We start from the raw sequence: 72089 nt of genomic DNA on the forward strand, positions 1-72089 counted from the left end.
TTTCCATAATTGACCTTAATTTATTTTTTAAGCTGTCCTTCTGCCTAGTGGCAAACATACAGTCACACACCCCAGATCCTTAACTTTAGTCATTTTCCAGGTATACAGACATCATATCTTAAGGTAAGTTAATACAACATCTCCTCTTCCACCCAGGGTTGCAGCTAAGCTCCAGGGGACTTCAGTCATGTCTTGGTCTTGGGGGTACATCTGATTTTTTATTGGCACCTGTCCACAGCTGGCATCAGCTGAGATGAACACTGTCCTTTCTGGTCTTCACTGACATCACCTTCCATGCTGACATCTGATGGGATGTCTGCATTTCCATCCAGTACTGCTTCAAAGAGTTCGCACTCCATCTCTGGCCAAGAGGTCCCTTTAGTCTGTCAGCTCTTGAGGTCATGTTTTCAATCACACCAAGAAAAGCATTAGCTCCATTCTGTAATTCTGTGGTCCCATAATGTCTGTGACATAGTTTAGGATCCATCTGCCTAGTTACTCAATGCCGATTTTTTTTTTAATTGAAGTATAGTTGATTTACAATGTTGTGTTAGTTTCTGGTGTACAGCAAAGTGATTCAGTTATATATATATATTCTTTTTCATTATAGGTTATTACAAGATACTGAATATAGTTCTCTATGCTATACAGTAGGACCTTGCTGTTTATCTATTTCATATATAGTAGTTTGTATAAGACCAAACTCCTAATTTATCCCTCCCCACCCCTTTCCCCTTTGGTAACCATAAGTATGTTTTCTATGTCTGTTTACATTTTGTAAATAAGTTCATTTGTATCATATTTTAGATGTTTTGTAAATAACATGATATTTTAGATCCCACATATAAGTGGTATTATATATTTGTCTTTCTCTGTCTTACTTCACTTAGTATGATAATCTCTAGGTCCATCCATGTTGCTGCAAATGGCATTATTTCATTCTTTTTTATGGCTAAGTAGTATTCCATTCCATATATATATATCTATATCACATCTTCTTTATTCATCTGTCAATGGACATTTAGTTTGCTATGAACATTGGGGTACATGTATCTTTTCGAATTAGAGTTTTGTCTGGATACGTGCCCAGGAGTGGGATTGCTGGATCATATGGCAACTCTATTTTTAGTTTTTTGAGGAACCTCCATACTGTTTTCCATAGTGGGTGCACCAATTTACATTCCCACCAACAGTGTAGGAGGGTTCCTTTTTCTCCACACCCTCTCCAGCATTTATTGTTTGTGGACTTTTTAATGATGGCTATTCTGAACAGTGTGAGGTAGTTTTGATTTTCAATGTAGCTATTTCTACTCCAAGTTTAATGCCACAGTGTCAAAACAACACTGTGGGACTTTCTCAGGATAACCAGACAAGAAGTAGGGCACTGGTCTATTTTTAGTTCACATACATTTTTTCTGGGGGGTTCTTTCATGCTCTAAGTTAGAATAATGAAACTCTCTTCAGAACCCTCAGCAGCAGTTAACTCTTGCTTTCTCTTCAACTGTGATTTACTTTCTTCTTACTTAGTGTTGAGATTTTCTTTTCTTCCTTGAATGAGTTTGGAGGAGGTAGGCATGGAAGAGATTGGCTAGACAAGTATCCCTCCAAGCTTACATTTTAGGCCATGATTTTGGTCCTTGCAATCCCAAAGCCAATAACTAACTTTTATTTTGATGAATCATCTATGGCCTCTCTTCCCCAAGGCGTGAAGCCTACAAGTATAATTTGAGTGGGGGAATGAGCTTAGGTGGGGAATGGGTGCTGGGGTAAGAACAAAGCGTTTCCTTCTGGAAAAAACATAACCATAGTTTTACTTCACTATTCTATTCTATTAGCCTATTAATTTATCGTTGTGCAAATATTACCTGTCTTTATTTCTGTAGCTTTCTGGTGGGTTTTGATATCTGGCAGTGTAAACCTTCCAACTTATTCTTCAAGACTGTTTTGGCTATTCCAGGTCCTTTCTATTTCTGTATACATTTTAGATTCAGTTTATTAATTTCCTCAAAAAAAAAACCCCGCTAGAATTTTTATTGGTATTGCAATGACTCTATAAATAAATTTGGAAAAAATTAAAAATATTGATCTTTAAAATTTTGAGTCTTCCTTCCATTAACATTGTTCATATCTCTATTTAAATGTTCTTTAATTTCACTTAGCAATATTTTATAGTTTTTAATGTAGAAAAATTGTATTACAATTAGTTTACTTCTAAGTATTTGATGTTTTTGATACTGTTGTAAATTTAAAATATTTTAATTTGTCCAATTGATCCAGTACAATAATATGTAGTACAATTGATTTTGATAGAGTTACCCTGTATCACAATGTTGACCTCACAGTCATTCTAATTGTTTATTTGTAGATTATTTCAGATGTTCTACATATGGTAGATCATGGGGTAACAATTTTATTTTTTCCTCTCCAATATATATATTCCTGTTCTTTTCTCTTCGTCACTGTCCTGGCTAGGACATCAAGTGCAGTGTTGAATGGAGGTGATGAGGGTGAGCATCCTTGCCTTCATCTCGACCACGAGGGGAAAGATTCCATGTTTTACCATTATGTATTATGTTAGCTGTAGGTTTTTAGCAGATACTCTTATCGGGTTAGGAAAGTTCCCTTCATTTCTAGTTTGCTGATAATTTATAATGTTAATGAGTGTTGATTTGTCAATCGCTTATTCTGCATCTATGATCATACTTTTTTCTCATTTTTCTGTTATTAATGTTCAAATGTTAAGCCAACATCCTGATGTACTAATTAACCTCTTTACATATTGCAGATTCTGTTTGATAATATTTCATTTAGTGTTCTAGCACCTACATTTGTGAGGTTTATTGGCTTCTGAGCAGGAAAGAGTTAAGTAGCTAGATTCCAAAGAATATTTCCTGGAAATGTTTCCAGGAAAGAAAGATGTTTCCAGGAAAGAGAGAAGAAAAAAGAAGACAGGTTAATTAATCTTGTAAACATAGTGATAACAGACTTCATGTAAAGAAAGTAATATTAATTAGTAGGACATGAATCCTTATCTTTGAAACATTCTTAGCAGGATTTCCCTGACTTAGAATTGATTATGGTAAACAAAATCACAATCTCTGCATTTGTGGGGCATGGCTCTCAGGAAAGTATCATGTAAGTTATACAATTACCTGGATATAAAATGAAGAAGTGTCATCACCTAAAATCCTCCATGTTGTGTGAAGTGACCTCATTTAGAGAATGTATCTTTCCAGCTTTGCCAAATAGCTCATCCAATGCGAGAAGGAAGGAAATAGGAATACATAGACATTATTCACGACTTCTCTCTGCTTTGCCTGTGCCTCTTGATTGCTTGTATTCTTGAGATTATTAGCAAAACTGTATCATGGATAAAATCTTTTATTCCTGTGTCTTTGAGTCTGATTTGACAATCCTATCTTTTATGTTGGCTCCATCTATAATTTTCCCTTTTTGTAATTCCATGTCAGGTTTTAGTATCAAAGTTATGCTTGTTTTTTTTCCTTAAATGTTTGCAAGAATTTACCAGTGAAGTCATATGGGACAGCATAGTATTTTATGGAAAGCTATGGACTTTTCCTGTGGTGGAAGATATCACAAAGCCCCCTTCTTGACAAGACAGTAGGTAGGTGACCCCTTATGAGATGCCTCCATCTTCGTTCCAGTCTGCTGGGCAGATGACTAGAATTAAATCCAGCACAACCTCATTTGAGAAGTGCTGGGCCTGATAAGGGAAGAAAAAGATTATATACTGAAGGTGCTACAAGAAGTAGTATGTACCAGGTTTGGATTTTTGAGGGTGCTTTATCCAGGGGCCAGGATATAAGACTAGAAAAATAAGAACACGTTTATTAAGGGACACTTTATTGGGACACAGGATTTATCATCCTAGCAAGAACCCCAGGAGATGGGACAAATTCACTGATAGGCTAACCCTTAGAAGTCTGATATAGTTATGGCCAACACAGCGAAATGGAAATGCCCAATTTGTCCTGGATAATGGTAGGACATTCAGTGAAAAGGCTGAGGGAAGTGGTTATACTGGACTGGATATATTAGGAACCTAGAAAACCCAGCACATGATTTTGTTCCAAAGCAGAGCCCAGAAGACACATGATTCAAAAGGTTGCCAGGGATGTGCTTGTAAAAGGGTACGAGCATCATGGGTCCAGTGGTGGCTCTCCTCTTTAGAACAGGGCTGATTGCAGGTGAGGCGGTAACAGAGGTGGGCTTGTTAATGTCATTGGGGGTGAGGGGCGCTGAAGTAATAGCGGACTGGTGCTTAACTACCGAAAGTCAGGCTGCCGTAATTACTGTAACAACTGGTGAAGTGGGAGGGACAGTCAAGGGGGCTTGACCCTTAGGGTGTTTGGGAGACGATTAATTGAACATAACACCCCTACAGCCAAAATAAAAGAGCAAGTGACAAGAATGCTGCTTAATATCTATAACCGGTAAGGCAAAAATGGAAAAGGATGAGGCCGAGGACATTGTTCCCAGTGAAACCTCCTGCTCCCTTGTTCACTCTCCAGATCTGAGGCAATTTTCAGATTTGGAACCCACAGATGGAAGAGGGGGCTGGGTCCCTAGGAGGAAGAACCCTGCTATACAGTGGTATGAATATACTGTGATGAATCACCAAGTTCTTCCCTAAACGGACATGTGACCAGTTACTAGGGTGACATTGATACCTGGAAATCCAAAGCAGCATCACGGCCCCCTGTTAAAGTGAGGGCTCCCGGGGACTACTTGGTCCTGGCTGTCATACTGGCTAAAATCTGGTTCACAAAGGACACACTGAGTCTGTGGACCCACAAGTGGTCACGCCCACAGTACCTTAATGTGTTCTTAGAAACGATTGCAACATACACATAAAGCCTTTTGGAAACCTCTGAAATTCCTCCTCATCCCAGCCAAAATAGGAAATCAAAAACATTTGGCCAGGGTGGGGATGGGGGGAGGTGGAGATCATTGGTGGTCCCCATCATTTCTCCATTTACTTTGCCAGTTTGGGCTTTGAAGAAACTGGAGAGAATGGCTATAGACTACTGCAGGTATAACCTTGTATTAGCCCTGATTGCAGCTGCTGGGCAGATGTGGTTATCATTGGTGACAGAGATTAAGAAAAGCTCAGGTACCTAGTATGTGTCCATTGATCTGGTGAATGTATACTTTTCAATCCCAATCAGGAAAGAGGATCAGAAAGAGTTGGCTACATTATAGCTATGACCAGGAATGTACTTGAAGGTCAGTGAGAGGGCAACTCTTTCTAATAAGCAGAGCTGTGAGTGGTGTACCTGATCATTTACTTTGTGTAGAGAACTGGTTCTAGGTGAGAATGTGTACTTTACTGGCCAGTGGCTAATGGCTGAGGCATCCGTTCAGGGACTTGGACGGAAAAAGTACTGGATAATTGGAGCCAAGGAAGTCTGGTGTAGAGGTATGTGGATGGGCCTATGGGAGTGGACACAGAGTGTGAAGATTTTTGTTTCACACACTAACATCCACCAGAAAGCAGCCATTATGAAAGGGGCACTTAGCAACCAAATAAACAAAATGTTTTGACAGTCAGGCCTTGCCATCAGACACCCCGAACCGGCATGATAGGTACATGAACGGAGTAGCTACAGTGGCAGAGCTGGAAGTTATGTTTGGGCTCAATACATGGACTCTCACTTACCAAGGCTGATCTAGCTACTGTGGCCTCTGAATGTCCAGCCTGTCAGCCACAGAGACCGTCAATAAGTCCTCAACATGGCACTGTTCCTCAAGGAGACTAACTGGTCACCTGGTGACAAGTTAACTCTAACAGGCCTCTCCCATCTGGGCATAGCTATTAATACTGTTGTACATAGTATTGATACTATGTAAGCCCTCACAGAGATAGAACCTAGTGCAGGTAGCGGTTTGTCTTTCCTACCCACAGAGCCTCAGCCAGCACCACTATAAAGGACTTACATAGTATCAGACCACTTGATGGTGATGAAGGTGCAAGAGTAGGCCCATGACCATGAGATCCCCTGGTCTTATCACATACTCCACCACCTACAGCCTGATACATGCAGCCAGCCTCGTGGAATGCTGGAACAGTCTTCTAAAGGCACAGCTAAAGTATGAGCTTCGAGGCAACATTCTGAAAGGTTGGGATGTTATCCTTCAGGATACAGTGTATTCATTAAACCAGAGACCTCTATGGTGCTGCGTCCCCAGTAGGAGGATTGTGAGAGTCAAATGGGATGGCAGAGGAGTGGCCTCATTTACAACACTCCCAATGACTTCTTATCGGAAGCATGCATGCTTCCTGCCCTGCAACTCTACCCTCTCTAAGCTGAGGCCCTGGTTCCCAAAGTGGGGATACTCTTGCCAGGGGCTGTGGTTAGGGTCCCATTGAGCTACAAGAAATAATTGCCATTAGGGCACTTTGTACTCCTTGTGCCCAGGGGTATGCAGGTGAGGAGTCACCATATTCACGTGATGAGCAGGTCGGGCTGCTTTTACAGAATGGCACAGGGAGGCATGTGTGTGGATTCCAGGTGAGGCACTTGGTGCCTCCTGTTCCTGCCTTGCCCTGCTGTAACTGTGGACAGACACACGTGGCAAACCCAACCTAAGAAGGGCATGGTCACTAAAAGTTCAGACCCTTAGATGTGATGAAAATTTGCATCACATCATCAGGTAAACTGCCAAGAACTGCTGAGACGATTGGTAAATGGATAGTGGAGGAAAGAGAGGATGAGGACCACTTGAAGCCCTGAGATCAACTGCCAAGAGACGGGATGTAGTTCATCTCGCTAATGTTACTACCTCCTTCTTCTAAGTTTCCCCCAGGAAGATAGGCCCACAGGGACCACGGAGGCCTCGCTCCCTGAGCTCGGCAGCACAAGGCGTGGACTACAGAGCCATGGAAGTACATTACCCAGATCTATTGCAGACAGTAGCATACCTGAGGGCCCCAGCTGCTCTCTGGATCCATTATTTTCATGCTTAGGCTACATTTCCCATGGGTCGTTTCCATTGGAACAACCACTGAGCAGGTGTCCTAACGCACGCCTATTCCTGTGAGGTAGGAACTCCTTTGGGAGGCAAGTTCTGACCTTAAACCTTCCTGGAATTATGCTGCAGTCTGGGACCCTTGCTACTCAACCCTCCTTCCTTCTCTCTTTCTTTCAAAGGGGTCAGACGTGTTAGGTAGTCTGAAGACTCTACTCCTCTGGCTTCCTCTCTGTTTCAACCCTTACAGGCATTTCCCCAAGTATATCTCTTGTAAATCTAATTCCATATTTGCATGTGCTTCTTGGAGGACCTGAACTAACAAATTTGGACTTGGTTCTGGCAGGTAGTTACTTGAGGATCAGCTTCATGTTACCGAGGCTTGTTTTTTGAGCAAGTCTGGATTTTATTGTCACGCTAGTTTAGCCCTACTTATGTAAGATGTAGCCTTCCTGGTGTGGAGTTCTCTGTGAGGACACCCCACTATGGCTGGATAGAAGTTAAATGTTTCCCACTCTTGTGCTTGTTTTGGGAATTGTTCGGTGTGCAGCAGTGGGCACAGAGGGATCCGTATGCAAATTTCTGGAAATTTTTTCTCTGCATACCTTCTTTCTTGCTGATACTCTGCCCTGAAATTCAAGACACTTGTCCCACTCGATACTAACCCTTGTCTCCTCAAGTCAGCAGGACTGCTCTGCTCCGTTTAAGCTCCTCCTCCTGCAACGAGGTCCAGAGTGCTTAAACCCAGAAAGGCAGGACAATGGTAGGGTCACCTTGTTCCACCTGCTTTGTGATCAGTCCTTTGCTGCCAGTTGTCCCATGTCTGAAAAGCTGCTTCACACAACTATTTTCCTAGCTTCTTGAAACACTGATAGCTAACCTTTTTGTAAAGTTTCTAATATATGTATTTGGAGGTATACATTTCCCATAAGCATTTGCTTTCACAGCATGCCACAAAGTTTTGATATGTTGTATTTTCATTAGAATTCATTTAAAAATATTTTCTAAATTCCACTGTGATTTATAGGTTGACTCGGGTCATTAGGGGTATGTTCCTTACATTACGACCATTTGGGAAATTTTTTATCTTTATATAATTGATTTCTGATTTCATACTCTTACAGGATTTTAATCTTTTGAAATTTGTTCTGACCATTTGTGATCAATCATATGGTCAGTTTTGGTAAATGTCCTGGGTATACCTTAAAAGATTATGTATTCTGAAATGTTTGGATGTAATGTTTTATATTATGTCTTACTCATATGCAGTGTGCCAATACATAGCAAATAGTAGGAGCTCGATCCATATATATATACCTTTTTATAAATTTATTTATTTTTGGCTGTGTTGGGTCTTTTTTCCGGCGCGTGGGCTTCTCATTGCGGTGGCTTCTCTTGTTGCGGAGCACGGGCTCTAGGTGCGCGGGCTTCAGTAGTTGTGGCTCGTGGGCTCTAGAGCACAGGCTCAGTAGTTGTGGCCCATGGGCTTAGTTGCTCTGCGGCATGTGGGATCTTCCCGGACCAGGGCTCGAACCCATGTCCCCTGCATTGGCAGGTGGATTCTTAGCTACTGCATCACCAGGGAAGCCCTCGATCCATATTAAATAACTCAAAAGTTTATTCCTACTGGTGGCAGTTCCAGACCAAACAAGTGAGGATGATAATGACATCATATGGATGTAGGCAGAGAGAAAATTATTTCTGGTAAAATGGAACTTCAAAAGAGGAACCCCAAGTCAAAATGTGCAGTTTCCCCCCTGCCTCCCCGATTCCAGCCAATATTAATGCCAACCCTTTAGGTTATGGAAATTATTCCAACATTTTTCCTTCCTGTGTTTCTACCAATTTTTCCTTTGTTGGTTGTAAGCTCTGTATCACTAGTCTATGTGACAGTAGAAAACAATATCTTAGGAAAAATTAATGACACTGATTTATAAAGCTAATAGAAATATAAGAAATGATTAACTTTATTTCTCCAAACAATTCATGATTACTTCTGAGATTACATGAGTTTAGAAGATATCTAATATTGCTATCCAATGGTAAAATGTCTCAAGTAGAATAATTTAAAAATTTTCCAAGTTCTAGGGTCACTTTCTATTTCTTGTGTCACTCAAGGTTAAAACTGTTAACATACAGCTTCTAGGAAATACATTTAACCTTCCTATTTAACCCTTCTGCCAACCTTGATCTGGACGATGAAATTTTGATGATAGAAAGTAGAGAGAATATGGATTTAGACAAGGCTAACAACACATTCTCCAGGCTTATGAGATGCCTCCTGTGCACTGTCTCCCATCTCTTCCACCTCTGATTCCAGCCGCAGCTTTGGTTAACAGCTCTGGGCAGGTTTCATCCCGCTCTGTGTTGTCAGTGCCTCATCTCAGGGTTGCGTCAAGAATCTAGCTTCCTGTCCCAAAGCTTCTCTGTTGCAGCACATGTGATGCTGTAGTACCAGTGAGGGTCTCCTCAGGGGGGAGTTAATGCCCCATGGGAGCAGCCCTCAGCACACAGGTGATAGATGCTGAGAGATAAATCCTTCTTCTTTTTCGTCCCTCAGGCAGACTGTTCTGAGCCAAAGTTTGTTAAGAATCCTGGGAAGGCTCTGCACTAAGTAGCCATGAATGCTAGTGGACCACTCAATAACACTACCTTGTTTTGTCTGGACTTTCCCTTTTCTGCCTGTTCACTCCCTTCTGTCTCATTCCTGTTCCCTGGGATCACATTCCCAAATAGAATGTGTCTACCTTTGTTTCAGGCTCTACTTTGAAGAATAACCCAGATTAAGACCGTAGGTAAATAGGTTGTTGGTAGACTAAATAATACAGGAATATAATTTCCCTTGACTCTGCACATGCTATAAGGAAACACTTAAGGGAGCACAGTTCATGGTAAGTTCGATGATTTTCCATCCTTTTCCTTTTTGAAAGTTCATCATCGATCCTGATGCCTGAACGCCTGAAGAAAGAAGTTGGTACAAATTAGCTTATAATTGAATAGGCAAATTTCTTTGTGATGACAGCTCTAAGTGTTTTTTCTTTGTGAGGCAGCCCTCAGCTATTTGATTGGATATTTCAATCTAATAAGGAGAAACCCTCAGTCTACTTAATGAGGTAAAGCTTTTCGTTGCTTTGGAAACAACCATATCACATTTCTTATTCTCTTTGGTAAAAAGCTGGAGCTTTTACTGCTGTAATCCTTTTTGCTAAGACACTCAGACATACCTTAAACATTTAAAAATTACTGGAATACTGTCAGGACTTTCTTATTCATGAAAAACTGAAGAAGTATCTTGAAAGATTTAGAGGTTATTAGGAATAAATTAAGGTTGCCCACATGCCAGCCCTGAGAAAAATGTTATCAGTTATAATTTTTTACTCATTTAAGGTACTGAAGACACTACAGAGAAAAAGATTGGTTAAATCCCCCTCCGTCTTCACCAGAACTTATATTCTACTGGTGGGGAAAGTGAGACAGTAAGGAAATTAAATAATTAAAATACATAGCATTGGGCTTCCCTGGTGGTGCAGTGGTTGAGAGTCTGCCTGCCGATGCAGGGGACGCGGGTTCGTGCCCCGGTCCGGGAGGATCCCACATGCCGCGGAGTGGCTGGGCCCGTGAGCCATGGCCGCTGAGCCTGCGCGTCCGGAGCCTGTGCTCCGCAACGGGAGAGGCCACGGCAGTGTGAGGCCCGCGTACCACAAAAAAAAACAACAAACAAAACAAAAACAAAAACCCCATAGCATTTCAAATAAAGGCTACATATAAAAATAAATTGGGGATGGGGGAATGAACTCGCAAGTTTTTTGTTTTGTTTTGTTTAATTTATAGGTCTTACTGAGAAAATGACGTTTGAACAAAGACCTGAGGAGGAGAAAAGAGTCAGTCATGTGGATGTCTGGGGGAGAACCATTCAGGAAGTGAGAAAAGCCATCCCAAAAGCCCTGAGATGGAAAGATGCCAGTGTGGTTTGCGAGATGTGAGCATTAGAGATGAGGTTAGAAAGGGCATGGGGCAAGGAGGAAAGGAGGCAGTGGCAGATCATGTGAGAGAGGGGTTCTCGATGGATGTAGGGCCATACTATGCACTGAGGGGATATTTTGAAAAACTGGGAGGACATTTTGGTATTACTATGATTGGGGTGGTACTATGGGCTTTAATGGGTAGGCAACATTTATGCTCAAAGTACAGTAATGTTCGGGACAGTTCCACCCCACAGAGTATTTTTCCACATTTTGTGTGTCTTTAAAATGCCCTGCTGCTCATTCGTGTAGATGTATGGTAACTTCTAAATTCCATTCATGGTAAGCTAGGTTATTGGGATCCACTCCCCATTGAAAACAAGTAAATGTCCTGGATAAGATATAGTTGATCAATTTTGGAAAGCTTTTGCTAATATTTTTTCAAATATTTTTCTGCCTCAGGCTCTCTCTTCTTGCTTTTCAGGAGTTCAGTTTCATGTATGTTAGGCCATTTGATGCTGTTCCATCAGTCACTGATGCTTTGTTTATTTAAAATATTTTTTTCTCAGTGCACTTATATTTGGATGATTTCTAGCAACCTGTCTTCAAGTTTAATGATGCTTTCATGACTGTGTCCAACCTACTGATAACCTATCAAATAATTTCAGATATTATATTTTTCAGTTGTAGGATTTCCATCTCATAAAAAAATATTACCCATATCTCTCTCGAAATTCTCTACTTCTTCACATATTACATCTTGTTTTAGTAAGATTCCTTAACATGTTTATCATGGCTAAAGACCTTGTCTATTAATTGCAGGATCTGTACTCATTTATGTTTCTATTGATTTATGAGAAAGGTGACACTGCAGGGCAGTGGGAAAAGAATAGTCTTTCAAGAAGAGCACCTGGGTCAGCGGGATAGCTATATGAAAAAAAAATTAAAACTTAACTGCACACCATACTCCAAAATCAATCCTACATGGTTAGTAGATTTAAAGATTCAAAGAAAAACATTATGTTTTATTTTTAATTAATTTATTTTTTTAAATTTATGGCATGTGGGATCTTAATTACCTGACTAGGAGTCGAACCCTTGCCCTCTGCAGTGGAAGTGTGGAGTCCTAACCACTGGACCACCAGGGAAGTCCCCCAAACATTATGTTTTTAGATGGTAAAACAGGAGAAGGTCCTTGTAGGCAGTGGTTTCTTAGGATAGCAAAGGTACTAACCATAAAAGAAGATTGAAAAGTTAGACTTCAATAAAAATTTAAAATTTACAGTCATTAAAATTTAACAATGAGATGGTTAAAATGCAAGTCACAGATTAGCAAAAGTTTGTTTGTTTGCAGTACTCATAAATGAAAATGGACTCACTGTAAATCAAACAGAAAAAGACAGCCTCACCAAAAATGGAATAAAGAACCAAAAGGCATTTTACTAAAGGGGATATTCAAACGACTAATAATTACATGAAAAGGTGCTTTTTTTCATTAGTCATCAAGAAGTGTAAACTGAAACCACACAACCACCAAATGTTGGTGAGGGTGTGGAGCAATGAAAAGTCTCACACGCTGCGGGTGGGAGTGTAAATTTGGACAATTGTTTGGCACTATCAACTACAGCTAACCATAAACGTAACCTATGTTGGAGCTATTCTACTTTTAGGTATATATCCCAAGAGAAATATGTATCTATGTGATACATATATAGCTTTAGATACACATAATATGCTGATTAGTATAGTAATGTTCACAGCAGTATTATTTGCAATCGCTCCAAACCTGGAAATAACATGAATATTCAGGATCAGTGTAAGGGACCAGCCACAAAAGATATATGACTCCATTTTTATGAACTATCTAGAATAGGCAAATCTATAGAGACAAAAAATAGATTAGTGGTTGCTTAGGGCTGGAGAGGATGCAGGGTAGGGGAGTGACAGCTAAAGAATATGGAGTTGTCCTGAGGTGATGAAAATGTTCTAAAACAGACTGTGCCTGTCAATGGTTGCACTTAACCTGTGAATATACTAAAGAAACATTAAACTGTGCATTTTAAATGGATGAAAATTGTATGGTATAGGAATTATACCTTAATATAGCTGAAATTTAAAAAACTGCAGCATATTCACACAATTAAATGCCATACCGCATATAATAAAATACAGACCTGTTTACATGCAACAGTGGATGAATCTCAAATGTAATATGGAAAGAAATAAAATACTACAGAGTATTTACTGAATAATTCATTTCATGTGAAATTAAAGAAAAGACAAAACTAATCTTTTGATTATGGTTATATTTGGGGAGAAGTTGCCCTTGACTGAGCACGCTCTATTTCTTGATCTGGGTGGCAGCTGCAAGGGTATGTTTGTGTTAGTCTTTGAAAGTTTATTGAACTGTATATTTACAGTTTCACCACATTTTTGGATTTTGTAATTCAACAAAAGTTTATTAAGAAAAATTTTTTAGAAATCCAGTTCAGTAAGTTGTCCTATTAATATGCATTGAAAAGCTGGACTAGAAGAATACAGAAACATTTTGATAGTTCATTTTTGTGGGTTGGGAGTATGCTGAATTTTAATTTTTGTCCATATGCTTTTCCATATTTTCCAAATTACCAGAGTGGACATAAATATATTACATCTATCAATAGAAAAAATGCTATATAAATACAATTGTCTGAGATCTTGTATTGTTTATACTCATTTAATCACAGTGTGAGGACTTTGGTTTTTGCTCCCAGATAGGAAGGGATTGTCATTTTAGAGCGAAGGAGGGTGTGGCTGCTTGTCTGGGGATATCCTGGCAGCCCTCCTGACTGCCAGGAACTCAACGGCCACTCAGCAGAGAAGAGCAGAGGTGCAGGTGTAGGGGCCCAAAAGATGGTAAACTAAGCCTCAGTAGGTGGCGCCCAGTAAGCCCGGTTGGGTCGTGGTCGTCCTGGAACCTGAGTCTTTACTGCAGAACTGTGGTTGGACCAGAGACTTAAGCTCTAGCCTCCGTGCTGGGTAAACTGAAAGACTGTAATCTAATCATAGTAATCCCCATGTTTTTGTAAAGCCTGAAGCTACCAGCGGGGTTTTTTTCCTTACATTTTTATGAGGTTGTTAAAAAAAAATAAAAAGAAAAATAAGCGACTGTTCCTGCCCTGCAAATCCTAAAATATTTGCTATCTGGCTTTTTACAGAAAAAGTCTGTCAACTCCTTGATTAAGAAACTCTAGGCTGAAAAATTTTAAGGTATTTAAAAATGTTACCTGGGTAAGCTGTTGTTGGCGAGAAGCCCGGTGTGGAATGAGCCTGCCCGGGCATTTTCGGTCAGTGGTCACGAGCTGTAGTACTGCCCAGGCTCGTCAGAAAGTAAGTCAGAATCCACTAAGCAGAGTGTGAAAGCTCACCTCTGGAGAATCCAGCCTGCACGGGAATGGCCAGGCACCAGCGGCCGCACGCAACGGGCTCTTAGCCTGGCAGAGGGCTCCAAAGGCTAAGCGATGCTCCCTGCAGCCCGCAGCGGATCGCAGAGGAGGGGGCGGGGTTCAACTGGGAAAGCAGCGTCGTCACTCCTGGAGAAGACAGCGGAGCCCCCTCGGGAGCTTTCTCTTCTCTCCTCTGCTCCAGGCAGCCGAGGTGACTGCGAGGTCTGCCCCACCTCTGTTAACTTTTGGAGAAGCGCCGCGTGGGCGTGGCTGCCACCTAGCGCCTGCGCAGTGGTCGCTCGGAGTGTTCTCCCACCGCGCAGGCTCGGCGGGTCCGTCCGCGCTAGGAGGAGTACGACCCTGCTTCGGTACTGAAGGGAGGAGGAAAGCAGGGCGGAAGGACACGTACAGTGTGTTTTGCTGAACAGTTTGAGAGTGAGTTGTGGACGTCATAACCCTTCACCCTTAAATGTTACCAATATTTGACCTGCGCGGCAGACCATTTCATTTAATTCAGCCTAATATCGCAGTACTGTCCCCTGAGAATAAGGGATTCTCCTACATCAAGGTTTATCAGCTGTGGCGCTGTTGATTTTGGCGTGAAGTCTCTTTGTAGTGAGGGGAGTGGGGCTGTCGTGGGCATTGTACCGTGTTCAGTAGCACTCCTGGCCTTCACACGCTGCTGGATGCCAGTAGCACCCGGCCCTCCCCTCCCCAACTTGTGACAACCCAAAATGTTTTCAGACATTATCACGTGGGTGTGGGGAGGGCGGGGCAGGGCAAAATCGCCCCAACTGCGGACTACTGGCCTATAGGATCAGTGCTGTGTCTTTAGGAAATGTATCCCTAGGCTTTTCAGACCTGGGGAGGTGGAATGCACTAAACGTTGTTACATTACTCTAAGTTAATATATAGTCCATATTAGAATTTCCTCCATTGTCCCCCCACGCCACCCCAAATCCTTGCTTACCCTGTTGTTGTCTGTAGAATAAAAATCCAGGATATAACAAGGCTCACGTATCGATTTTAGTCATAAAGTCTCTTGAGCTTCCTTCAGTTTAGACTACTTCCTCAGCCTTTTTTGCTTATTGTTTTTTTTTTTTCTGGCATTGACTTTTTTGGGAAAGTTCAGACCAGTGGTTTAACAGAATGCCCTTCAATTTGGATACTCAAATTGGTCCTCATTGAAAGATTGACGTTGAATTTTTTGGCTTTTCTGGCTGGAATTCCACTTAGGTGATGTTATATCCGATGTTTTCTGTTTCACAGACCTATTTAGCTGTTCTAACAACATTTAATTTTCAAAAGCCCATTTATTTCGCAGTGATTTGAGATACCACTTTTATCACATACATAAATTTCCACATTGTATGTGGCTCTACATCTATATTTACTATTTTTTTCTATTGATCTGATTGTCTACTCAAGTGCTAATATTATACTGTTTTAATTATAGAAACTGTATAATATGTTCTAATATCTGGTAGAGCTAGGCCTGCCTTATTGCTGTTTCCTTATTTTGATTTCCTGTTTTGGGGGGAAATAATCTTGCTTATTTATTTTTTCCATGTAAACTACAGAAACTGACTGTGTAAAAAACACTTTGAAAATTGGCATTAATTTATGATTTTGCATTATTCAATTGAGGAGCAAGGTTTATTTTTCCTTTTATTCAAGTCACAGTTTTCTTTCAGGAAAGCTTTAAAGTTTTTCTCATATATGTTTTGCACAGTTCTTATAACATTTACTCCTAGGATATTTTTTCATTTTTGTTGGTAATGTAAATGGGATCATCTCTTCTATTTTCCCCTATAATCACTTATTGCTTAAACATATGAAGACATCGATTTCTACATGTAATTTTGTATCTCGCTCTCATATTGAATTTCCTATTGCTTCTAGTTTTGCATTGATTCTATTGGCATCTCTATATACGCTTTTATATAATTGCAGTGATTATTCATTTTAAAGCTCAAATTGCCCATCTTTGGCTTCTGTGTTCATTTGATAACTGCAAATGTCTTGATAGCCTCCTTGCTTTTGGATACTTTAAAGAGTCCCAGTCTCATATTGGAACAGTCTCATTTACCGCTCCAGTCCTAGAATCAGCCATTTCTCAAAGGAGACTTCATTGCTTTCAGTGAAAATGGTATTTGTTGACCACAATCTGTGCATGTAGGATGTTCATGGCTAAAAGGCCTGTTGTTACTTCTCAGACATTTTAATACAGATCTAGGAAATATGTGGTTTTTCAAAGAAAAATAAATCATAAATTTGTGCTGATACTCCAATTCTAATGAAAGGTTATAGAATTTTTTACTTATTTAATTTTATAGAATCTCTTTTCTGCTGAAAAGCATGGTTCCTAATAATGTTAAAATAATTGCTTATTTACTTTTTCCCATAATATATGTTAGTTTCAAATTAACAGAACCAAAGTTATAATGAATTTATAAAAGTGCTAAATGCAGTTTGATACAACTAGGTTTATTTGTTTCAGGTTGTTTTCAAATCTAGTTTGCTTAATTAAAAAGAAAATTAAGTCCAAAGTAGGGAGAAAAAAAAAAACAAGTCTTAAATATTTCTAACTTTTTGAGGATAATGTCTATCTCATTTTCTCTCATTTTTATTGATACAAATATTTAAATCTATGAATCTTTTTCTAAACACTCTTTAGCAGTATCCTGTAAACTCTGATATCATGTTTTCATTATTTGTTTCTAGAAAATTTCATTATCAGTTGTTATTTTTTCCTTGAGTCAAGCTAAGTTTAATAGAAACATTTTAAATTTCACAGTGGGAAGATTTTCTTATGTTTTGATTGTTATGGATTCATACTTTTATCATCTTGTTGATGGAGAATATTATTTGTACTTTTCTTTATGTAATTTATTGAAGTATAGATGTCTCTGTAATTATGGAATCAATTATTGTAAATGTTTTTTGGTACCATTTTTGGTCTTGGACCAAGGGAAGTATACTAAAGTCTGCTATTATTTATGTATTTCTAGTCTCTTTGAGTCTCTCGTAGTTTCTGCTAAATGAAAGAAGCTACTGTGTTATTTGCTGCATATTTTATAAATATTTTATTTTCACTGTGAATTGTAGCATTTAGCATTTGTAAAGTGCTCTTTGACTTGTTAATAGGTTTGGGTCTAAATTCTACTTAGTTGGATTTCAAAATCTCAATTCTTTCTTTGTATTTTCTTGGTATACCTTTGTGCATCCTTTCATTGTTAGCATTTCTGAATTGTTTTATGTGTGTCTTTGTCTTTTATGTGCAGCAAAGAGTTGGGTTTTGCTTTGGAATCAACTGTTTTGTCCTTTTAATAGGGGGGTTAAGCCCTCTGTTGGTAGATATGTTTGGTTTCAGTAGCTCATTTTTATTATAAGTAAGATGTAGCATATAATATTTGATGATGATAAGTGCTATTGAGGAAGATAAAGGAGGGGGAGGAGAGTAGGAAATGCTAGGGGGGAGTTTTCTATTTTAAGTAAGTGGTCAGGGAGAGCCTCCATGAGAAAGTGACTTTCGCACAAACTCTTGAAGTAGGTGAAGGGATGAGTCGTTTGGATAAGTGGGCTAAGACTTACTCTGACTGAGAGAACAGCAAGGCCCTGAAGCACAAGATTACTTGGTGTGTTTTCAGAGAACAGCAAGGACGCTGGTGTGACTGGAGCGCTGTGTGCAGGAGAATAGTAGGAGACAGGCCAGAGGGGATAAAGTTGAGGGTATCAGATAGAGCCCTCAGTCTCAGGGAGGGAAAGGACTATCCCTTGACGAGGAATTTTAGTGCCAGATGTTGAAATAATATTACTTCTGCCATTCCACAGTCATAAATTAATAACTCTGTGAGAATGCTGCATTAGTAACTCTGGGAATTCCAGCCTAGGTGGGAGAAAGAAGCCAGTCTTACAGGTTTTATATTTTGGGGTGCAACTCAAATTATGCATGAAATAGTTTAATCTCTGCTGATTTTGAAGGTTGGATTATGAAACACCTTCCAATGCAGTGGAAATGATCCTTGAATATATTCCTCAAATCTCTGATGTTACAGTTTCTACTTAATATTCTACCCCCAAACTCATCAGATACAGCTTCACAACTGCAGCTTTTTGCTGTTTAGCTGAAGGCGTGAATTTACAGGGGAATAACTTTATTGAAACATAGCAATGAAATGTATCTTGACTAATAAATATTTAAAAAGCAGAAAAACATTAAAATTCTATACAGAGACGCTTGACCAAAGGCCAGCACACAGTTTTTTGAATTCTTTTAAAAAGTATTCAGCTTAAAACAGTTTGTTCTTTTTATAAAGAAATATGTTGTTATAACAGAAAACTGTATGACAGAGAAGGTAGAATGAAATGAGTGTATCTATGAGGGAAGGGTTAATGGTGAATTAAGTCTGTAATCCAGGAAAACAATGTTTAAGATTCCAGTGGATGGGAACAGAGAAGGGACAAACTTTCAATACATGCAGGATTACTTCTTCCTTGTCTTTTTGTGTTTCATTTTGCTGCACTTAATTTTCTCTTTCCTCTTTTTTTTCCTCCTTCACCTTTTTTTTTTTCTTAAGCTAAACTGTCAGTGAAATGCTGTCTGAATAAGTCACAACTCATAGAAAACTGAACAGTGCATTGTAAAATAGGACACAAAACAAAAGACTTCATCTGAGAGCTGAGATCATCGCGTTGGGGTACACAGACCCAGTGCAGCAATTCAACAGTGTTTCTTAGAGCCTGAGACAGTTTCCACAATTCTTGGTGTGCTATTGCCCCCTGCTGTTCGTATGGAAGCACTGACAACAGAAATAGGTTTTCAAAACGTTCCATGTTTTAGTCTAATTTAGCGTGCTATCAGAGAAAGTTAGACGAAGCAGTTCAAGTATTTAAAACAATAATTTAAGGAATTGTTTTCTAAAAAGCTGAATATCAGAGAAATCCCAAAGCATCTTCCCTACTCCCCAATATATCAAAAAGAAATGTATGATTCTGTTATTTGGCTAATGAATCTAGTTTCCTTTTTAAGTTTCTGAAGAGAGCAAAGCACAAGGCAATTGAGGTAGCTCGGAGAAAAAGTGGTGAAGTAAGCAGGGAAAATGGAGGGCAAAATGTGCAAAAGGAGGGGGTAATGAGTAATTTACATACAGCGAGGGTAAAGCAGTTCAGTCCTGAACAGATCATTCGCATTCCTCTGAGGGTGTTGGATAGAAACTGTTTTGTCTCCACAGAAGAGGGTGGATGAGTCATTTGCGAACCTTCAGGTCTTCTGCCTCCTTGTTCTTGGGTTTGGTCATGAAAACTTCTCAGAACCATTATGATGTGAATTGGGGCCCCTGAAGCAGAGTAGAAGCATATAATACTTGGAGCTAATTTCCTGATTTACTCTGCAATTTCTAAAGAGGTCTGGGCTGTCTACTGGATGAAAGTCAGCCCATGTGCAAATATGTGTGTTTGAGCATAGCAGTTTCATGTTATTTTTTCCAGGTTTCATAACTCTAGCAACCATGGGCTGCTAGTTCCTGCATGCCAGTTCTTCCAGTGGGATTAGGTAATTAGGTGCCAGGATCCCCTCCACTCAGTAAAAGCAATTTAAAAACTAGGGGCCTTGTTTTAGCATTTTGTTTTTGCTTAGACTCTTTCTCCATGAGGAACATGACTAGAGAAGAATCTTTTAATATTTAGAAAATCACATGCATATTTATATACAAAATTACATCCTGTTATGATAAACCTAGAAATCCAGCCTGAACTACTGTTGAAAGATTTAGTTTTGGCTGTAAATACCACTAAGAATGTCGTTTCTAACTTCTGAAGTCCCCACCTCAAAGGCACAAATGATGAATTCTAAGATAAAAATTTGAGAAAATATTTACATCATTTATCTCAGATAACAATAAGCTGATTCCTTAATACTTGAGGTAGTTACGTTCACAGTGTTGGTTTTAGTGCTTATAGAATTTTGTTTCTCCTGTGTGATATTTTACTGTTTACTTACTCACTTAAATGTGTATTTTCCACTATGGCAGATGTTAAAGATATGGTGAAAAATATGATAGACTCTGCCTTTAAGCTTTTTATAGTAGTTTAGCAAAATGTAGAACAACAGTATGATAATCACATAAGAAGGAGCCAAGAGTAGAAAAATAATTTCCCCTTCCTTTTCACTTTATCATTTTATTCCCTTTCATTCCGTTCCGTGTCATTCCATTTCTTCTCTTTACTATTTTATTTTATTTGTTCATTTTGTTTAAATTACAAATCAGGAAAGCTGATTGTCCTTTTTATTTATCTTTGCACAACCCCTAGTACTCCAGCACTGAATGAAATATGAGCACTTACTAGTTGCCTTAGTACTATCCTGTGCCTTATGTAAACTAGATGCACATTTGATTTCAACAGAGGAAAAGAGTGAAATTAAGGGGAATTTATATAGACCTAGATGGAAGTATTAGAAATATATTTTTTGTATTCAAACTCTAAGGGATAATAAGAAACTTTGTAAATGAGAAAAACTAGAACACAAAAATTCCACCATGTAAGTACTTGAATCTTTTTTTTTTTTAAACATCTTTATTGGAGTATAATTGCTTTACAATGGTGTGTTAGTTTCTGCTTTATAACAAAGTGAATCAGCTATACATATACATATATCCCCATATCCCCTCCCTCTTGAGCCTCCGTCCCACCCTCCCTATCCCACCCCTCTAGGTGGTCACAAAGCACCGAGCTGATCTCCCTGTGCTATGTGGCTGCTTCCCACTAGCTATCTGTTTTACATTTGGTAGTGTATATATGTCCATGCCACTCTCTCACTTCGTCCCAGCTTACCCTTGCCCCTTCCGTGTCCTCAAGTCCATTCTCTACGTCTGCGTCTTTATTCCTGTCCTGCCACTAGGTTCATCAGAACCATTTTTTAAAAAAAAATTCCATATATATGTGTGAGCATACGGTATTTGTTTTTCTCTTTCTGACTTACTTCACTCTGTATGACAGACTCTAGGTCACTACAAATAATTCAATTTCATTTCTTCTTATGGCTGAGTAATATTCCATTGTATATATGTGCCACATCTTCTTTATTCATTCATCTGTTGATGGACACTTAGGTTGCTTCCATGTCCTGGCTATTGTAAATAGAGCTGCAATGAACATTGTGGTACATGACTCTTTTTGAATTATGGTTTTCTCAGGGTATATGCCCAGTAGTGGGATTGCTGGGTTGTATGGTAGTTCTATTTTTAGTTTTTTAAGGAACCTCCATACTGTTCTCCATAGTGGCCGTATCAATTTAAGTTCCCACCAACAGTGCAAGAGGGTCCCCTTCTCTCCACGCCCTCTCCAGCATTTATTGTTTGTAGATTTTTTGATGATGGCCATTCTGACTGGTGTGAGGTGATACCTCATTGTAGTTTTGATTTGCATTTCTCTAATGATTAGTGATGTTGAGCATCCTTTCATGTGTTTGTTGGCATTCTGTTCCACTGATCTCCCACGTTCCCTTAAATAGAAAAAGGTGCTAAATGTCTCTTCATAGCCTATTTGGCCATAGTTGTCCCACCTACAGTTTTAAAAACAGACTGAACTTGATCTTCTGAAATCCTTCCTTGAACCGCAGCTCATTCTGTTTAAGAAGTCCTGGGAGAGAGGTCCTATTGGTATTGTTGATAGTCCCTAAAAGGTGAGGATGGTAACTGGGATGAAGGCAGCTGGGAGGGGTCTTAAGCAAACAGAGGGCTGTTGGGAAACTGGGCAGAGGCAAATCTGGTTAACAAGATACCAGCTCCTTTGATGAGAGCTAGCAGAATGCCACCCATCGTGGCTGACCCAACCATGGCCACTGGTCCATTTCTTGCTACCAGGATGGCTCCTGTTAAGGCACCACTCGTGGTGCAGTTCCAGGGGTCTTCTTTCCCTCTGACATGAACCATACTGCAGTCAATCATGGAAAACAGACCTCCCCAAACTGCAAAGCTACCTCCCAACTGCAGAGCCCTGGTTCTAATAGCTGTCAGATTCCCTCATAGTCTGTGGTTTACTCCCACCCGAGAATTGAGAAAACCTTTGCTTGAAAGATCCCACCACCTATGGCTCCCATCGTAAAGACCCCACCACAGTCGTCCACATTGCGCCAGGGGCAAGGCTTGTGCCGTGTACTCCTCCATCTTGACTCTGCCGCTCCTGAATCTCTTTTTAATGATTATCGTAAGTTGCCAAAACATATGAATTTTCAACATTTCTGCCTGTGCAATTCTTATCAGATCTGAGTACATGCAACCTATTGAAGATTTGGTAGAAACCTGAAGATAGGTAGCGAGCAATGATGATGCCTGTTTTTCAAAAGGAAGCTGAATCTTATTTTCTTTTTGAATCAAGAACTAACTTATCAGTGTTTCACTGTACAAAATTCATAGTATATTGGAACATGCTTTTTGCCACGTTAATGGTGTAACCCAAATTGTCTGCTCCTGTTTAATTGTTCTACTTAAATTGTATTGAATGCCAATATCTAAGAAAACTGTCAGCATAAGTGGTTCCAGAATTTCATTGGGTTACTGAGAAGTGGATCTTCTCTGCAAGTATACTATAGAGTATTCTATATATGTAGTTTTCATATATAGTATCTATATGTAGTTGTACTATGAAGTTATCTATATCTAGTAATGCAGTATTCCATTAATGTCTAATATTTGAGAACATTTACAATATGAATGGAACTTAATCTAAGAGACATTCAACTAACTTTTTTTTTTTTACATTTCAATACTGGATATTAATAAGAAAGATAGTCAAAATAATTATCAATATTATGTCAAAAATAATAAATGCTTGGTGTTAGTCTACATACAATTCAGTTTTTGGTGTAAAGTTCTTTGGTTGCAAGAAGGAATATTTAGTTTATTTCACTAATAGAAATATCTTCTAATGCTAGATGGCCTCTTGGTATTTCTTCTGTTGATGTTTAGCATTGTTATCTGTGATTACATGAATGGAGTTGAGTGGGGAGGTACTCATCATGTTTATTCCAAATAAGACTATGTAACGGATTGCTATAGTAATAATGAGGTAGACAGGCAATGCAACTGCCTGATATTTGTGAGGCCGATAGGTTAAGCCTAAGGTGTTCAACCAAGATTCAGGAATAAAAGGCCACATGAGATATCGTGTGCACCAAAATTGGGAGCTTAACAGCAAAGAAAGCCATAGATCGCTGTTTCTGGAAATGGCAAGGGTGACTTTTCCACCATTTTTTCTGTGGCTGTAGACAATCTTGGGCCCGTCTTGCTGGCAGCTCGGCCTCCTGAGTGCCGAGTGCCCTGCAGGAGGAGAAATTGAGGGAAAGGCCAGGGAGTCACCCGCTGGTGTGCAGGCGCACCGCCTTCGTACCGGGCCGGAGGGTGCAAGCTGTAGAGTAGGTTTATGTTCTCCTTTCTTTCCCGTCTCAAGTCCCATGGACTCCGCCTAGAAAGTTTGGAACTGTTTTCTGGTAAGTGGTCGTGTGGAAATTAGTATGGAAGAAGCTCACAGGGTTCAACAAATAGTTGACAGGAACTGTAGTTTAAATAGCGTAAAGGCTTCTTTTAATTTTAGTGTTTTGTGACTCTTCTTCACATCAGGCATTGCCTAAAATCATGTTTAAAAAAAAGCTTCTGAGTTTCATATGTGCGGTGGCTTCATGTCTAGTCAGTCGTCACAAGGCATTTTATAAGTGCTTCATTGCATATGGTGCTGGGCTAGGTGCTGATGAGGGAGAACAGCACAGACTGTGTTCCATCCTCGAGTTATTTATAATAGAATGTGAGAGGAATAAAAAGTCCGAAAGCACAGAATTAGAAGAAAAAGTAAGGTAGATAGCGTCTTGCTTCTATTTCAGTGACGTGTCTTTGGGGAAGCTTGGTTAGTATAGGGTGGAATGGTTGAAACTGTTGAAGGTACAGACCTTCTCAAATTATCCACCAAAAAGTTGGAATTCATGAATATAGATCCCCCTCTGTACAGGAAGCAATCTGCCTGTCTCTGTCCCTGTCTCTGTTTTGCTTTGAAACCCAGATCTCTGTCTGGATGGCTGAAAACAATGGAAATTATTAGAGCTCCTCATAATTGATCACTCTTGCCAAAGCCATATTGATAGATATGGTTGGGATTTAGGACAAAAACAATAGCCCACATGACTTGGAAAATGAAAATAAATGTGCTGCTGAGATGCTGAAAATATATCATTAAATAGCCTAAGAGGTATAGGAAATAATTTATGTATGTTTTAGGCTGGTCAGTATGAGGTTTGTATTTTAAATGGTCTCTTCTCTCAATTCAAATTGCCTTAGGCTTCTGGCTTTTTAAAAATATTTTGTATTCATGAACACTTCTTTTATAATTGATGGGGATGTTTGCTTATGGCCCAACTCTAATTTGTAAGCTGGAAAGTTCATTTATTTATTCATTCCACATCTATTATGTATTTACTGTGTGCCAGATATGATGATAGTGATTGGTCTTTACGTTAATTATAAAGCATACTTAAAATTTTGTGAGCTCTATTTACCTAAATTCCAAGAAATCATGTTCAGAGAACAAATCAAGGCAAGAGCAAGTGGGTCTGTTACATTTTGTCTAGATCTCTATTGTAGCAGTTGTCACACTTTCCTTTTTTACATTAATTTTGCCTGCTGGAATGAGAGCAGAGCATGGTCTGGATTTGATCATCAGTGTGTTCTCAGCATCTGACACAAAACTTGAAACATAATAGAGACCCAACAAGGGAGGTTTGGATGAATTTAAAGCACCACATACACAAACATAACATTGTTCTTTCTGAAGACATTTTTATTTTCACTGGGTGTCAAGGCCGTTTCACACTGGAATATCTTCCTCTAGGAAGAGGCAACATCTTTTCGTAAAAACCCTTGTTATCTAAATATCTTTCTTCCAGAATTAGACTGAACATTGATCTGAAGCACTTTGGCTTGACTTTGATCTGAAGCACTAAGATTCCCTCTTAGTGGAATCTGATTAAAATCATTTTTGTTATAATTAAGGTCTTCAGGTTCCAAGTGAGTATTTGCTTGACGTTTATGAGAACAGTTACTTTATATTAATCAATAATATTTTTCAATTTGCCTGGTAGGTGAAAATCAGGCTTTAGAGAAGCAGTTCTTATTTGGGAGATGCTGATGATGAGCTTTCTGAGGAACCCTTCTCGTTCATCTAGCATTTGTTGCTTTCTGTGTTTTCAGTGGGTTTATGTCCACCTAAATACATTTCAGAAGTGCTTTGAGTATGAAACAGTGCAGAAAGGAGACAGCAATCATATGCAGCCAGAGGATTATGTAATTCACATGAAATTCTTGATGATTCCCATTTAGGGAGGGAGTTAATGGTAGTACTTCAGAGTAAAATCCCTGATGCTACGTTTATTAGATCTCATATGGGACTGATGGGATTGTCACTTACCACTGAGTAAGCTGTGCACTGTGCAGAGAAACTGACCTAAGGTGCACACTGTGTATATCATGGACTTATCAATTTGAATATTTACTGAGACAATTTTATGGCAGAGGGCAGTCAAGTTTCTTGTTCAGATAAAATTAGTATATTATGATACATTTTCTGGCAAATGGAAGTAAAATGTCTTGAGGAAGAGGTACCTTGTTTTTTTTGTTTGCACAAATGCTCTGTATGGGCTAATGGTGGCCTGAACTTGGACAAGTTGCATAACTCCTTTGGCCTTCAAGTGAAGATATTAATCCCTACCTCACTAAATTGGCTGACAGTGTTAGACATGTCTGGCATATGGTCAGCATTCAAGAAATGCTTTTAAATGAATATGAAAGCACTGAGATTAATGTGTGTGGTAAAGGTTTGATAAGTTGCAGCTCACTTTTGCCTTGAATAAGGGGAATTTTAGAGGGATTAAGTATATGTGTAAATATATGTATTTGAACTTTTGAACTTAAGTGTTTAACATTTTACACTTATTACTATGTGGTATTACCTTGGATATCCATACTGAGATGTTTGGGGTCCTTCTTTATTTTCCTGAGGGGTATGCATCCAGCATAAAGAAAATTATGATAATGTGACCCATTGAAAGGAAAATAGTGTCTCGTAGTTGAGTTTCTTTTGGAATCCCAAAATACTGGTATCCTAGGTTTAGAAGGGTCTGTTTGAATTTCCCTTGATTTATCAAATACATATTAGTCAGTTATTACATGGGAGTATCTCTGCTATGCACTAGGGCTGTAAAGATAACCAAGATACTATTGTCAAGTAGTTGCAAGTCTTTGCATGAACATTTCCAGGGACAATTCACAATTACTAACTTGATTTTTAGGAATCTCTTTTAAGACAAATCAAAATTTGTCTTCCTGTAACTTTCATTTATTGGTGTTAGCTTTACTCTTTGGGGCACAAAAAATAAGTCTGATTCTGTGATAGAAAGGTCCTTCTTACTTATTAAGGTAATTAAGGTTTTTCAGAAACTTCTGTTCTTCAAGTTAAACATCACTGTATAAATCTGCTGTTTCTCAAGCCTCTTCTCCCTCTTGCTCCCATTAGTGCCTTCCAGGTCATCTACTTACCTTTAAAGGTGTGGTAGCCACTGGGTATTCAGGGCTCCAGATGTATACCAACCACTGCAGGATACAGTAGTACGATCACTTCCTGCATTCCAGATTCTGTCCCTCAAATCTCTCTGAGCGTTCATTTTGTACTGTATTAAAAAGTATTGTATTTATTTTGCACAAGTTACCATGTAAAGTATTTTTGGGAAAAGGATAAGTGACCTCCTTGATTTCTTGAGGAGCTCTTCATAAACTGTATCGGACATTCCAAATGGGAACTATAATGAGGCTACCTTGCTAGAGTTCTGGGTTATTGAATTACGATTTGGAAGTCATGTTTGGTCCAGTTGGTTAAAGCCACTGTAATTCATACATTTTCTGACAGCTAAGAGGTGACTGACAGGCAGAGGAAGGACTTCTATAGTTTTGCACAATCCATTTTTATAAATTATTATCTCACTTAAACATTATGTTTCTTTTTGATGAACAAAGAATATGACAGGGAAAGAATTGTTCTACTTATAACTCTAAGCACTTACTAAAAAACCTTAATATCTTCTTAACATTTTTATTTAAGTTAACAAATGTGTGGAACTCTCTTTATACCAGGTGTACTCTGACTCAGTGTTTGGGACAAGTAGCCCTGCCTAGCAGAGTGCCAGAAGATGCCAGTTATAACTCAGCCACAATTTATAGGTGTGTGCACTGCTTTGCTTTGTTCCTTTTAGTAGAAGGAAAGGACAAAGAGAGATGCAGTAATTAATCGGAAGATGGGAACAGGGAAGAGAACTATGCTTAAATAAATGCGGAGTGTTTGGCAGTAGTGTGGGTTAGAATTAGATGGGTAGTGTGTTAGTTTCTTAGGGCTACCATGACAAATTACCACAAACTTTGTAGCTTAAAACAACAGAAATTTGTTCTCTCTTAGGAGGTCAGAAGTCCAAAATCAAAGTGTTGGCAAGGCCATGCTCCCTCTGAAGGCTCCACAGAAGAATCCTTCCTTGCTTCCTCCGAGCTTTGGTGGCTCCTGGCAATCCTTGGCGTTCTTTGGCCTGTAGATGCATCACTGCAGTCTGTCTGTGTTTTCACATGACTTTCTTTCCTGTGTCTCCTCTTGTCTCTTTGTCCAGATCTCTTTTTCTTATAAAGGCACCAGTCATTGCATTAGGGCCCAACCTAATCCAGCAGAACCTCATCTTAACTTGATGACCTGTAAAGATGCTATTTCCAAATAAAGTCATATTTACAGGTACTGGGGGTTTGGATTTGAACATATCTTTCTGGGTAACACAATTTAACCAACAACAGGTGAGACGGTACTAAATCATGGAACACTTTAAATGACGGGTAGAATAGTTGGGGTTTTATTTATAAGCCGGTGGAATCACTGGACAATTTAAGCAAGGGTACTGATAAGATACTTATTACAGGAAGGTCTGGCAGCAAGCATTATGCTTCAGTATACTGAACTGAAGATGAAGTTTAGAGGCTAGGATATTAATGAGGAGTATGTTGCAATGTTCCAGGAATAACATGAACAAAAATTTATAGAGGAAGATGGGGAAGAGTGTATTTTCCAAAGGTGGCTCCAACAGTGTCTCTCATACCACTTGCTCTTCTGCAACGAGACCTCCTTACACCCTCATCAATAGTTGGTGTCTGTTTCTCTATCCATGAACTTGGGCAGAGCCAGTGACTACTTTGACCAATAGAATAGGGTGAAAGTGACACCACGTACCAGTTATATGCAAAGACTTTTCTTGGCCCAGCAGCTTTAACTCCCTTACCTCTTGGAAGATAGTCATGATGTAGGAGGTGTGACTCCCCTGAGACCACTGTGCTGTGGTGTGTCTCCATTTGGTGCTTCCAAGCCATATGGAGAGGCCCTAGAGGTAGAGCCAGGGCTGGGGTGAGGCAAGTGGGTTTTCTAGGGTGCAAAATTTAAGGAGACACTCGCTCTCAGGTGTACTTGCATAATACTGAGAGTGAGCACCTCCTTAAATTTTGCACTCTGGGAGATTCACTCTTAAGAAGGCACTCATTCTCAGGGGTCAGTAAGTACTGGGGCAGCACTTGAGAATTAGTGCCCCCTTAAATTTTGTGGCCAAGACACCTCTTCTTGCCTTACCCTAGTCCTCGCCCTTCCTGGAGGATGACATACCAAATGGAGAGAGAGAGGAGAGAGGAGAGAGGGGAGAGAGAGGGGAGAGAGGGGAGAGAGAGGAGAGAGAGGAGAGAAGAATGGGCCGGTAAGGAGCTTGAGAGGGAGAGAGAGAAAGAATAAAGCAAGAGTGGTGCAAGACATTTAAGTGAGGAGACCATCTTGAATATTGATCTTCTGGCCTTAGCTACCAGCTGGATCAGGTAGATGAGATGAACCACTCAGCTGAGTCCTCCTTAATTCCTGATCCACAGAATCGTGAGTGAGTTTTTTATACAGCAATATATTACCCAAAGCACTCTTGCCAATATTATGTAGGACTGAGAGTTGACTGAGAAATACCAGGTAGCCGTATATTTACTCAATTCTGATGGAGCAAAATATGTTTGATTGCTGCTTAGGGAGAAGGGATGAAGAAGGTGATACAGAGAGATTATAGTCACTGGCAGCCTAGGAAATAGAATTTAAAGCTTTGCTTCTTCAACGCTCTGCTTAAACTACATACCCGTACAACTTTTAATGTTTGAAGTTGGCCAGAACAAAAAGATATACACACTCACAGTTTGAGTCTTTATAGAAACAAAGTCTGTTTTGATCTGACATGTAGAGAGTTGTGAAATTCTCATTTTTAAAGCAAATGGTCTGGATTCTGATGCTAAATGAATACAATTGTCCTTGGATCTCATTAACCCTCATATGGGATGGAGGGAACTCTGTATAGTTATTTCTTCTTGGCTTTGTCTGAACAAATCAAGCTTTGAAATGAAAGGTTTAGTTTTTACAAAGGCTGAATTTACTAATTTTTTTATTGAGTACCTCTGTTTCATGGTAATTTACACATTCTTTCAAATGGTTGTTGGCACGTTTATTTATTTTCCTTTGAAGTATTTTCTAGTTACTTGTAAACAAAGCTGAGAGAAAAAGCAAATTTGGAAAAAAATTAAGGGACTGTTTGGCAGAGGAGTTGTATTACACATAAAATTAAATATGATGGATATATATTTTAATATTTTATTTATTTATTTATTTATTTATTTATTTATTTATTTATTTATTTATTTATTTATTTATTTATGGCTGTGTTGGGTTGTTGGGTCTTTGTTGCTGCACACGGCTTTCTCTAGTTGGAGCGAGCAGCGTCTACTCTGTTGCGGTGCACGGGCTTCTCATTGTGGTGGCTTCTCTTGTTGTGGAGCACGTGCTCTAGGGCGTGCGGGCTTCAGTAGTTGTGGCACGTGGGCTCAGTAGTTGTGGCTCATGGGCTCAGTAGCTGTGGCTCGCGGGCTCTAGAGTGCAGGCTCAGTAGTTGTGGCGCACGGGCTTAGTGGCTCTGCGGCATGTGGGATCTTCCTGGACCAGGGACTGAACCCGTGTCCCCTGCCTTGGCAGGCGGACTCTTAAGGACTGTGCCACCAGGGAAGTCCCTGATGGATATTTTTATAACCCTTCAGTTCATTTTATAGGTTTCTCTGCTTGCTCCTACAAGAGGGCAGTGAGTAAAGATTTCCTGACCCATTATTCATTTCAACAAGGTGTTAGACATTTTTATGACCTCCTAGAGTACTTTATAGTCTGTACTACACAATTTAGCACCTAATTATATTCTGTGTTGTATTGTTCATTATTATATCATTGTATGATTCTTGTTCCCTCAAGTAGGTTATATGATCTTAAAAGGCAGAGACCATATCTTATACTGCTATATTTGTATTACATCTAGTATAGTGCTGGTCATGGTATCCACTTGGGAGAATTTAATTGATAGAAGTATATTAAGTAATTTTAGTCCCTCAAAGCTCAGTGAATGTGTCTGTGGAGCATTTGTCGTGGCTCTGGACTTAAGGGCACCGAGATAGGCAAGTTACTTTTCCTTTCTCCAGGAAATTTGTCATCAAGTGGAAGTACCAAGGTGAAAGATTGCTTTGACTGATGAAGTGACTTCTCCTTTTTTACTTTAGTGTCAGACCAGGGCAGTTGAAAAGCAGAGAGGCATGCGCCATTGTGCTACCATTATCATTTTGATATAGATGATGGTTGATATTTTTTCCTCTTCCTTTCTTCAGTTGGACAAGCCAGTGAATGATGTCTGACCTGGGGAGGGATGGGTATCTTTTTTGGCTGAGCAGCTATAGGCTAAGTGGGTTGGCAGCCTTTACCTTTCTCTTGTTTTGAGTGAGCATGCTGTTTCTCAGGGCATTAGATCTACATTATTTTTTTTTTATTGTGGTAAAATGTAGGTAACCCCAAATTTACCATGTTAATCATTCTTTTTTAAAATTTTTATTGAAATATAGTTGATTTACAATGTGTTAGTTTCAGGTGATTCAGTTTTTACATATTTATGTATATATATTCACATATATATGTATCCTTTTTTAGATTCTTTTCCATTATAGGTTATTATAAGATATTGAGTATAGTTCCCTATACTTCAAGGTAGGTCCTTGTTGATTATCTATTTCATATATAGTAGTGTGTATATTTTAATCCCAAACTCCTGATTTATCCCTCCCCGGTCTTCCCCTTTGGTAACCATAAATTTGCTTTCTATGTCTGTGAGTCTATTTCTGTTTTATAAGTAAGTTCATTTGTATCATTTTTTTTTAGATTCCACTTGTAAGCGGTGTCATGTGATATTTGTCTGTCTCTGTCTGACTTCGCTTAGTATGATAATCTCTAGGTCCATCCATGTTGCTGCAAATGGCATTATTTCATTCCTTTTTATGGCTGAGTAATACTCATTTTAAACATTTTAACCATTCTTAAGTAGACAGTTAAGTAGCAATAAATATATTCACATTGTTGTGCAGCCATCACCAATATCTATCTCCAGAACTTTATCATCTAGAATTGAAACTCTGTACCCATTAAACAGTTACTGCCCATTTTCCTTTCCCCAAGCCCCTGGCAACTACCATTCTACTTTCTGTCTCTATGAATTTGATAACTAGGTACCTCTTACAGGTGGAATCATAATGTTATTTGTCCTTTTGTGTTTGGCTTGTTTCACTTAACAATAATCTTTAAGGTTCATCCATATAGTAGCATGAATCAGAATTCCATTCCTTTTTAGGGTTGAATAATATTCTATTGTATGTATATATAACATTTGTTTGTCCATTCATCCATTGGTGGACATTTGGGTTGCTTCCACCATCTGGCTAGTGTGAATAATGCCCCTATGAACATGGGTGTACAGATATAGATCATTATTATGAGCACCAATACTGATTGAATGCTCATGGTGAGCAAAATATCCTTATCACCCAGTAAACTATCTGGAAGAATCAACATGTCTCTGGAATTTCATAACTTGAATTCAGAGACTTAAGTACTCATAGGAAAATGTGGCCTGACAATATTTTTTAGATTAGGACTGTGACCAGTACTTGCATTCAGTGAGTATGTCTTGTTTATTTATCCTTCAAAATGCTTTTTGTCTCCATCTTTCTACTTGTCACTGCTCCAAGGTATGTCTTCATTGCCATGAAGTAGGTGTACTGCAGTCACATCCTAACCAGTTTGTCTAACTTTTCTCCCCTTTCCAGTTTTTCTTATAAAGTACTGCTTTGGTCATTTTACTTTATTGAACAAAAACTTTCAGTCCCCGTCATTGTACAGGACAAAGCTCGAACTTGTTTGAAGGACTTCTGTAACCTGCTACCAGCTTACCTTTCAAGTCTTACTTCTATTTTCTTATACAAACTCTACTCAGAGTCAAAATTGTCTTCTCATTCCCCCCTGGACAAATCATCATTATTTTGACTTTTGCTGTTGATTCCACCATGTAGAAACTTTTTCATGCTGCCTTCACGTGTTAAGTCAAACCTCAGTGTCACTGCTAAATCTTTTTAAAATAGACACATTTGAAAATGATTGCTTGCTCTTTTGAATACTTGTACACTCACCATAAGATTAATCATATTAATGTTTTTGTGGTAGCTAACATTTTTTGAGTTCTCCGGCTTGGCCTAAGGGCTTTAGTTGCATTATTTCATTTCACCTTTATAGCAACATGTGAAGTATATACTATTATTATCCATTACGCAGATGATAAACTTGAGGCTTTGAGACACTAACTTGTCCCAAATCACACAAATAGTAAGTGGCAAACCTAGGGCTTGATCACAGGTTTTCTGCTGCTAAAAGCATCATTTTAAACGTACTATCTTAATTAGATTATAGACCTGTAGGTGAATAGGGTATTTGCTGCTAATGGTGTCTTCCATAGGGACTGCCCGTGGAGGTCAAAGTCAAAAAAAGACTGCCCATTGAGTGGAAACTTTTTTTTCTTTTTAACTAGCTCACTGTGGATGAGCTTGGCATGATTTTTCAACTGGTTACTTTCTACTGTTTCTTTAAGACCAGGAAGGCTTCCTGACTGCTCACGTCTGATTAGGTATCCTTCTGAGGCACTTCCTTCTATCAGAGTACATGCCACACTAACTGTATTTATCTTCTACATGTTTGTCTCAACAGCATCTTTGCTTGAATTTCTAGTACCTAGAACAATATCCAGCACGTATGTGCAGTAAATGCTTATTAAATGAATTAACTGCATTTGTGACCATGATCCATACAAGGAGTTGGTTTCTAAATGTGTTGCTGTTATAGAGTTGAGTAATGCCTAAGTCCAGTGAAGTTGAACAGGGTATATCCTCAAGGAGGCATAATGGGAATATAAATGAAAACTGTAATTTATTTAATTGTACTGCAACTTACATTACGTGGTATAATGGTGTTTGTGGTCACTTTTAACAAAGGCTGATTGATTGGAAGGAGTTGACATCTATATTAAAAGAAGAGAGATCCTGAGTTTTAAAGGCATGGGTGTATTTGGTCTGTAGGTAATTTGGGAGCAGATATAGTTTAATGTTTTGTATAATATTCTTTAAAATTAGCCAGTTATTTCTGGATATATGCTGTACACATAACCTTCTGATTAATAATTGGATTTCTCAAATACCTTGATACTCAAAACCAAATCCATAGAGAGTAGATATTAATATTTTGGTCACTGAAAAAAAGTATATTCCCCACAAAAATAGCAGAAGATTTTTTATATTTAATTATTTACGAGTCTGCTAACGGTGTCTTAAAAAAATTGAAGCAGAAAAGCATAAGACGTTAGACAATGGTGATGTTACTAAAAAAATTTCCCCAGAGTTCTTGCCTGAGAAGCCAACTAAACTCTTCATTTCTCTCTACAGATAGGTAGAGCGGCATCTGGCACAATGCTTTGCACACAGTAGACCTGCAACACATACTCTCTAATTTTGTCAGTTCAGTAGACTACAGTAATCTAAAGCAACATTTGTCTATCATTTTTCCTTCCTGACACACATGATAGATGTTGCTTCGGCCTTCTAATGCATCTCTATATGTCTCCTGAAGTTTGTTTCATGTATACCAGCTGTAACTGCACTTTCTCTCTCGTGAAGCATATAGAATGTGCATGAGAATACATTATTGTAGAGGTAATAACAGTAATAGTGATGATGATGATGATACAAGTAGAATATTTCAAGCATCAATCTGATCACTGTTTTGTTTATAACCTTGCAGTAGCTTCTCGTTGCCCAGTGTCAGCCCCTAAACTTTTGTTTGGGACACAGGGCTTAGCATGGTGGTGGTATCAGCTGCAGCTGAGCGCTTGTGCCCCGGTAGGGTGCAGATTCACTTTGGCAAAGGCCACCAGGCCCCAACCACATTCCAGACCATAGAACTATCTGAAAAATAACTGAAGAGAAGCAGGAATAACAACTTGGTATTCAGTGTGAGCTCAGCTTGTTTCCTAGTCAGACAGCGGGTATATATAGATTCTTGGGTGCTCAGGGATTGTGAACTACTCTCGGGAAATCTCGAAGAGGCAACTTGAGATGAAGCAGCTTCCACCTCGGGACCTTACTGAGGGTTTGCTAAAAATGGAACGACAGAATGTCCTGCTGTGAGGTTAGAGGGACCTCACAAGGATAAAGTTATCTGACTTTGATGGGTTTTTGAGTACCACACTGCCACTTCCCAGTTCTTTGGCAACTTAATTCTGAGAAAAACTCAGCTTTTCTATGTAACAGAATTTTAATTTTCATTGGATTTGAGGCATTAAAAATTTTTTTTTTGTCCCTTATAAACTAGTTTATGGTACTTCCTGAAGGATTCCCAAGGCAATTTAGAGCAACTGAGTCATTGATGGACTATCCTTTAATATCCTAAGGGTAAAGTAGTAAATAATTAATTGATTTTTTATTTTTGTACTCACATTATGGTATCATGGAAAGAGAGACTAGTTTCAAATCCTGGTTTTACAATTTACATGCTATAGGACATTGGGCAATGCAGTTCATTTGTTCATTTTTTTATATAGCAGATTATGGATTTCTTACTTTGTGTCAGACACAGTATTAAAGCTCTGAAGAGAGAAGTCAAATAGAAATGATCTCTGTATTTACAGAGATTTTAGTCTACTGGGGGAGACTGGCAAGTAAACCAGCGATTTCATGAGTGTACCATGGAAGTATGTAGAATTGTAGTGTTGTGTGGAACTGAAACCAAGGCGAGTGTGAACTGAGAATGGGGGAGGGCGTTAGGGAAGGTTTCTCAGGGAAAGCCATACTTAAGCTGAGTCTTAAAGCCAAGTACAATTTAGTTGAATACAGATATAGAAAGAACATTCTAGCAGCCTGAGCAAAGCTAACAGGGAAGCACGAAATAAGATATATTTACAGATCAGTATTAACTGTTCAATATTACTGATATGAAAGTTTCATCTTGAGGAGACAAAGGAGATAAATTTAAACAAATGTTTACATTTCCTTTTCTCTAAAATGAAAATAACTATGTCTACCTCGTGGAGTTGTTGTGAGCACTCAGTAAAGCAGTGTATGTAGAGTACCTAGAACGTAGGTGCTTAAAAATCTTAGCTCCTTTTTTCTCCACCATATACCCTCCCCTGCCCTTCCTCACTTATGATGTTGCTAAGTGGAAAAAAACCCCTAATGATGGTTAGGTTATCAGTTTGGAAATTATGGCTGCATTTGGAAAGTGGAGGAAGAGTCAAGAGCTTTAGAACTCTGTTCTTTTTCTGACCTGGACTGCAGAATGTTGAATTGAATGGGGGCAGTCCTTGGCAGCAACAGTACTTTATTCTGGCACTGCACAGTTTCCTGTGTCATCACAATTGGTATGTGAGGAGGGCACTGGTTCCTAAAGGGCACTGTATTCTTGGTCTGTCTGTTTGATTTGCTGAGTTCAGCACTGAGCACAGGTCATGTGCGCTGGAGTGCCTGGAAAAAACCTGGGAATGATGTTGTTGCGTATGTTCTCTTTTCTTTCACCATTTTGAAGTCTCTGGATGTGTTGCAGGGAGCTCGGTTTTTAAGTATGCATTTTTTTCTGGGTAACAGGTCCATAATTTCTGTGATCCAGTAAATGTTAAGGATCACTGCTTTTGAGGATTTTTGGTCTACAGTTTGATATTTCTTTCAAGGAGCTTTGCCTCAAGTACTGGGTTGGATTCTGATAAGAGTTACCTTAGTCTGGAGAGATTTTATTCATTCTACCATTTATTGTTAATAAGAAATGGATGTTTATACTCAAATGTAGTTTTCCCAAATGTTTGTCATTTGCAAATATCTTTCATGATTTTTGTCATACCCAGATACCTTCTGTTCTATATATTTACTCAATATTTTCTTTAAATTTCTAAACTTTAAAAAACTTACATGAATTTAGCCTCATTCTAAGCAATAATACTTATGAATTCATGGACTTGGTATGCTAGTTACAGTTTTCCAATACATAGTCAGACAAGTGTTAAAATAAAAAATGATCTAATCTACCATCTAATACAGGAATCAACAAACACAGTCAAGTCTATTCATTTATGAATCGTCTATGGCTGCTTTTGACCTATAACAGCAGAGCAGTTGAGACAGAGACAGAATGGCCCACGATGACTAGCATATTTATTATTTAGCTCTTTAAGAAAACTTTGCCAACCTCTGACCTAAAATTGTCTGCATACCATCAATACAACACATAGCACACTCTGTAAAACATTACTGTAGTGCGGTTTTGCCGAGAGAGTGTGCGTTAAATCTTTAATCACACTTTTTTCCAGAACCAGCAAATACTTTACCTTTTTATTCTGGAACTGAAATATTTAATTATAAATAACTTATGTTCTGAGACCCTTGGTGACAAGTCTGTTTGAGACCCAAAGAAAAAAACATAGCCATTAAGGATAATTTGTATATTTTTAAAAGGGAATATTTGCCTATAAAAATACCTGATAGTACAAAAGTGCGTAAAGTGAGAAGTAAAAATTTCCCTGCAAGGAAACTCTAATCTTGCCCACTAAAAACAACATTTGTTATATTTCCTCCTAGTCATTTTCTTTGCATATTCAAGATTAAAGACTTTTTTTTGCGGTACGCAGGCCTCTCGCTGTTGTGGCCTCTCCCGTTGCGGAGCACAGGCTCCGGACGCGCAGGCTCAGTGGCCATGGCTCACGGGCCCAGCCGCTCTGCGGCATGTGGGATCTTCCCGGACCGGGGCACGAACCCGTGTCCCCTGCATCGGCAGGTGGACTCTCAATGACTGCGCCACCAGGGAAGCCCCTAAAGACTTTTTTTCTTTCTTTAAAATATAGCTTCTTTTTTTTAATGAAAAAATATGATATCAATATTGCAAGCTTTTTATAACTTAGATATATTTCTGTTTAGAAATTTAAGTAATATGGCTAAAATTATAAATTGTTTAATATTACTTCAGAGTGTTTCTTAAGAGCTTTGTTGATATATAGTTTACATATTGTGAAATTCACTCATTTTAAGTGCACCATTCAATGATTTTTAATAAATTTGCAGAGTTGTGCAGCCATCAGCACAGTCCAATTTTAGAACATTTTCGTCATCCCCAAAAGATTCTTCACGCCCATTTGCAGTCAGTCTGTTCCTACCCCCAGCCCCAGGCAACCACTAATCTGCTTTCTGTTTATATAGATATGTCTTTTCTGGATATTTTACATAAATGGAATCATATATTACATGATCTTTTGTGTCTGGCTTCTTTCACTTAGCATTTCACAGTGATTTTAAGGTAAAAGATGAAGGAATTGTTCAAATAGCCCCAGGAATCTTCATTCTTTTGCATAGGTTGCTTTAGCTACAGTCAGTATTTTGCTTTCTTTTCTTTGGAAATTAGTCTTTGAGACATGCAGTGATACAAGTACCAGGTAACTTCTGCAGTTCCTAAAATCCACAGCTTCCCAAACTTCTGTGTACACTTGGAACAGTGGTTATTTGTGCAGCACTCTGGAGTGATAGAAGAGGCTGCTCACTGCTGGTGGCAGCAGGTCCTTGCCTGGCCACTTAGAGGGGAACAAGATCTTGGCACAGCTGTATCAAATGTACACCATCCCAGTGTGCTGTGCCAGGTGGGCCAGGAAGTTCTCCTGCAAGTCTTCCAGCTTTGATGTAACAAAAACTTCCAAGTATTCTTATGAATGTGCCATGTGGATCCAGCCCCAAGAGCCCTTTTCTCAGCCTCGGTCCTATGCCCTTTCTTATGTAATGACGATGGCTTAAAGCCAGTTAACAGACAGTCAAAATCAGTGAGAAACTGATTTATTTTTCTCTATCATATCAGCAGATATAGATTTACCTGTTTCTTTTTAACAGAATTTCAATGCTTTGATATCACACTTTAATCAGTTTATTATTTAGTTTTTTTCTCTTCTTTTTTATTATTGCAAGCAGTGGTAAATGTCACATTGTGATTTGCATATTTTTGCCTTCTCCTCAAGTGTCAGTTGGATAAATTTCTACAAGTAGACTCACTGGATCACGGGCTGTGCACATGCCTGTGGCACATGCCGCGGGACAGCTAAGCCCGGGCGCCACAACTACTGAGCTCACGTGCCTCAATGAGAGAGCCCGTGTGCCGCAAACTACAGAGCCCACGCGCTCTGGAGCCTGCACGCCACAACTAGAGAGAGAAAAACCTGCACGTCACAACTAGATGAGAAGCCTGTGTACCGCAACGAAAGATGCCACAACTAAGACCCGACACAGCCAAAAAAATAGATATAGAAAATAAATAAATAACAAGTGGTCGCCTACTGATCTCTGGAAATCTACTTTTGCACTATAATAAAATAATCCCAGGGTATAGTTTCAAGTTATAGGACAATGATACTCTGAGTTTCAAGGAGGGAAAAAAAAAATGGAAAAGGATATTTCTAAGTGGGTGTAGAAACATTTCCAAAATTAAATAGTAATGAATTAAACTCTTCAAGTCACAGTGTACTGTGGGATCAGGAAGCAGTTGTGGGTCAACTTCAGAATTCTGGTATTTTCATCTCTGTTGGAATTTCTTGGCAGTGACTCCCACTTAAAGGTTTATAGTGAATATAATATACTATTTCTACTGATCAAAGAAAGTTACTTGGTGTCAGACAGCAACTTGGGAGCCAGAGTGTTTACTATTTCTTAATAAGCTCTGGCTCATGGTTCTCATCTTTTTAAGAGGGAGGAATGTAACTCGGAATGCACAGAGTCAAACCATGAGCATTTTGGCAGATGTGGAGATGCAGCACAGCTGGAGAAGAACTCCCTTCTTTGAAATCTCATATCTCAAGTGCTACATCAATTTTTAAGCTTTTTCCGCTGCCAGTTCAGATTTTAATACGAGCAGGAACTGGGAGATGTTTATTGATACAGTCAAGGAAACATCAGTATCTGTTCACTGGTTGCCCTCTTCTGTCTCTACAAGTAATTTGTGAGGACAGTGGGTGAGGGGCAATGAGGGAGGAGAATGAGGTGCTCTGTTGTTGCTGGATTGGCAGGAAGCGTGGCAACAGGGACAGCTGGGATAGTAATTTATCCTATGGCATGATCTTCACCTCCTGAATCAGAAGCCCTGTGGTTAATCAGGGGGACACAAGGCACTGATAATTATTCTTTTAAAAATGCTTTTTATTTTTCATTATAAAGTTGTACATGTTCAGTATATAAAATATAGGAAGTAAAGGAAAAATTGGTGAAGATGTTGCTTTGTGCAGCTGCCAGCTTTCTATCTTTAATATGTCATTGTTCTGGTCCAATATGACTTGAATAAAGACCTCAATTCCCCCAGACAACAAAATATAGTTCTTCAATGGCAGTCAACAAACATATATCAAATTGCAACCACCAAATCAGGAACTGGACTACTGCTGAAAATACAAAGGCAACAGAGATTTGGTTCCTTACACACAGATCCTAATGAGTAGTGTAAATGATGAACAATTAAACTAATTGATGAAGCTTGTTACAATATAACTGGAGGCTCAATGAGTCTGTATAAATAAGAGAAGAAGAGCACAAGTGGCATGGGTCACTAACTGGTTGACTTGATGTGTTCTCCGCGCCTTGGCTTCTTTCCCTGTGAAATGAAGGGTCTGGACCAGATGATATGTAGAGTGAGTAACTTGTTCTGATCTGCCTGGGACTTTGTCCAGACTGAAAGTCCCAGGTCCCAGGAACTCCTTAGTCCCAATTTTAAAACTCAAAGTCCCTTGTCTTAGCAGCCTCAAAGTCCTGGGCAGAGAGTCAGTCAATCTATTTATAGGGTTCCTTCTAATTTTCATGTTTATGATTTGTTAAAAAAACAAAATTCAACTGAGTCAATTTTAAAGATCTTATTGGTTTTATTAAGTGATTCATGAATTGGGCAGCATTCCAATTCTAGCAGATAGAAAGGAGCTCTGAGAAGCTGTACAAAAGGAAAGACTTTATAGACAGAAGGGAGCAGGAACAAGGAAGTTATACTAGGCACAAAAGTAGGTAGGTTATCCCAAGGATACGTTTCTTGAGGGGATGGTAGGGGTCTCAGGCAGCTGACCTAGCTAGTGCTGATCAGGTGATTCCTGATTGACTGGTTTAAGATTCCATTTCTGGGAGAGCCAAAGCTGTAGTTAAGTCCTGGTTTGGTGACGTGGGGCTTAACATAAGCAACTCCATATTGGGCCTGTTGTCCTGTTTTTAACAGATGGTGTATTGAGAAAGAATATTTGGCAAAGTGAGAAAGAATATTTGCCAAAGTTTATGATACGACCAAGTGTTAAGATGCTTAGGTTGAAATGCTGTATGTACATTAACAATACTACCATTTATGGGGAGATGGGTTTTATTCTTCTGAGAAAATATCTCACAAATAAGTATCTGCAAACACTTTGTAGAGGCAGAGTTTTCTGCAAGCTGCTGCCTTGGTTGTGATTCTCAGTTGAGTCCTCTAGGGGTCTGGTGTATACAAACTGGCTTTGTAGTCAGGGAGTTTTTGCTCTTGTTTACTAGCCATGAGAACTGATGAAAACTCTTTTGTGATGTAGTTTCTTCATTTTTAATATATGAATAATAACAGCTACCTTGCAAGGTTTTTAGGAGAATCACAGAGTATATTCGTAAGTAGTAAGTGTTCAGCAGATGTTTGTTTTGTTTTCCTAAATAGTTTGCTTTCTATTGTTTTTAAATTAATGGGAACTGGATCCAAATTAGGACAAAAAAAAAAAAACTGAGAAAGATGCTTTTTACAGGAGCTTACCCTAAAATAATTGCGTGTATAAATATATACGTGTGTGTATATACATATGAATACGTATATATGTATACTTAAATATACAGATGTGTATATACATATGAATACATACATAGATGTATACTTAAATATATATTTTCCATTAATGTTGCCCAAGAAAGCCAAAGCATGTTCTAAGTGTTACTACTGAAAATTAGGATCCAACCTAGGTCATTGAGTCTTACAAACCCCATTTAACTGTTGAAACTAACTGTTTTAATGCAGTGATTTTACTTGTTCAATATCCATTAAGTTTAATTATTTATTTGAATTTTAATAGCAAAAAAGAAAGCTACAATTCTACAGGCAATGCCTATTGAATGCTGATGCATAGGTTACTCTCACAAGGATAATTTTAAATTTAAAAGAAATATTTAAAGTCAGAATTCTTAAATGTATACCATAAATGATGACTGATAAGTGATAATAGCTTTTAATTTATTCTAGTATGCATATATTAGAAAAACTACTGTGGGAAGTAATGGCCTAAAGAAAAAATAAGGCACACATAAAGGAAAAAAAAGCCTGATGTCATAATGCATCTGAAAAAAAAAACTGTAAAAACTCAAAGGTTTGTTATACATGTTCACTGGTGACTTTAAGGGCAAGCGGGCCCAGCTCCTTGAGATGTATAACTATTCAGTAACAAGTCAGAGTGTTATTAGCCTGTTCTAGATAGTGAATAATATAATTCCTCCCCTCAGCTCTACATTTATACATTTCTTAGCTAAGAGACAAGTGTCAGTGTGTATTTCATAAGCCCAAGCTATTTTAAGTGTCTCCATTTTCATTTTTCTGTATAGACAAAAATGTTGGCTGCCAAAAACATAGCCTTAAATATTGAATTACCTAGTTCTGCAGTTGTATACCCACTGTGTGCATGGGAACCGTGCTAGGTTCTGGGAGGAGTGATGATAAGTCAACTCACTAGCAAACAAACAAACAGTAGGCATATTTCTTGCCTTCTAAGAGTTAACAGTTTTGCTGGGGAGGCACAATTTCACAAAATAAAATAAGCAGTTTAGTTAGGATTGTTTAAATATGAGTTTTTGAAATGTTTTCCCCCAAAGTTAAAAAAATAGGATCAGTGCCAGAGTGGCCAGTTTCAAAGTGATGTTCTAAAACTTCAGAAGTTTCCTTGGAGTAGCAGAAACTTTCCAGGAAGTGAAGCAGTTTATAAATAGTTTCAGATCTTTGGGGAAATATACAGAGAAACTGACAGAAAATGAATCCATGGAGATTTGACACCTAAGCAAGACCCACCTAAGCAAGATCTAAAAATAAAAGTGAATGGAGTTGTCCAAGGATTATGTACCTCTTATCAGAGACATTCATGCAAAACTTTAGGTTAGGCAGTGACAGGATTACAACCACAACAAGAAAGTGAGATACAGTTAGTGAAATTCTAAAGTGCTCTCTTAGGCTGAGTCAACCTTAAGAAAGAACACCCCCATTTTTGATAACAGATGAAGAAAGGCTATGGAGGAGACAGATTCTGGTAAGGCAGAGATTTCTGTAACAAACACAATAAAGATGACATTTCTAATATATGGGCATGGGCTTTATTTGCAGTGTTACAGCTGTTTTTTGATCAAATATGTTGTGCAGGATTTGTGGCATAATAGGCATCAAGGGAAAAGGTTTGGATATTTTTAGAGAACTGTACCTTCAGTGTGTCTCAACACACTGATCGAGGGCTTTCAGGGAAAGCTTCCCATCTCCAATTAACTCTCACACTTAGGAATAAAAAGTTCCATTATTAGCAGTTTCTCTGTGGTGAACATCATCCTTTCCTTGTCTCTTTTTGAAGGTGGAAGAATTGCCAGGAATGGCAGCACTTTCTTTCCTTCACACTTCAGATCAATACTTGTTAGGTCACTTTCCTGTTTGATGAGAGAGATGGGAAAACTTGAGAATGAAAGGAAGTGGGTATGGAAGGGGGCGGGGAGAGCAGAGGCCACCGAATCAGAGTCAGAGTCCTGGAAGACAATCGTGTTGGTTTACCAACGGTTTCTGGGCTCTACTGAATGAAACATGGATTTGTGTACAATGACTTGAGAGTTAAGGGATCTTTATGTAGGAAATAACCTTCTGTGCTATCTCACTGGTATATTAGGATAGAAGTAATAATGAAATAATAAACAACTTTTAAAATTCTCTGAGCATTGCTGAAGAATATGAATATAATATTGTGATAGTTGGTAAGTTATCAGTAGTCAACTTTCATGCAAACCTGGGTCAAAGAAAATTTAACCACAGGGGGAAGAAAATAAATCCATGAGACTGCCTTTAGCAAGGTCACAGAGCAAGATACTTTCCAGCCCTGAGAACCCGCGATTTCCTTCCTGTTTCTTTTCATCTTTATCTGTTTTGTATTCCACTATTTTATGTCCCTTCTCCCACCCTTTGCCTTTCTCAGTAAGGATATTTTCTTTTCGAGACCTGAGGATATTGCCACTGTTTTGGTTATTGCTTTTGCACTTGTGTAGCAGCTTTTAAATTCCCATCTTCTTTAGCAGCTGCAGCCAGACAAACATATGAGTCAGTGGGAGGGGTTTAGAGGAGCTGGCTCAGTTCTCCAGGGAGCAGTAACCTTTTGGCAGTCCAACAGACACACATTTAAAGTCCAATGACTGCAAAAGCTCTCTCTGTACATGTGATAGCAACTGCAGCTTTCCCAAGCTCTACCAAGAGTTTTTTCAGAGGGAATCAGGTTTCTGCCTATAGAGAGAGACATTCCTGAAGGCTTAACTCTGACCTCAGCTAAAATCTGAAGACAGCTGGGAAGTGATAGGGCGGTGGTGGTGGTGGGGGGATGAAATTTGGGGATATGAATTTGAAAAGGTCTTATTAAATGTTCTCATTAGGTTTTGTTGCCATGTACCCTATACTCCAAATAGCGAATCAAAGCTAATCTTTCCTTTTTCAGTAGTTCAGAGTACCAAGATATTTCTCTTTACTGTGTTCACATAAGTGATTCTCAAAGTGTGGTTTCCGATCTGGTTATCCTTGAAGGCCTCCTGGAGGGGTGTGCATTTTCAGCTCAATCTTTTTCACCTGTTTATCCTCTGACAATGACAGTGGTCCACAGACTAAGATGTTCCTGTGAGTGAAGCTTCTGCTTTGCTAATTGCTTATATTTGATTAAAAACAAAACTGCCAGTTTGATCAACTTAATATTAAGAAGAAAATAAAGATAGGAGTGGGTTGTTGATTCCTACAAGAAACCAGTAAATGATTTCTTTCTCTCTTTCTTTACATTGTACTTCCTGTATCTTTTGCTTTCTTCTTCATTGTTTATCATAAAATGAAAACAATAAGAGGATCTTGTGTAAAAGGGATGAATCATGGAAGATTTTTTTCTTTGTGGCGAGTAGGAACAATTGGTTCTTTTGCTAAGTGAAAATTCAGACAATACTTTCCTTGATATGCATTTTGCTAAGATGAAGTTTCACAATAAAGTCTGTTTACACTGAAAAAGGCAACAGAATAGTATCTTAGTTAACATAGAAGAAAGTGATGATTAGAGGCCAGTTGGAAAGCCAAAGCCACAGTCTCAATGAGGCTGCAAAGTTTTACTTGATGACCCAAGGTACCAGTTGGGGTTCTTGGTTTCAAATAACAGAGAACCTCTGTCTAACATAGGCAGAAAAATAATTTGTTGGAAGGATATTGGGTTTCTCACAAATTGGCTAGAGGGCTAGAGATCAAATTCAGAAAGAGACTGGGAACCAAGGGAGGATGAACAGCTGAGGACATAGCTGAGATCCCTCCACTGCTTAGAATATGTCACTATTCCTGTTACCATTGACATTGATGCCCCTTGGCATTTACCACCACACCACTGGCCACTGCCCTCTGCTCTGGGGGTCAGGAATATTTCCTGGCAACTCGAGCAACTTGACATCTCTCTCTCAAGAATCAAAGAGCCAGGTGGCGCAGTGGTTGGGAATCCGCCTGCCAATACAGGGGACACGGCTTCAAGCCCTGGTCCGGGAAGATACCACATGCTGTGGAGCAGCTAAGCCCGTGCACCATGGCTACTGAGCCTGCTCTTTAGAGCCCGCGAGCCACAACTACTGAAGCCCATGCACCTAGAGCCGGTGCTCTGCAACAAGAGAAGCCACCACGATGAGAAGCCTGCGCACCTCAATGAAGAGTAGCCCCCGCTCTCCTCAGCTAAAGCCCGCGCACAGCAACGAAGACCCAATGCAGACAAAAATAAATGAATTTTAAAAAATAAAATAAAATATAATAATAATAAAAAGAATCAAAGGGCCAGTCAAGAGCACCTAATTGGCTGAGTTCAGGTCATGTGTGTTTTTCCAAACACCTAGGGGATGGTGCCTGATGCAGGAGTGTGTGTGTGGGGGCGAGCAGGAGATGAGGAGGTGGACCTTTTCATTTTCAACTCAATTTTATCTATCTATTCATCTCCCAACAATGACAAGAAGTCCCCTCCCCTTACTTACCCTGTTGGAGGTGAAGATATCCACCTTTCTTGCAGTACTTCGTATATCGGCTTTACTGCATTGTTTTATTTATAATTGACACGTCTGCTTTCCCTTACTAGACCTAATTTATGGAGAAGGATTGAGTTATGTTTTTAGCCTCATCATCTAGAGTGCCTAACAAGTATTAGGAACTTAAAATATATTAGTTGAATAAATTATGTTTAGTTGTATTACAGGGAAGGCTAATACAATGAAAACATATGAAATAATAATAGCAAACAAGTACTAATGAAGCACTTGTTATATACTGACCGTTCTCTCATTTCATCCTTATAACAGTCCTGTGAAATAGTTTCTATTCTTTTCTTCATTTTATGCATGAGAGACCAAGGCTCAGGTTAACTAACTTGTTCTAGTTTATATAACTGAAACTGACAGAGCAGGGATTTCAGATTCAGGGCAGTCCGACTTCATCAGAACTGTACTGCCCCCTGGAGGTAAATCAGAGAGAAGAGGAAAAGGGGTCCAAGTCTCAGAGAAGAGAGATCTCTAGTTTGCTATTCTCTGTTCTTAGATGTTCACCTAGGATGGGTGGCATTTATTTGGTGGTAGACGAGTCAGGCAAGAGAGTTTTATGTTTACTGATATAAATTACATCCTTTTTTGAATTTGATATTGTCCTAAAGAAACTGGTGTTTCATCATAACTTGATTAATAAAGCATTCCTTATTTATGGAATTCTTAGCTCTGTGTTTCCCTCATAATATAAGCAAATAAAATAAGTATAAAATCCACATAAATGTAGATTATTCAAATCAGAATTTACAAATTTTGTATCTCACATCAAAATCTTTGTTTTCTTTATTTAGTTAACAAAAGCCATATTTTACCCTAAAACAAGAATTTTGAGTATTTTTTCTTCTTATCTTTAGAAGTACATCTTTAGAAAATGTACTAAGATCACGATTGTCTGCTTTTGAAAAGAATTCTTGCCTAAATATGAGTAAGAAAATAGCAGTAATCCAGATATTTTTATTGGCATAAATGTATATATTTTTATTTTTATGGTGAGTTGTATCTGAGAGAGAGCATATACCTTCTTTTATCAGAAATGATGAAAACATGGGATTGCTCCTTGGGAAACATTAAAAGCAGGTTTTCTTCATGATAGTTAAGAAGACAGAATAGAGTGAATTTAAATGTGATTGCTTTGTATTTGGATAACCAGTTGCTAAAGCAAGGATATATTCTGTTATATCGTCATTTTATTCCTGGTACTTGAGGCATTATAGAAACGTGCAGAACTCATACTTGTAATTGCATTCTTATACATGCCTTCTAGTATAGATAGCTCTGTTACTCCGGAAGGCTAATTACTAGTGTGGATTTACTCAACTTGTAAGTTTCAAGTAAATGGACAAGTAGTAAATGCGGACATAGAGGAATAATTTGAATTTAAGTAGACTTGTGGGAAAGACTTTGTAGGTTATGGAAGAATGAGTATATTTGTGTTAGAGGGAAGAGAGAGGAGAGGGAAGGAAGGAGTAAAGGTATGAAAGAGGCAGGAGATTGTTTATGAAGATGTTAACTAAAGAGTGGAAGGAAAAAGATCAGATTTAGTAATGGAGAGATTGGCGATGGAAGTAAGAGTAATATAGCCAGAGAAAGGAAATGAAAAGATCATAACCTTGAAGGGGGGTGGTTCTAAAAGATGATAGGATGCAGAGTGGCTGAAGTGGATCACAGTTGTAGTTGTTTGACATTGAGAAGGTCATGGAAGATGGGATGACAGATGTGGGGCTGTAGAAGATTTTCTCTTGGGTGCTAAAGTTTTTAAATAACTTGGGAATGCCCTGGAGGTCACCAGATGATAGTGGTAAAGATATAGGAAAGTACACAAATGCTCAAGTATGCCTCAGAAAATGTGCTGAGAGCTGGTGATGGGCAATTGTGGGGAAGCCGCAGTGGAGATTATGTAATGCTAGCTCCTCCAGCCCACTGAATCCAGAGGCACGGAAGAGAGCAACATCTACTGGAGAGAAACCTGGGGGTGAGCATCAGACAGAAAAATTGAGATTTCCAATCAGGTTAGGAGAAAGTACATCTGTTTTTGGCTTTGGCTTTAATTATTAACACACTCTTAATGAGTTACAACCATGTGATAGACATCATGCTGGATGTTGGGAATTCAGAGATTTAAAACAGTGTGTCATCATGAAGAGGGTGGATTTTGAAGCTAGCCTCAGTTGGCTTTCAAATCTGACACCATCACCACTATCTCTGTGGCCCTGTGGAGTTCTTAGCTTACCTGAGACTTTGTTTCCTCTTCTGTAAAATAAAGATATTGATAACTTATCTTGCAGCATTGTTGTGAGGATAAAATAAATTGTAAATAAAAGTTCTATCATTGTGTGGCCTTGCAGTTGCTATCATCATCATTATTATTGTTTGTTGTTATTATTTTGGTGTCTAATCTGATTGGTTGGGGCAGATGACATGCACAGAACCATCAGCTGGTAGGAAGACTGAGGTTAACTAACCCCTGACAGTCTTATTTGGGAACTCTGGCAGTGGGTCAAAGTTTAATGAGCCCTAGGCCAGGCAATTTTGATGAGATGAGATAAGGAGGTAGAACACACGAGGACCACATTAACAGCACTGCCATATGTGTAGTGATCATGGATGCAGACCTAGAAGAAACACTTGCCTCAGAAATCAGAGAAACCATCTGTCTGGGTTTCAGTTTCTTCATTTACTGAGAATATAGACTTCCCTTCTTTCTGTTTGGTTGTTGTGAAGATGACGAGATAAGTGCGTTGACAGCTGCGAGTGGTGTGTATCTGAAAGGTTTTGTGGTTTATGAATTTTTGTGGACAGAATTTCCAGTGGCTGCTGTCCCCACCATCCTTACAAGACCTAGAGAAAATGGAGAAAATACCCTCCACAGGAGATTAAACCAAGAGTAAAAAAAAAAAATTTCTCCTCAGTGTAATTGAAACATTTGTGAATCATATGATAGGGAAAAGACAGAAAAATGTTGTAGCATGTAAATGTTGAAAAATGTAGGCGTGATCATGCTTGGTAGCTTCTAGAGTTGTCGTCAGTCATTAGAAAATGTTTTGCTTAGTAATCAATACTGTAATACGATGAAATGTGACATTTCTCCAAGCCATTCTTGGATCCTTAAAAGGAAAAAAAAAAACTTCCATTGTTTATTTGGAAGACTATCAGAAAGTGAGGATTTCTTGCCCACTAATATTTCTATCCAGACTTGTGTGACCCTTCCCTTTAACCGATCAGCCATCTCTATCACGTATTCTTCCTCCCCCCTGCCTGTCTGTTGTCTGGATGGAGCAGGTTCTGCTCATCGGACTCAGCTTTGTGTTTCATTTGGCGTCCAAATGATTGGTTGGATCTAAAATATTTAAGAGCTAGCCAGTTTAAACTATGGTAACAATAGGTAAAAGTGAGTAAGTATAAGGAATTGATTCCTCAGCAAATGCCACCCATTTAAGACCAGATGAAAGAGGTTAATTAACATTCATAATAATAATGGCTAACATGTTGTGAATGCATCTTTTAACCAGTTAAAAATCCTCATCGCGACACGCTGAGCTTGTTATTACTACCCGATTTTAAAGGTGAGGGAATTGAAGGAGGAGAATAAAGTCACCTGCTCAAGGACTCCATTTAAGCAGTGGCAGAGTTGGGACTGTAAACCTGATAGTATAGCTTTAAGCACTAGGATGCATCATCTTTTCAGGTTTGAAAGACTTAGAGAAGAAGTGTTAAAATGGAAAAAAATCAGTCAATCAATCCATCCATCAAAGGCCTGGAAAGGATTATAGTTGGTTATCAAATTTTAGAATGTGAGGAATAAGAGCACTTTTTGAAATGTGAGAGGTAAATTTAGCACAATAATTGGAAATGTGTTTCATAAATTTATGCAATTTAGTAACCCAAGAAACGATTTATACTGAAAACCTCCTCCCTTTAAAAAACCTCTGATGAAATAGATGTACATTTGAGTATCTTTTAGGGCATACATCCTCTAATTTTTAGGCTTATTTCAGGGAAAACATTAGGCTCTTTGCCTTTTATTCTCATGGTGCTGTTTACAGAACCGTAGTACTGGGCTGTGGGAAACGTTTTGTGTTCTGACTTATGAGAACTTAACTTCCTTCTGTGGGTTTGACTTTTTTCTCATGTCTTTGTCTCCACGGGGAACTGTCTTACAGTTTTTCAACATCAGCCTGACAACAATGAATGGAACAATGACATGGTGGCTGGCAAGAGGCAAGAGGCTCAGGTTTCCAATAGTTTGTATAATAACTGAATTTATATAATTTATGAAATACTCTAAAGAGGAACTTTTTATTATGAAATTAACAAGGTAGATTTTCAGATCCTTAAATCTGTCTTTGAAAAAATTATCCTGTTCTAATTTGTTGAAATGTAGCCCTTGAATCTTTCATTCAAAAATATGTGTACTGTCTTGGGTGTTATTTGCACTTGTGAATTTTTATGAGATTTTCATTTCAAATTGTTAAATGGAGTGATTACTTCTATTTTTTTAACTTTTAGTTTTTAAAAGTTATTTCAATTTATTTTCTCTAATTTTTTTTTTTTAATATTTATTTATTTGGCTGCACCGGGTCTCAGTTGCGGCATGAGGGATTTTTTTGTTTTTTAATTGTGGCACGAGGGATCTTCATTGCAGCATGCAGGATCTTTAGTTGCGGCATGTGGGATCTTTTAGTTGTAGCATGCGGGATCTTTTATTTGCAGCATGCAAGCTCTTTTAGTTGCAGCATGAGGGATCTAGTTCTCTGACCAGGGATCGAACCTCGGCCCCCTGCGTTGGGAGCACGGAGTCTTAACCATTGGACCACCAGGGAAGTCCCTAAATGTTTTAAAGAAACTTAAGATTTAAAAATATATTTGCAGAGCCAGAGCTATGATGTATTATTATTTTGTAAAATATTTTAGCAAAAAATTGCTAAATTTTTGCAAAGAAGGAATGCGATCATTTAGTAGACTTGTAGAGACATGGTTAACTCTCAATGCAGTTACTCCTGTGTCTTTCCTGCTCTATTTGCCAATAACAAGAATTGAGTTTTTTGGATCCTGTGGTTTGGAAATAACAAATTACGCATTCCACAAACTCTTTATTGAGGTATACTATGTGAGATAAATGGTGTGATGTTCTGTTTGGAGACCAGAAAGCTGAGATGTTCTAGGGGCAGTGGGCATTCCTAGGGGGGCGTGTGGGGAGGTAGGATAGTGTGGTGATAAGCTGATGGTTCCCAGAGGCCACGGGAGTTGGACTGGTGGCCTGGCCCAAGGGAGATACCCTGGCCTCTGGGTCACGGCTCTCTAACCCTCTGGGTTTATATGCTGCATTCGCTCAGGCACATTTCATGCTCACGTGAGAGGAAAACACCCTCACTGGCGCATTAAGGCACAAAGAGGCTTTCACAAATGCTGTCTCTGTTAGTTTCTGAAGGGGCTTTTCAGCTGTCACCATGACCCCTGCTGGACTAAACATATGTTTAAAACATGTGGAGGAATGGTCAGGTTGAGAGGCTCTGTTGCCACTTGGTATTATTCCTGGCTCTCTTTTCCAGTCGACTTGCCAACATTCTAATTGTGTGGGGCTTGCAGCTGCCACAGTCATACTAGTCTCAGTTTGGTGTTTCCAAGCTCCTGAAGGTTCCACCACTTCTGCCAGATGTCCTCCCAGTTGTTACCACCCTGATTGCTTTCAAGTTCAGAGGCAAAGCAGTGGGGTGGGGGTCAGTCTGTCTCTCTCTGTCTGTCCTCTTGTGCTCTAGATCATGTTCTGGCTTTTTCTTATTTACATGCCATATATTCATGGAGAGCAGCTCTGTTACCTTTGCTTGTATGCAACCTCCACAGGGCTCTGTGAAGAACACTTCATGAATGGCTTAAATATCACTCACCAATGTCTTTCTAGTCCCCTCTGTTGTTTCTTGCTAAAAGGGTATCTGGGTTAACTTAAATGCTTCTATTAAGCAGGATCTCCTTCCTCTGTGTCAATGCAGTTATTAATGGATCATAAGTAGATCAGTTGTGATATTTAATTCTGACAGCTTTTCATAAAAGATTTACCCTGTTTATTCAAATGATCCCCTCAATTTCCTGCTGGCTCTGGTACCTAAATGTAGTGGTCCAGATTGGTTAGGTACTATTTACTTTAGTAAAACAATGGATGTGACAAATATTTCAGTTGGTCCAAATGAAATCTCATTAAAGAGTCTGTAAAGTAATTGATTCTGATGTTTTTGAATAGCAGCACTGAAGGAAAGGAGAGAAAGGGGGATGGGAAGACAACTGACATTTGTCTCCCCCAGGAGCCATGTTTAGATCTTTATAAGCATTTTCCCATTTAATCCTGGCAAAAGCCCTTTCATCTAGTTAGTTTACTCCTATTTTAAAAATGGGGAAACTGAGGCTCAGAGGGTTAAATATCATATTCTAGGATACATACGTATCTAGTAAGTGGTAGAAATAATTTCAAATCCTGGTGGGTTTGATGCCAAAGTCAGTGTTCTTTCACTTGAGTATACCGCACCCAAGGTTGCTTCACACTTACCTTGGTAAGTGTATAAATGTATATGTGGAAGTCTCCTTACCTGTCCTGTTACCATCTGCGAAGACTGCCTGCCAAAATTATTACCTGCTTTATGAGATGTAAATATAAATTAATGAGGCTCATTTAAATAATGTCCTTCCCCTATTTGTGCCAAACGAGAGCTGTCCCCACATATCACGTACCTCAGAAGGTTATGAAATCATACCAGAGCCAGTCCTGGTTAGTGGCATTTTAGCAATCTCTCTTTGGGAATTGTGCAGTGCAGTTAGCTTTGAACAGTGTAAGGGCCAGCTTTCTCTCAGAGATTTGTAGAAAGGAGCTGAGATGGGCCAGACATCGGAGGGACTTCATGTTTGCCACCCTCAGTGTCTCTGTGCAGTCGCAGAAAATGTTTTCTTTTGAGAGCAGGGTGGGTTACAGTGAGATGGGGCCTTGAAGAGATGTTTGGAATGTCTGCTGTGGGGAATTAACCAGTGTCACAGGGCAGTAGTGCTGAGGGTCTAGCCCATAATTCAGAGACAACATGTTTGGTTTATTCTAGGAGCGCTAGATGGTTGGACTGATAAATATGTAGAGTGAGTATGGAAAAAGGAACCATGGCAGTGAGGATAATGGCAGGGTGTGGATGATATGAAGCACTCTGGGCTCCGGTTCTAGGGAGGAAACTGAAACCATAGGAGGGGTGTTAAACAAGAGGATGGGATAAACATCCCAAGTGAGAAATGATGTGAGTATAAAGCAGACACTTAACAGGCACAGGGCTGGAAGGATGCCTGCCTTTAATCTGCTGCTGTGAGTATTTGTGGTGGGGAGGGGACAGAGGTCACCTGACCAAGTTGAGAGACTTCAAAATAGTATTTTTAAAGGGTTGTAGCTATTCTTTGTTTATAATTTCAGACTAATGTAGAATGCCACTTTGACTATAATTTTAAAAATTCTAATTATAGTGATACCTTTTGCATGATAAAAGCAAATAAAATCAATTTGTAGCTAATTACAAAATTTATATTCATTTCAAATGTACAGTGGTAAATCGAAGTTGATAAGAAACCCATGATCTGAGGTCTTCCAGATTTTTTTATTCCATAGGTTCCAGGCCCAGGCTTCCAGTTTTTAAGTTGAGAACAGAAATTGGTTTCCATATTCTGAGATAGAACACATGAAAGTCTTTAGTTCAAGGAAGTTCAGCTTGTGATCAAGTTTATAATGACTATATACAGTCTTGGTAGGTGAAATGAGCCATAGATTTGTCTTTTAGAAAACAACTGCATTTACATTAGAGAGAATTTCAAAGATAAACTAGCATGAAATTTCATGAATATTGTCTTTCTTTATATAAACTGAACCCCACATACAATAGTGAAATCTTCTGGTATAAATTTACAACCTGTATATTCTGATAAGTTGAAGATTTTCTAAATGTCACAAAATTGTCATAAGAAATATCATCATCGAAATTGCTTTTCACAAAAGCTCTCGTTTATTAGTTCTACTGAATAATTTATATGTTTTGGAAATGGCGTGTGTTAATTTTTATGAAAAGTAATAATGTGATTTATTTGAAAGTTCTGTTTTTTCTGAGAATAAATCAATGCTTCTTAATCAGTTGTCTAATCTGCAAGCATTGTAGGTATAAATCAGGTTACAAATTAAGTCAGAAATCTAAGTTTAGACACAGATTGATTTTGATTTTGATTCCACTTGCCTTCAAGTGAAATAGCCTGGACCCAATAAAATTCTCTCCATTGATTTCCAGAAGTGGCATTTGGGGTAGCCTCATGGAATTAATGTGCTTGTCATGGCCCGGTATTTGTACTCAGCTGTGGTAGTAGAGTAAGTTTAAATTGATAAGATTGGATAAATAGCATTCTTCAGATGTTCTGGATGACAGCATATCTAATGTGATTGCATTTGTCTGCCAGTTTCTATGTGTTAGAGCACAAAAGATTTTGATCCATGAATAATTTCAATAAAGAAATTCAACTCACTTCCTTCTATAGTATACTACAAATTATAAATTTTCATTACAACTATTCAATCACTTGAGAAAAGAATGCATTTTAAATCAGGTTCCATGCCACATATCTCATTTATGGAGCTGTGCTGCTTAACATTGGACAAATTGATTACTTTGGTGAATGTTGAAAATCTCAGTTGGAAACATTAAAACCATCTTTATTAGTTCTAGGATCTAGTAATACATATACTTGTGTAATATTAGGAGCTACTAATAGACCAACTTGTAAGTGAGAGAATATCTATTTGCTTAATTGTGGTGAATTATCGGGATATGATTACGTAGGCCTGGGTGCTGAAATATGACTAAAACATTCATGAATGCTATCAGCTCCTTTAGGAAGCTAATAAATATGCCCATTAGATAGTCTTATGAGATATTGTGGGCTTTAAGGCCTGATCATAATGGTTGACTTATGCCTGTGTAGCTACTTTTATCACAAGATCGTGAAAGGCTATGCAGTCATTCACTAACTGATCACCACAATCCCTTTATGAGTGAAATGGCTGGTATTTATTGTTCCTTCAGTATCTGGTCACTTTTCAAGAGGCTAACATTTTAATCAGTCTCTTTTGGTTCCAGTAACTTCAAAATTTGAATATATGATACTGAATTGAACTATTATGTTTAGAAACTCATTTATGTTTCACTTTAAAAGATAGCTAATTTTTTCAAAAGTTTTATTCCTACCTCCATGCAGTCTCTCCTTACTTTTTTATATTAAATTTAACTCTGTAGCTTTGATAAGGTTTTCTGGATTCTGTCATGAAGAATCAGAATTGTGATTGGAACTGACCTTTAAAGTTTCAGGTTCTGACTCCAAGCCTCAATCCACTCTGGGCGTCTCTGAAAGATGGGCGTTGGGCCAGGATCATAAGTGTTTTCCCTGGAGTTTGTAGCAAGAAAGCCCTGATTTGAGTCTCTACCTAATGAACCTGGTGGGGTTATTGCAAATTTTTTGAGATCAGCTTTTCAGTTAAGAGACAGCTTGAGTGATTATAGTTTTATTTTTATACTGAGGTAAAACTTCTTTTGCAGTGACCTTAGGAATTAATAGAGTATGTAGCTTCTACTATTTTGACACTTTTAATGACTGATATGTTCTTTACTTTTCCATATTCTGTGGTAAATATTTCTATTTCTAATTTCTTCAATCCCAAAATAATGACATGGTTTCTGGAGGTCTTGCAGATCACTCTCATCCATATTTTCTCCTGATATCCACAGTTGTCTTAAATTGTTGTTGCCAGAATTGCACATGCTGGTGAAAAACTGTAATAGCTAACCTTTTTTTTTTTTCCTAAAGTAGGCATTGTACTAAGTAGTTTATATGCATTATGTATTTTAAAAAGTTAAGCATTTTATTTTAAGGTAATTATAGATTTTATCACAAATAGTTGTAAAAAATGATGCAGAGAGATCACATGTATCCTTTACTCCATTTTTCCCAATGGTAGTATATTCCAGAATTATAATATATTATCATAACCAGGAAGTTGACATTGATGCGATTAATCTGTCTTTTCAGATTTCCCCAGTTTTATTTATTCTTTGTGTTGGTGTATTGAGCTCTATACAGTTGTATCAATGGCGTATGTCCACCACAGTCCAGAGATGGGATATCCATCACCTGAAAGATCCCTTGTGTTGTCCCTTATGCAGACACATCCCCTTCCTTCCTGCTTCTCCTCCCCAACCCCATCCTTAACTCCTGGCAACCACTAATGTGTTCTCCGTTTCTCTAATTTTGTCATTTCATGAACGTTGTATAAATGTAATCCTAACAGGTATGCAAACTTTTGGAGACTGGCTCTTTTTGTGTTTTTTTTTTACCAAGTAAAGTTATCTGGATAAACATTCAAACTATTGTATGTATAAAGGGTTTGTTCTTTTTTATTGCTAAGGAGTATTATATAGTATGGATGTACCACAATTTGTTTATCCATTAACCTGTTAAAAGACATCTGGATAGCTTCCAGTTTTAGGCTATTAGAACATGAACAATCATGTACAGGTTTTTTTGTGTGAGCATGCATTTTCTCTGCGATAAATGCCCAAGAATGCAATTGCTATTGTGTAGTAATTGTATGTTTAGTTTTCAAAGACACTGCCAAACAGTTTTTTCAGAGTTTCGTACCAGCAATGTATGAGTGATCTGGTTTCTCCATATCCTTGCCTGTATTTGGTGTTGAGGTACTTTTTAAAACATTTTAGCCATTCTGATAGGTGTGTACTATCTCACTGCCAAGATGACGGAGTAAGAAGACTCCGAGTTCATCTCCTACAGGCACACCAGAATTACACCTCTTTACAGGGCAATTATTGATGAGAAGTATTAACATGCATTTTTTTAAATGGCTAATGATTTGAATATCTTTTCTCGAGTTTTTTGCGATTTGTGTATCCTTTTCAGTGAAACGTCTGTGCGTGTCTTTTGCCTATTTTCTAAATGGATTGTTTGAGAATTCTTTATATATTCTACTAGTCCTTTGTTGGTTTGGAAAATTTCCTCTCAGTCTATATTTTGTCTTTTCAGTTTTTTAACAGGGTCTTTTGCAGAGCAAGAATTCTTAATTTTGATGAAGTTCAATTTTTCCTTTTATAGGTTATGCTTTTGGTGCTCAGTCTAAGAACTCTTTGCCTGGCTGTAGTTCCAGATGATTTTTCTCTGCTTTTTTTCCCCTGGAAAGTTTTATAGCTTTCTATTTTATGTTTAAATACATGATATATTTTAGTTGATTTTGGATAAGGTGTGTGGTTTAGGTTGAGATTCAGTTTTTTTTCTTCCACCTAGGGACGTCCAGTTGCTCCAGACCATTTGTTTAAAAGGCTATTTATTCTTCCTTCACTGAGTTGCTTTTGCACCATTGGAAAAATCAATTGAATGTATTTATGTGGGTCTATTTGTGGGTTCTCTGTTCATTCCATATATCTATTTTCTGTCAGTTCACCAGTACCACACTCTCTTGATTATGTAGACGCACTGTATATAATTAGGTAGAGTGATTATTCTCACTTTATTTTTCTATTCAAAATTGTTTTAGTTAGACAAGAGTGGCCAAGATGACAGAGTAAGAAGACTCCGAGTTCATCTTGGAATTACAACTCTTTACAGAGCAATTATTGATGAGAATGACCTGAAGACTAGCAGAAAAAAATTTCAGAACTAAAGATATAAAGAATGAGCCACAGTGAGATGGGTAGGAGGGGCGGAGACGTGGTACAGTCAAGACCCATACCCCAGGGTAGGTGACCCACAAGTGGGAGGATAATCACAATTTCTGAGGTTCTTTCCAAGGATCAAGGGGTCCAAGCCCCACACTGGGTTCCCCAGTCCAGGGGTCCTGCATCAGGAAAATGAGCCCCAAAAATTTCTGGCTTTGAATGGCATTGGGGCTTGTGTGTGTGAGACCCAGAGGGCTGTGGGATTCAGAGACTCCACTCTTAAAGGTCACATGCAAAATCTCACACCCTTTGGCACCCTGCGCCAACAGAGTACTTTGAAAGTAGCCTGGGTCAGACTCACTTGCTTATCTTGGAGAAGCCTCCCAGAAGTGAGAAGGCCATGTAACCAGCAGAAGGCCACTGGGATTCCCCCCAGAGACAAAGATACTGGCAGCAGCCATTTTTGGGAGCTCGTTCTACCACGAGAACACTAGTGCTGGCAAATGCCATTTTGGAGTCCTCCCTCTCGAATGTTAGTGCTGGGACACAGCCGTGGCCACCAGACAGTGGGCACCAATCCACCCCATCCTGAGCAGCCAGTTGTACCGGGTTGTGACCCCTCCCACCAGCAGACTGGCACCAGCCCCAGGTCCCCTGGCCTCACAACCAGCCACCATGGGACCCAGCTTCAGCCACCAGTGGACTGGCACCAGCTCTGGAATCCCCCAGCCCCACAGCCAGCTGCTTTGGGACCCTGGGCCCGTAGCCAGCCCACTGGGACCTGGCCCTATCTGAGGGTGGGCCAGCACCAGCCCTGGGAAGCCCTGGTCCAGGCATCCAGCTGCCCCAGGACCCCATAGGCCTGAAGTTAGCAGGCTGGCACTAGTCCCAGGATGTTCAAGGCTCTGGCCCTGCCCACCAGTGGGCCAGCACCAGCCTAAGGACTCACCAGATCCCACAGCCAGCTGCCAAGGGGCACTGGCCCTGGGACCCCCCAAGGCGCCCTCAGCCAGTCATGCCAGGACCCAGCCCCATCCACCAATGGACTAGCATCAGTCCTGGGAGTCCCGAGGCCATGTAGCCAGCCGCTCCAGGACTCAGCCTTGCCCTAGAAACAAAAGTCCAGGACTCGATGGCTTTGCAGGTGAGTTCTACCAATCATTTAGAGAAGAGTTAACACCAATCCTTCTCAAACTATTCCAAAAAATTTGCAGGGGAAGGAATGCTTTTGAACTCATTCTGTGGGGCCAGCATCACCTTGATACCAAAACCAGACAAGGATATTACAAAAAAAGGAAATTAATGAGATGATGGATGTTCACTAAACTCATTGTGTTAATCATTTCATGATGCATGTAATTCAAATCATGCTGTACACCTTAAGCTTACACAGTGCTGTATGTCAATTATATCTCAATAACACTGGAAAAATTGTTTTAGTTATTCTAGGTCCTGTATCTTTCCATAAAATATAAAAATAAGCTTGTCTATGTATGTACAACACCTCTTTGAGATTTTGATAGGAATGTTTTAAATCTATAAATCAATTTAGGGAGAATTGACATCTTTGCTATGTTAAATATTCCAACACATGAACATGGTGTGTCTCTCCATTTACTTAGATCTTTGATTTCTTTCATCAGCATTTTGTAATTTTAAACATACAGATCCTGTTCGTGTTTTGATAAGATTATACCTGAGTATTTCAGTGTTTTTGAGGTGACTGTAAAAGGTACTGTGTTTTTAAATTCTAGTCGGCATATTCATTGCTAGTGTATAGGAATGCTATTGATTTTTTTGTGTTGATCTTGTGTCCTTCAGCCTTGCTGAATTCACGTATTACTTCTACAAGCATTTTTATAGATTCCTTTGGATTTCCTACACAGGAAATCATGTGATCTGCATGTAAGTTTCTTACTTTCCAAACCGTATGCCTTTTATTTCTTTTTCTTGTCTTATTGCAGTGGCTAGAACTATGTTGACTAAGAGAAGTGAGAGTGGCTATCTTTGCCTTGTCCTTAATCTTAGGAGGAAAGCATTCAGTGTTTTACTATTAAGTATGTTATTAGCTATAGGCTTCTTGTAGGTGCTCTTTATCAAGTTAAGGTAGTTTCCCCCATTACTAACTTGCTGAGTTTTTTTTCTTCTTTAGCTGTTAGTATGGTGGATTATAGTAATTAATTTTCAAATGCTGAGACAGCCTTTTATACCTGGAACAAATCCCACTGGGCCATGGTGTTGAATTCATTTTATACATCGCTCAATTTGATTTGCCAATGTTTTTGAGGATTTTTGCATCTAAGTTCATAAGAGATACTGATTTGCAGTTTTTGCTTTTCGTCCTGTATTTGTCTGATTTTGATATTTCGGTAAGACTGGCCTCATAAAATGAGCTTGGAAGTGTTCTCTCTTTTGTTTTCTGGAAGAGATTGTATATTTTTTCTTTAAACATTTAGTAGAGTTCTCCAGTGGAATCATTTGGTTGGAGATTTCTTTTTTGGAAGTTTTAAGTTGTGGGTTCAATTTATTTAATGATTATAGGACTATTGAGATATTTCCTTCATCTTAATTGAGGTTTGGTAGTTTGTGGTGTTCAAGGAGTTGGTACATATCATTTAAGTTGTTGAAAATATGAACATTTTTCTATCAACCCTGCCAATCTGTGAATTTAATTGATGATTTTAGACCATTTGCATTTTAGGTAATTATTAATATTTTGGGGCATAAGTCTGTCATTTCAGTGTTTATTTTCTGTTTCCTGCATTTCTCATTTTTATGTTTCTTTTTGCTTTCCTTTGGGTTACTTAAATATTTCCTAGGATTCTATCTTGATTTATTTATAATGTTTTTTAGTGTATTTCTTTTATAGATTTCTTAGTGGTGTCTCTATGTATTATAATATATACACAGAGAGTATAATATAACATAGTATAATATACATGTGTTTATTATCAAAGTGGTATCAATATTTTACCACTTTTATTGAAGTGTATACCTTACTGCTGTTTAGGTCTATCTCCCCTGCCTTTAAGTGTCATTGTCTTGAGTATCAGATAGTGTTACAATTTTTGTTTCAATAATTGAATACGATTTATAAAATTCATGAGGAGATAGTCTATTACATGTACTCATATTTGTGCTTTTTCAGTTGTTCTTTCTTCCTAACTGATACTCCAAGGTTCTTTCTTTTATCATTTCCTTTCTGTTTGAAGAATTTTTTTTAGTCAGTATTTATGGTCCTGTCTGCTATCAACAAATTGTTTTCGTTTTTCTTCATCAGAGACTTCCTTTATTTTTTCCATGTACCTGAAGGATAGTTTCACTGGTCATAGAATCTATAGTTGACCATTCTTTTCTTTCAGCATTTGAAAAAAGTTGTGCCACTTTCTTCTGGCCTCCAAAGCTTCATATAAAAAATCTGCTGTTGTTCAAATTAGTTTTCCTTGTACATGTGTTGTTTCTCTCTGGCTGATTTTAAGATTTTCTATTTGTCTTTAGTTTTCAGAAGTTTAATTATGGTGTCTCTTGGATTAAATTTATTTGGATTTATTTTATTTGGGGTTTGCTCCACCTCTTGAATCTGTCGCTTTATATCCTTTGCCAAATTTGGGAAGTTTTCTGTCATTATTTCTTCAAGCACTTTTTTAGCCCTACTCTCTCCTAGTCTTCTGACACTTTAATGATACAAGGTGTTGGGTTTTTTGCTGTTTATCCCTCAGGTCCCTCTCGCTCCCTCCCTCCCCTCTCCCTCCTTCTCTCTCTCTCTCTGTTGTTCAGGATGGTATAAATTCCATTGATCACTGAGCTTATCCTCTGTTATCTCCACTTTACTGTTGAGCCCATTCATGAGAGTCCATTCTCCATACCACCACCCCCCATTGTATTTCTCAGTTCTGTTTTTTTTGGTTTGGTCATTTATTATTATTATTTTACAAATTCTGTTATTTGCTGCAACTTTTACATTTTTCATTTGTTTTTAAGAGAATTTGTAATTGCTTGTTGAAGTATTTTTTTTCAGTCACTTTTGGGCATTTTTATGTTTTTTATATTCAGTTTCTCTATATTTTTATCTTTTTTTTTTAATTGTAGTTTGTTGAAGTATTTTTATGATGGTTGCTTTAAAATTATTGTCAGATAATTCTAACATCTAATTTGCTTTGTTGTTTATATCAGTTGATTGTTTTTTTCTCCTTCAAGTTGTGATTTTCCTAGTTCTTGGTATGAGAAGTGATTTTCCTTCTTTCCTTCCTTCCTTCTTTTTTTCTTTTTTTTCTGTATTCTGACAATCTTGGTTATTATGTTATGAGACTCTGGGTCTCAATTAAATCTTTATTTTAGTAAGCGGTCATCCTGTTTAGATTTAGCTTGCAGGTCCTGGCCTACTTTCTGGGTTGTGATTCCAGTGGAAGTTTAATTTTAAGACCTTTGTGGTGCTATTTTCATCTGTTTATTTTCTGGTGCTGCCTGAACTTATAATGGTGCTTCCTGAAGCTGCAGGGAGCTTCCCCAGTCCAGACTTGATGGTTCCTCTAGATGGCAGTAGGGAGTCACATGGTTCACGGGGGTGACAAGCACTTCTTAGGCCAGGCACTTGTCGTTGCCCCTGTTGGTACTGTCTGGAGAGAGAGATTCTCTAGCCTGTGGAGACTAAGAGGCTTCCTGAGCTGGGCCACCTGATGTGGTGGGATTCCACCTTGCCAGTGACGTCTGGTGACTCTCGGTGGGGGAGGGTAGTCTCAGGCCCAGCAGAGGAGAGTGCTTTGTCTGGCCTTTTATTTTCAGTGGGGTTTCTGACCAATCTCCACTGCCAGTTATTGCTGAGCTCACTTAGTGTTGTCATTGGGATCCTGTTTGATCTGGGGGGGAAAAAATGAACCTGTATGGATCACCTTCTGTTGGTATGTTGGAAATGCCAGGTCTGGGTTGCCTTCTTTTGTTGAGTTGGATGTCATGTCATAGGTTCCGTAATCAGTCTATCTTCCTCTTTCCACATTTCAGGTTTCTCTTTCTCTTGCATCATTTCTAGAGTTATATTTGTTCTTAGCGGGGAGAAGCAAACAGAAATGAGCCCATGCCATCTTATTTAGTATGTACTATTTATTTTAATGCTAGGGACTGCCCAGTGCCATAGGAATAATTGCCTCCCTGCTGCTGCCTGCCCAATAAGATGTTTTTTCAGTAATTGCTGTTTTAGCTGTCAACATGTTTTGAACCTCTTAAGAGGATTTTATTTTTATATTAATTTATAGTCTAGTAAAAATTAAGATCATACATTTGGGAAGACTGTAGTTAATGTTGTTTTCAGGGATTATCTTCTTTTTTTTTTCTTGTCTTCCTCAATGGTATAATAGCCACTCTTGAAATTTTCTCTAAGATAAAGCCAAACCTCATAGTTTCTGGAATCATTATACCTCTTTAAGAAATTTGCTTGTATTCCATCATTTGAGATCCTTAAAAACTATATGAATTCTGTATCTTTTGCTTTGAGGTATAATATTAATATAGGGACTTGCATCATTTAGATATACTCTTATTTCATTACCTATCTCTCTTTCTTTAATCATTCCAGACTATTCTCCCATCTGATTGTGTTTTACAAGGGTTTCAATATTATCATTCATTTCATTGGTGAAAATGGAAGAAGCACAGGAGTTGAATAGACCTATGGTCTTTATCTGTTAATATTGCACTATTTCCTCCAAAAAGGAGCCTATCCATTCTTAGCCCTTCATTTGTTCTGAATACATGTTTTGTTCTTTATCACATTCTCTATCAATTTTCTTTGATCTTCACTCTGAACTTTCTTTTTTTCTGGGTCCTACAAGTCTTAACAGTTCTTCTAAATAAAGAAAATTGGTCACTGTCATTACATAAGAAATATGGTTAAATTTTTCTCAACTGTCAAAGTAATACTATTATATGTAGACAGTACATTTCATTATGTGCTGTCCATCATATGCAATGATAAAAATGATGTATTATATCCCATGAGAATGGAGTCCCTTTCTTTGGATAGCTGTGTGTGTGTGTGTGTGTGTGTGTGTGTGTATGTGTTAAAGGAATTTGCTTTTATCCATTTATATGATTTTATCATATAAATGATGTGTGTATGTGTCAAAGGATTTTGCTTTTATCCATTTATATGATTTTATCCTTCTTTTCCTTTGAAATCATGGCCATGTTTTTGATATAGCTGTCGGGTGTAGGGGTACAATTAGACTAGGGAACTAGTCATATGAAATTTGAACTCATGACATGAGCCTCAAAGCAGTGCCTGGATTGAGCTAGCTGGATACTAAATTATAGTATGCAGAATTTTTGTCAACTGAGTGGGCTTTACAGTCTGGTTAAGAAGTTCCTTTTGCCACGCATAGGAGATTATTTCAGTTTTTGAGTACTATACTCAGTATTTTGTTCTACCTATTCATACATGGTCATGAAAGAGCTATTCATTATCCATGACTAACTTACTCAGATGAAACTTATTTTGCTGATCATTCTTATTTTTAGACAAATCCTATAGCCCAAGATTATTTCTCCTCCTTATTTTCCATGTAAATAAACATACGTCCCCTATTTTTAATATTATTTTGTATCTCCTTCCATTTCTCTGGATAGTAACTGTCCTGTCTAATGTGAGGAATTATCTTACCCTCAGACCAGAGAAGGCAGCAAGTAGATGCTGTAGTTAAGTGTATGGCTTTGTAATCAGACTGCATCCTAACTTCACAACTGAGTAGCTTAGCTTTGTGACTTTGTACAAGTCAATTAAAGTTCTTAAAACCTCAGAACAAACTGAAAAGGCGATGGTTTAGTTTTTACAGTTCCAACAGTTAAATTGCTCTAATTATAGATGAGTCTTTTATCTGTTCTGAGGTCCACCCATAGGCCTCATCCAGTAGTGTTTCTCTCTCCTTTCTTCCTTCCACCCCTCCCTCCCTCCCTTCTTCCCTTCCTTCTTCCCTTCCTTCCTTATTGTTTTTAATTGATATATAATTTAGATACCACAAAATTAACCTGCTTAAAAGTGAACAGTTAATGGTTTTTGGTACATTCAGAAGGTTGTACAACCATCACCATTATCTAATTCCAGAACGTTTTCATCACCCCAGAAAGAAATCCTGTATTCATTAACATTAACTCTCTGTTTCCCCTCCCCCTAGCAACCACTAATCTACTTTCTGTTTCTATGGATTTGCCTATTCTGGATAGTTCATATAATGGAATCATAAAATATATGGCCTTTTGTGTCTGGCTTCTTTCACTTAGCATGATGTTTTCAAGGTTTATCCATATTCTGGCATGTATCATATTTCATTCCTTTTTGTATTCCATTGTATGGAATAGAGGCACCATGTTTTTTTTGTGTGTGTGGTATGCGGGCCTCTCACTGTTGTGGCCTCTCCCGTTGCAGAGCACAGGCTCCAGATGCACAGGCTCAGCGGCCATGGCTCACAGGCCTAGCCGCTTCGCGGCATGTGGGATCTTTCCGGACTGGGGCACGAACCCGTGTTCCCTGCGTCGGCAGGCGGACTCTCAACCACTGTGCCACCAGGGAAGCCCCCATATTTTATTTATCCATTCATCAGTTGGATATTTGGGTGGTTTCCACTTTTTGGCTTTTTGCTGCTATAAACATTCATGTATAGGTTTTTGTATGCATATATGTGTTCGTATATGTTTTAAGTCTCTCAGTTATGTATCTGGTGGAATTACTGAGTCATCTGATAAATCTATGCTTAGCTTTTTAAGGAACTAACAAACTGTTTTCCAAAGCGGTTGCACTATTTTACACTCCCAGCAGTGTATAAGGTTCTGATTTTTCTCTACATCCTCACCAACACTTATAATTTTTTTTATAGTCATCTTTGTGAGTGAAGTGGTGTCTCATTGTGGTTTTGATTTGCATTTCCCTAATGACTTCAAGCTCATCTCCCACCTTTTCTAAATATATTACACTGTTAACTCAGTAAAAACTTGTCTACTTGTGTCTTTTTTTAATCTCTTTTGTTTCCTATACCTAGAATGCCCTTATCTGTACCTCTCTTGATAACACTTGTCATCCTCAAAGACTCATGGTTAAATCAACACTTTATCCATGAAATAACTACTCCATATAAAAGTGACCTTGCAGGGCTTCCCTGGTGGCGCAGTGGTTGAGAGTCTGCCTGCCGATGCAGGGGACGCGGGTTCGTGCCCCGGTCTGGGAGGATCCCGCATGCTGCGGAGCGGCTGGGCCCGTGGGCCGTGGCTGCTGAGCCTGCGCGTCCGGAGGCTGTGGTCCGCACGGGAGAGGCCACAACAGTGAGAGGCCCGCTTACCGCAAAAAACAAAAACAAACAAACAAAAGAAAGTGACCTTGCAATTATTTAAACCTCCATAACACTCATTGCTTCCTTTATTATAATTATTTTACCATTTATCATAATTTTATAGTGGTATTGTACCTCTGCATAACAGATTTTAATTTATTTAAGATAAAGGATAGTCTCTACAATTTTGGTTTTCTCTAAAGTGACAATATGTATTTTCTGTATCATAGACAATCATATATTAGTGAATTGAACTGATTATCCTGCAACTCTCTCCTTTCCTTTTGTGTTCCACAGTAGTTTGGGCTCTTAATAGTTCCTGTCTGCCTTAATTTGATAAAATTCTAACCAATTTCCCTGACTCTGTTTTCAGTCTGAATCAGTCTATATATTGTGTGATGATAATTTTACAACCCAGGACAAATCATGTCTTTTTGTTCCAAACACACTGTTGCCTTCTAAATAAGATCCAGTTTGGTTAATATGCACCCAAGACCCTCCTGCCTCTTCTCCTTATCTACTCAGTGCCTAAACTCTATGCATTCATCTTGATTCCTTAAATAAGCTCTTTGGTGTCATGGTACACATAGGAATAACATTAGTAAGTCACCCTGGGGTAGCTGCGCCCAACTACTTCTGACAGTGGTAATTGGCCTGTGGTCTCTGGCTACTCAGTGTTCACCCAATTGTCTTGAGAGTTGAGGGGAATTTATTTAAACACTGCCAAACTCATTTATGACACACCTTGGCAGAAGCTTTGTACCATGCTTTTGTACACCTTGACTTTTGCTCATGTTGTCTCCTTTCCTGGGAAACTTTGTCCTTCACCAATTCCATGTGCCCTCCATCCCCTTCTCCCAACGTGGCTTCTGTTGTCAGAATGTATGCCTGTCTTTCAAGGCCTGACTCTGATGTTGCCTCAGAACTTTTCTTTTGATGTCTTCTTCTGAAACCACTTTGTTTTGTTTTCCCCATAACATTTTATTTTGCATTTTCTGTAAAACTACAAATAATCTTTCTGGTATCAGTTAATTTTTGATAGCTTTCCTTCTTTCATCCTCATATGGTTGAAAATTTTTGATTTGCACTCCACTCACTATTTAATCCACTCACTTTTTAAATCTTCCTTAGCAGATAAGGTGTAGCCTACGCATATAAAACATGGAACAAACATTTTTGAGTTGAATTGTTGGGTATCTAGTAAGAGTAATATGTTATGTTATATGTAGAACAATTACATTGGCAGTGTTTCTAGTCATTTCTTTTTAAAAACAAATTAATCTTGATTTTGCTATATCATTTTTTTTCAAAATCATTAGGTCAGTGGTTCTCTAACTTTAGTGTATGTAGAATAACCTGGAAGGCTTGTTAAAACACAGACCACTAGGCTCCAATCCCATGGTTTCTGATTTAATAGGTGTGGGGTCGTATCCCAACATTAGCATTTCTAACAAGTTTGCTTGTGATGCTGATGCTGTTGATCAAGGGGTTACATTTGAAAAATTGTGCTTTAGGCTACAGATATACTTTTTTATGCTTCAGGAGGCCTTGTTAAAAAAATATATCATTTTAGAAGGATTTTTTTTTTTTTTTTTTGCATATGTGTGACAAGACAGAAGTGTTGCGGGATACATTAAAACCAGAGGTTAGGCTTTCTAACCTCAACCGTGTTTTGTTGGGCTTATAAATAAGAAATAATAATGTTCCTTTGGGATTTACTCTTTTGCAGATATATTGGATCTCTCAAACTGTAGATGTACAGTACTGTGTCAGAGATTGTTCTCTTTGTGGGCCAGGGATCAAGAAACATTCTTGGAGCCTCTGTATTTCGCTTAGTATCTCCTAGAAGCCAGAGGTCACCAAGTCTACACTATTTGTGTTCAAATTCTAGAGGAGAGAGAGGAGAAGGGCCAGGTTCATTGCTGGACCTTGTTGCCATCTTGAAAATGGGTGATTATAGCAAATGTGTGGCATAGAGAAGAGTAGAACTATGAGTGAGAGAGAGATGCATGTTCCTGGTGCCACATGGTTTCCATATTATGCCCTATGAAGGATATTTTTCCCAATAAAGAATAGTCCGTTATTAAAGGCAGTGGCATTTTAATTACGTTGTGAGTTTACCAGGGCTTGTGGACAATACTGTGAAGCTGGCCATCATTTATAACACTGTTTATGGGATAATTCTGAGCTCCAAATAGCCAATTTGCAATCAACTTGGAGAACACAACCTATCTCCAAATTGGGAACTGCTTGTATTGCAATTTCTAGAGCGTATTTGTTCTACTCATTTCCCCAAATGGTTCATCTGTATATAGCAGGGCAATAATATGAGCAGGTGCTTAGTCTGTACAGAGTAATTGACAATTTCTTATACCTAGACATTGTTTCTTCACATAGAGTGGAGACAAGGATATAAAATCCTTCTTAAGGTAGTTGCAAATTTTAGCTCTGAATCAAAGAAAGGCTAAAGGCTAGTTCTGGATCAAAGAAAGGCTAAAGGCTACATCTGTATAGTTGCCAACACTCCAATGTGGTAAGTATCCTAAAGCCATTGTGTCAGTAGTGGCCACTCTGGGCATGTTTGGCTGGTGGGCAGGCTGAGGAAGACCCTGAGGAAGGAAGGACCAGGACTAAAGGATAGCACTGGCTTTGACATGTAGCACTTGTCCAAAAATAGTGGCCAAGAGGGTTGTGCATGTTTACCAAATTGTGTGTTAAGTTGATTGTACGGTGTCAATAATAATAGCTAGGTGAGCGGTTTCGAGCAAGGGATTGTGGTAATCTCTTGTCACCAGATGGGTTCTCCAAGAGGCCAACTCTGAGCCAGAGATGGACACATAGAATGTTTATGAGGGTGGGCTCTTAGGATCAGTATCTATAGAAAAAATGTAGGGAAGCAGGACTGGACTGAGGGAAAAGTTGGGCTGTAGTGCAGTCACCACAAAGCCTCCCTTGGCCATCCCTGCTCTGAGGGTGGGAGAATTTCCCTGGCTTGGGCCAGTGGCACTGGTTTCTATCCTCTTGAATCCACCAGTCTTTGGATACAAGCTGCCCTTTCAGGAAAAGGGTGTGACTTTGGCTCAGGAAATTCCCTGAGAGGGCTGACAGTGTCTGTCATCAGTGGGGGAAATGCATCCTTTGGTCCTGAAGGGGGGGTCTGGGTGGCAAAGCAGGGCGTCCATGACATCTCTTTGGAAGGAAGGAAAATATTTGGGGAACTGGTAATACAAGGAATAAGAGGTCCATGGTCTCAGTTGAATAGGCTATTATGGGGCTGTGTGCACAGTGGAAGGTACTGGAATACTATAATATGACCCTGATTTATTGTTATTTCTTATAATAGCCCTAAATGTAGATATTAATAACTCTACTTTACGGAAGGACACTCACAAGAAAAGGTCGCTTCCCCACAGCCAGATGCATGATAAACGCCTGAAGCAGAATCCAACTCAGTTTCTTCCCAAAGCTCCTGCTCCTTTGATTCTGTTTCCTGAACACACCCAGGAAATTGTCACACAGATTTTCAGAGCCAGGCAAATCCTGGACTGGCCTCAGACTGGAAGAACACAGGCTGGGGGATCACTCCCGAGTGCTAGGCTTAGGGCAAGAGGGTTCCTGACAATTAGTGGCGGAGGCCTTGGTTGGAGTTTAGTTCACAGATGAACAGAGCTGTGGGAGGAGCGATGGCAAATCAGAGACGCAAACTCAATGTTTCCACCTCAGAATGAGGGAGTCTGCTGACTGAAATGCGATGGTTTATTACTGTTGAAGCAGGCTTTCAAATTAAACTCACACTACACTGAGCTGTGTGAAGGAACGATAGCTTTATTTTCTGTAGATTTGATCTTCTTTAAGAACCTCCTATCTAGTTAGTGAGGAGGGTGGAAGTAAAACACCCAGATCTAGTCATTCTAATCCAATGATTTATACAGGCTCTTAAGGTAACTCAGAGTCTTTTAGATCAAACCCTAATCTTTAAGATTTTTACCCACCACCCCCCTCATATTTTCTTTTCAGACGATATATACATGGAGGTGGACGTGACTTGGCCCGGTGGTGCCAGGGAGGAATGGTGGGGACCCAGGAACCATGAGCATGTCCCAGTACTGCTTCCTCTCCTTTGGTAACAGTTTCCCTTATCTGCCCCTGAGGTCAGCTCAGGTCAACTTGAGGTCTCTTCCCTCTGGCTCAGTCACGTTCCCAAGGACTTCCCTGAAGACTCAGCCTCCCCTTGCCTTTGCCAGCCCTGTGGGCCTGCCTGAAATCTGCTTGCAACTGATTTGATTCCCAACTGTGGTCTTTCCTGCTGCTTCCAACCTCGGCCATCTGACCTTTCTTGCCAGCCATGATATCAGCTACCTTCTGCATCCCTCCACGCTGCATGTGGAAACCTCTACCTACTCTTCATTTCCTCAGGAACTGGAAGCCTCCAGACAGTTAGGTGCAGACCTGTCTCTGACCAACAACGACACCCTACTTCTTCACATTGGAATGACCACCAATGCTGATCTGAGCATGGCTGGTTAAATCATTACCTCACCATCTCAGACAGACATAGGGTCAAAGCACGCTGACTTTTGGCTTGACCCTTTCTTTACCATGCCTTCTGCATTGGCTGAAAAGGAGGGCAGGGTAGACAGTTGCTCTGTTCCTTTCTTCCTCTCACCAACTCCCCAGTGCGGCAGTGACAAGCTCTCATATCCCTTCTCCTGATTCCTAAAAGCTTCCTTTTTCAATGTTCTCGTTTTTGGAGCAATGATGGTGGAATTGCTGTTGGGGAACAGGGAGAAGATCAAAAGCACATTGGTTTAACATTGCCAAATAGTTTTTTCTATCGGCTATGACACATGCAATGAATCATCTTTGCACTCTTTCTTAGCACCCAATTGTCTGTGCAATGCATCCCCACTGCTATTTGCCTTAACTTCTACTGACTTATCGTGCCTCAGAATTAAATATTTCGCCAAAGTGGAGGAAAGAGCCTTTCTAAAACTTTGCATATAGTTAAACTGTTGAATTCAATAATTTAAAAAATCCTTTGGTTGCTTGACTGTGTGGTCAAAATAAGAATAAAAAAACTGTAGTTAAATTTCTCAGAAATTGAAATAGTCATACACTAAGCCATTTCTTATATGATAATAATGGGTACTTTTAAGCCCATGGCATATAATCAGAAGTCTAAGAGGTCAAAAGAGCAATTTTAAATCATTAATATTAAAGACTTCTTCAGTCATTCAGTTTCCTTTAAAGGTCTCATCAGTATGTAGTTTACTTTCATTCCCTGCTGATAGACCATTTCTTACATTTGACAGCTTCACAGTGTTTTTACCAGTCTCATATTCTGAAGTGCTGTGTAGTTGGCAGTTTTGGTACTCAGTGTCATCCGTGGACCAGCAGACCTGGCATCACCTGGAGCTTGTTAGAAATGCAGAATCCCAGCACAACCCAGACCTACTGAATCTGAAGTTTAACAAAGTCCCTAGTTGACTTGTATGCACATTACTGTCTGAGACGCACTAGGCAGTAACACTGGTGAAAACCCTCTAAAGAGACAACATAATTCACTCAGTGTGTTTTTGTAAACCATTTATAAAAAATAATAAAGTGGAACCAAACCATCTCTTTGCACTCTGGTTCATAGAATATTATTTTTCAAATCTGTGTCCATGTTTTCCCCTAATCGAAGTAGAGACAGCTGTTCACTTGGTGCACCTGGGTTACGCCTGTTCCAGGTCCAGTTAGGTTTCTGCATCTGTCAAGCCAGCTGAGAGCAGCTGTGGCTTCAAGTCAGCAGTTCTTCAGGCCACCT

At 38.9% G+C, this 72089-nt stretch overlaps 1 long non-coding RNA gene and 2 pseudogenes across 1 annotated transcript; all 3 read right to left on the reverse strand.

Moving 5' to 3' along the window:
* Nucleotides 1-8935: 8935 nt before the first annotated feature.
* LOC112393235 (uncharacterized) lies at nt 8936-14602 on the reverse strand. The gene is made up of 2 exons (XR_003001867.1): nt 14219-14602; nt 8936-9948 (listed from the first exon to the last, which is right to left on the reverse strand). It is a non-coding gene; the product is annotated as an uncharacterized LOC112393235 (long non-coding RNA).
* Nucleotides 14603-22032: 7430 nt separating this feature from the next.
* Nucleotides 22033-22792, reverse strand: LOC112393223 (mitochondrial import inner membrane translocase subunit Tim17-A pseudogene; annotated as a pseudogene).
* Nucleotides 22793-23231: 439 nt separating this feature from the next.
* Nucleotides 23232-23649, reverse strand: LOC112393250 (phosphatidylinositol N-acetylglucosaminyltransferase subunit P pseudogene; annotated as a pseudogene).
* Nucleotides 23650-72089: the final 48440 nt, after the last annotated feature.

Source organism: Neophocaena asiaeorientalis, unplaced genomic scaffold, assembly GCF_003031525.2.
Source record: "Neophocaena asiaeorientalis asiaeorientalis breed wild unplaced genomic scaffold, Neophocaena_asiaeorientalis_V1.1 scaffold136, whole genome shotgun sequence".
Lineage (NCBI taxonomy): Eukaryota > Metazoa > Chordata > Mammalia > Artiodactyla > Phocoenidae > Neophocaena > Neophocaena asiaeorientalis.